This window comes from Hoplias malabaricus, chromosome Y (genome assembly GCF_029633855.1).
Source record: "Hoplias malabaricus isolate fHopMal1 chromosome Y, fHopMal1.hap1, whole genome shotgun sequence".
NCBI lineage: Eukaryota > Metazoa > Chordata > Actinopteri > Characiformes > Erythrinidae > Hoplias > Hoplias malabaricus.
The window spans coordinates 15717344-15778291 of NC_089820.1; the positions used below are offsets into that span (position 1 = coordinate 15717344).

The following is a 60948-nucleotide window of genomic DNA, read 5'->3' on the forward strand; positions in this document are numbered from 1 at the left end:
AGGTTCCCCAAAATCGAAGGCCTTGGAGAAGCTGAGAGTAAAGATCAAGCAGCAGAGGCTTGAGATATTGTCTGAAAGACCTGTTGCTGAGCTGAACAGTCACGGAAACGTCACCAGGAAAGTGTGCAAGGTGTCTAGCAAAGGTCTGTAATGTGTCTGTGCATTAATCCAAATGAGCAATGGCATTATTCAGACAGGTATATAATATATACAGGCATTGGGATGAAACAGAAGGGAGACTGAACTGTGTGAGACTGTTAAATTAAGTTATACTGTAATATACTGTAATAACATTTCTTTGGCCAGGGGCGAGAATAGTGCCAAGTACAGCTGGGGTAATGGGATTGTGTGAGAGGAAAGCCTATCTAAGCCCTTCCGCACCCAAAGCCAGCCACTCGAATCCACACTCCAAAGGTGATGCTCTCAAGAACGGTAAGAAATGACTTAATGGGATGTTTCCTGTCTCAGAATTTAATAAAAGCTATATTGTACTGTTTCACAACCCACCTGTCCTACTTGGCATCTTACGTAAGAAATGTATTACATGCCTTTCACTTACATTCTGAGCACTTCTTCCCAATAAAATAGGAGAACATTGTACTTATATTTCTGCTTGGAGAGAAGCCCAGAAGCTTGTGAAAAAAGTTTTGGACCCCAAGAACATCAGTGCCCCAGAGACTGGAGAGGATAAATCCAAGGGTACAGGGCTTTTAAAGATACACTATATGAGCATATCATGCACCAAACTAAGAGTGGACAATATAGTAAACCTACAGCATTACTTAATAATATGGATATAGTGGGCTAATTTGTTCATAAAAAAGTAAAAAAGTAAAGAAAATAGCTGATATAAATGGTATAGACACTGTTTAAAAAAATGTTAGCTTTAGAAAACTCTGGAGGTATACTGCAGGTGCATGTGTGTGTGTGTGTGTGTGTGTGTGTGTGAAAATCTGCACTATTGTGACAATACCTGCAAAAAAAAACTTTATAAATCTCTGTAAATTCAAGTATCATTTCAGAGTATTTGTGTGAAGTTTTTATTATGAAATGTGGGATTTTCACAGATCACCAAATGATTTCAGCTTTCAACACTGAAAACTGTTCCATAAAGAGTTCCATACCATCAGTCAAGCCAAGCAAGAATAAGATAGCAGACTATCATCCCACTGAAAAAAATAAAAAAAGACACAATATGAAACATTTAATACAAGTCAACAGAAACCTGAAGCCCTCCAGGCTCACTGCAGCTAGACAGGCCTTAACTGACTGCGCCAGTAGTTGTGATAAAAGCAGCAAAGATCATTCATGGTCTCTGAAAGAGAAGGAGAATGAAGGCCCTACAAAACACAGCACAACACAAAGGCGATATGCACAGGAGCTGCAGGAATACATGCGTTGCCAGGTCCTGAAAAGGAAGAGGAGGGAGCAACAGATGAAAAAATGTGCAGAACTGGAGGAAGAGAAGAAGAGAAGGAGTATGCAGAAAGTGTTGGAAAAGCAGAAAGAGGCACTCCAGAGGCTCAGAAAGCCACAGATCCAAGAGTCCAAGGTAAGTGGTCAGATGTGTCTGAAATTAACGCAGGGCTCATTAAAGGAACACTAAATAGTATTTGTAACTTACAATTACAGCTTCAAAATCTTTGTGATGTTTCACTGACCTTTAATAGGGAGAATAGATGCTCGGTCAGGCTCAGCACTGGAGAAACTGCACAGTGTAACTTTCAGAAGTGAGTAAAATAGTTTAAACTGTGTCAACTGATTAAAACTGCATGATTATCACACTGAGGATGTATTGCTATGTTAGGATTACTGTATATTAAATTATTTTTTATAGAGTGTATTGTTATGGTTTTCAGATTGGACATAATTTGATTGGACTGTTTTGATATGTTCTGTTTTTGCTATTTTGCTTTTTGACACGAAAGAGAATTGTGCAGAGTATTATTCATTTTATTTAAAGAGAAAAACGATATATAGTAAGGTTTTTTCAGTATTATCTTTTGTCCTGGAGACAAAATGTATTGCATTTAAACAGGGTTTACATTTTTAACATGACTTAATATTTTAGATATAAAAATAATTCAGAGATTTGATCTCAAACATAGTGTCTATATACAATATGTGATATAGATATTTACAACTGAATGGAGTTCATTGTAATTAGCTTTTTAGGTGATGTTAACAACTGTAATTAAAAAAACACTTTTTATTCAATTCAGAATATGGTTTCACACCATTTGCTAGATTTCCAGTCTGTTTTTGTGCTAGAAACTGGTCTAATATATTTACAAAGCCCCAGTGTTAGTAAACAAGTTAAAAAAAAACAAGGTGGCTTGGTCAGACATGCTAGGCTTCCTCTCTCTCTCTCTGCTCACAGAAGAAAAAAGATCCCTCAAAATGTTGAAAATCATGAAAAAAATAATGAGAATATTGCTTTTTTCTTGCTTCATATGTGGGTAACCCACCTTAACATACCATTCCACCTTAAAAAATGGGGAGCTTCTTAATGTAAAGAAATCTGAGAGAAATGCAGTTCCCTACAATTGTAGACATTCCCTTTAATAAATGATTCAAGCAATTGACATCATTTTATTAGATCCATTTATCATGAAATTTTGACCAAATGAAAAGAGAAGCTGATAGCCGAGCAGAAGGTTTAATTCCAACAGTTACATTTTCATATATTGCACAGCCCTCCTGCCTGTCATTTCCAGAGACGTTCATGGACTTCAGTTCACACAACTCAATCAAATGTCAGAGAGATCAGAGATAAAACCACCACCCTTCTTTTCTGCCAAGAAGTCTGAGCATCAATTCACAGCATGACCCAAACATGACAAACTCTCAGCATGACCCAAAGATGAGGCTGTGTTCCAATCTCAAGAGAGAACACAATGCAGAGCTCTGGAATACAGACAATTTCAACACGTCATAATCATCTAATCATGCCCAAATCACGAAGTGTTAATTAAGTAGCCAAAGCATTTAATACTGTCAAAGAGATATGGAAAAATCAGTCTCTTAATATACAAGGTTTGTTAGCGTTACTGTGGGTCATCTTTCATAAGGCTACATTACACCTATATAACCCTTAAACATACATAAGCATCTACTAAAACTTATTCCAACAACGGTCAGTTGTTATAGTGTGAAACAGTTAAAATGATAAATTCCACTTGTTGGAATAAGCATTTATATTTAAAGGATTATGTCAGGCTAAGGTAGTACAGTGTTACAGAAACATACATATTGTCCAACTTCTCATTTTTCTCTATGTATTACTGGAGCCAGTATCTTTATGAGATCTATTAAAACCCTCTGATTTTATATTACAACTTATGAGTATGTAAATACTGTAGATACCTACCATTAAACCAATATAAATTTTTTGGTTTTGTGAGGAATAAATGTATAGGCACTTATACAGACCTTTGCTATTGACTATATTCAGAGTTACGATGTGACAACAAAATTACATTTATCTCTAGGCAGTGTTGTATAGAAGTGAATAAGTCATGAATATATTTTAAATATATATTCTATATCAGACTCTAAACCTTTCCCAAAACTGTGATGGGTTAAGCATGATATTTCAAAAATTTGAATACTGACTCTTTGTAATATCATCACTGTCCAATGAAAAACAGTTTATAAAAAAATTATACTGGAAAGGGACATTTCACATCAAACCATCACAGATGGTGTTTTAAAAATCATTATTTAACAAAATAAAAAAATAAAAATAAATAAATCAGTAGAATATTTATTTTATATGTGAAAAAATGTGTATTTTCTATATATTTTAATATTGTCTGACTGCAGTGCTGAAAAATTCCATTTCATTTTTTAGAAAAAGATAAATTCAGGCAAGAAGACTGTACATGATTTACTGGAAAATAAACCCACTTCCGACAGAAGCAAGACTCTTGGACAGTCCCAGTTTGATGAAGGGTGAGCTGAATAAACATTATGCTGTTAGCATAAGACCAGAGGAGGGCAGCATTCACCAGTTTTAGTGTTAATCTCAGCTCCTGTTTTCCATCGAATGACATAGTCACAGACTGTAAGTGTGAAAATGATAATGTGTCACTATTAATCATGCTGTGTTGCACATACACTGAGCTGCCATTTCATTAGATACACATCCCTTTTACTGTAATCCTTTACCATCGTATTACCAATTCTTACCATAAAGGTCAACAATTATTGACTGTGGCCTGTCTGTTAATGACAATTCAGTGGGAAAGGACAACAGTGATCCCACTGCTGTCACAATAGTATTTTGTGATGAACGAGTCACAGTATGGTGCTGAAAATAAACCACTTGCAAAAATATGATTGACATGTGAAGCCATTTCTGTTTTAAACCATTTCATAGACTAAATGAACAGAACTAGAACCAACCTGCAGTGGCAATGCAGTAAGTTAGTCAGAATGGTAAGTCAGTATAGTCATTACTGTTAAAGCACCAGTGATGATGATGATGGTGATGTAATCTATATTTGATATTGTTAACCATTACAATAAACCAATCACAACTGCATTAAAATAAACTATCATATTGTCCACCTCTGATTGCAAGCACACGGTACCTAATAGATTGGATACCTGGTGTATTGCAGAGACAGTAAACTTAACTGCATGTGTTTGTGTGCAGCAGCAGAACTAGGCAGATGCAGTGTTTCTCTGAACCAAAGACCAAAAACCCAGTACCTGAGGCTGGTGTGAGCAGATCTCAGATCAGTCAAGTTGAGGCTCAGAGACATCGGGTGGAAGTTATAAAAAAGATGATGACCTCTCTGGATGTGCGTATGGAGAGTGTCCAGCAGGGCATCAGGATACAGAAAAGAGTACTGACAGTAAACACTGATAAACCACAGACAGCAACAAAACCTCCTGAAACCACATACAACAACAAAAAGAAACAGCTTGTGTCCACTGATGGAAATGCAAGAATCAGCGTGGGTATGAGAAAAACTAGTCATCAGTCACACTGACAAAAATAATCAATTGAAATCATCTAATTTATATGTGCATATCATTTCAGCATGAACTATATACCTGACTTCAGAACATGATTAAATAGGCTGGTAGAGCATGCACTGTAGTACGCATCTGTATCTCTATCTATCTATCTATCTATCTATCTATCTATCTATCTATCTATCTATCTATCTATCATTCTGTCTGTTTATACGGACAAATATACTTGTAAATTCAACATGTCGGTGGGTCTAGAAAAAACCTATTGCTCATCTGTACAACAGGTCACAGGATGTCACTTTACAGAATGAATCTTTACTACTTAGGATCGCTTTTAGATTCCTGCATTTTCATTTGTCTGATTTAAATATTCAGAAAATGTTGAAATAATACAAAAAGAAATTGTGACTGTGCTCTAGATCAAAAGGGTTGTCCGGCTGTTGACATGTGTGAGTTACAAAGTGAAAAGGCCACAGTTCAGTTCACAGAGGAGCAGAATGACTACAGTGAAAGCACAGACTCAACCAGCAAGGTAACTCTACCTTTCCTTAGAAACGGATAGAAAGACCTAAATATAATTATATTATATTATATTATATTATATTATATTATATTATATTACCAGCATTACTTTGCTGTTTTCATTCATATAAAACCAGTGTTTTTGAAGGCACTTTGATAAAACTATTCTAATTAGCTCAAATTGTAATTATTTGTAGAAATTTCTCAAATGCTAATATAGCTGTATTCTTAAAAGCGTCAAGAATTAATTTCTAATATATTAATATCTAAAATGCCTAATATTTGAAAAAGTTGAAAAATGTTTCTGTATAATCAGCTCTATATTGTATTAAATGTAAAGTTACAGTTATTAATAAATTACTTGTGTATAAACATTAATTATTGTACCTTTTAATAAGATTAAAAAAGTATATTTTAACCTTGAATACATGTAGAATACATGTTCTACATTGAGCATAATGGATGGAGTTCTATGAACATGACGATAAGGGACTGCTTCTATGCGAACAGTTCCGGGACATTACATTACACACGTAAATCAAGCAATAAGGCAAGTAAAGTACTGGGAAATATCAGAGGACAGTTTAAATTCAAGGTAATAACCCCAGACAAAAAGTCAAAATAACTCAAGATTTTTTTTTAAATGAATGTGAATGTGTCCACTGAAATTGAATTAAATATTTTGAAATTGAAAGTTCATCAGTGTCAGGTGGACCTCTTTAACTTGTTAATTTCATATTTTTTTGTTTATTCTTAGTATAAATTATCATATTTTAAGCACAAATTCAAAAGATCATGTGCCAAATTGATGTAGGTATATGAACCAGTCATAAATAACATATAAAATAAATAATAATGCCTGAATACTTCCTCTTATAGTATATAAGAGAGTTCACACTCTGTTTATAGCGTGAGTGGATACAAATTGCAGATGAGCAACAGCACTATTGAGAGTCAAGTGTGTTTAAGTGTGTGACGCACCTCACTGTCTCTGTATGCAGTGGAGTGAAGTGAGCGAAGTGTACAGTCGGAGTCAGCTCCAGCGGCATATCTCCCTCGCACAGAGCCAACAGTTCCTCAGAGAGGAGGAGCTCAGGGCCCGTCAGTACAGCGCTCTCTTCAGGCTCAGAGAGGAGGCTCTGGGGGAGAAGACTCAGGCCCAGCTGAAATGGCTGGAGCACTGTAAAACGTGAGTGTTACTATGCATTATAAATATGGACTGAATCCGTCAATTTAATAGCTCAAATTCTGAGGAGGTTAAATGGGGTAAATGCATAGTTCAAGGGCATGTCAGCCATGGATATTGAGGGAGGAGGAAACCTTGTTCCATCACTCCTCCAACCCCATTTTTCCTCCTGCCATTGACACTGTGAATGGAAACTTTGGCCTTCTCCTTTGTAAGTATGTCACGTCACTCCCCATTACACTGCAGTATTCTGCAGAGGGACACTCCTCCGCATTCTCCGATGTAAAAAGGGGCTGCTTTAATTACAGCTGACCAACTACTTAAGACCAACAATAAGATTATTACATAGTGTGGTCTATTGCTTTTCTTTCAGTCTGGTTACATCAGAGGACACTGCTCTTGCAGAAATCAAACAGAAGCAGGAGGAGTTGTTGAACAGGCTGAAAGAGGAACAGGTGATATCAATGTTATTGCATTAAAACAATAATCTATTATTTTTGTTTTGTATAATACATAATACTTCATTCAATATAACAAACAGAAACATACATTTGTACCTTAAAATATTTCTTACTATAACACCTGCAAATGTCATGTACAATGCAATAGTCAGAGACTCTTTGAATTGATTTTCAAGCCAAAACAGACATTAAGGACAACTAATTTGTTTTTCAGAATGCATGTGTTAGAGGATTTAATATAAGAAAATCCACTTGCATAAGGTAGTGGAAGGTCAAGGGATAAGTGGAAATCCATTATTCCCAAAATTGTAATTAAAAATGATGAAAAGTAGTAAAGAGAAAGACACTTCTAATAGCAGGGTAAGGTTCTATGGTTTAACAAAACTAACACCATCAGACAAACAGTAGGTACTAAGGGATGAAATCAAGCTTATTAGTTTCAGACATAAATAAACCCACAGCTGTTTTTGTGTATCCATCAACAAGACATTTTAAAACTAAGGGCTGGTTTCCCAGGGATTCAGCATAGTGTGGACATTCATTGGAAGATCATTTCTCCAAATGCTGTGTAGTCCAGGACTAGGCCTAAGCCATGTCTGGGGAAACCAGCCCTAAGTGTCTGAAAGGATGTGTAACTGTCAGGAAACTAGTTACTGAGAAAACGTGAAAGAAAATAAATATGTAAATACGGAGTCCAACAAAGATCCTTCCCAGAGCCTGATCTCAGCATCACTGAATTTGTATGAGATTTGTTGGATCATGAGCAGAAAATGCAACCAACTTCTGAGGGTAGCACTTTAGAATAAGACTACACTTATAAAGGTTTATAAGTGGTTAAAATATATTAAGAGTTATTCGTTATGTTGTTAATTCATAAATAATCATTAATAATCAGATAAAACACAGGGGCGGGGGGGGGGGGGGTGTCACGGTGGCGCAGCAGGTAGTGTCGCAGTCACACAGCTCCAGGGACCTGAAGGTTGTGGGTTTGAGTCCTGCTCCGGGTGACTGTCTGTGAGGAGTTTGGTGTGTTCTCCCTGTGTGGGTTTCCTCCAGGTGCTCCGGTTTCATCCCACAGTCCAAAAACACACGTTGGTAGGTGGATTGGCGACTCAAAAGTGTTCGTAGGTTTGAGTGAATGTGTGTGTGTTGCCCTGTGAAGGACTGGCACCCCCTCCAGGGTGTGTTCCGGCCTTGCTCCCAATGATTCCAGGTAGGCTCTGGACCCACCGTGACCCTAAACTGGATAAGCGGTTACAAATAATGAATGAATGAATGAATGAATGAATGAATAAAACACATAGACAGAAAGGGCAATGGTGATTTTTGTTTGCCAAATAGTGAACCCACATCCATCTACACTGTTAAACCTCAGATCTTTCCAGATACTGACCTTACATCTCTGATACTGTTGTGTTCCGTAACATGAAATGACTAAATTCATAAAATTGTCAGTTTGGATCTAATTTTTTTGATGCTTTAGACAAAAAAGAGGTCAATTCCACTCTTCCTATCGCTGTGTTACAAAGGATTTTTAATGACCTTCAAGGTGTTTACAACATAAATAATTACCATATAACAAATAGGTATTTAAAACAATTTATAAACATTTATAATTGTAGTCTTATTTTAAAGTGGCACCCTTCTGAGACTAAACTTCCAAGATTCTGAAAACTGTCCCTGCACATTGTTACAGTGTAAGCAACATTTTAAAATGGTTGAGTTAGGTTTTCTAATGGCCAGTATATTCGGCTGTATCATTCATAATTAGGCAGAAATCCACCACTGGAGAAGCATGTATAAATGTGGACGGCAGCAGCGTCGCCTCTTGCTCTGGCATCAGAGAGACATCATGGACATCAAGAGGTCAGCAGCTCACTTTAGAGAAGTGCTGCAGAAGCAGGCCTTGGTAGAGAAGGATGCTAGGACTGAGGATGAGACTCCAGTTCTGGTAACTACTCTCCAATAACTAGCATCACTCTTCCACTCATATCCCTGAGCTAGTGCCTGTTTGAATGAAGGTCACCACCACCCAGCAGGCCTTAAGCCCTGTCACTGTACTGCACCAGAGAACTGGATTGTACTGCAATTATCCACAGTGCTCAGGTGCTCACGGCTTACGGGAACAATACCATGTTATTGCTTCTTCTTTTCCACAGCACAGAAAGAGTTTTATCACCAAGCCTGGGATTATACCAGCTGCTGGAAGCCACGATAAGTCACACGGAGAGCAGGAGAGGCAAGTGTTCATCGGCAGTTCACTTCTGTTGTCACGCTTGAAACATACAATGGTTATTTAATGTTTTATCAGCAATATACAGAAGCCATTCATGTCAGCCCGGGTGTATATTTATGTGCACCAACCAGCTTTAGGGATTTAGGAAATACTGCAGTGCAGCATTTAGCAGATGCCAGGGCTGCGGAGTATGACACACAGCATTTCATGTTTTCTTTTTCTTTTTTTTTCTGAGCCATGTGGTTGCAGTACAGTACAGGATGTGAACATCATGGGCTTGTTTTCTGTCTTTTGGTGTGCACTGTACTCTATCATTGTTACAATGCAGCACTCAGAGTAATTACCCTGAGAGATGGAGAGGGAGAGAGGGATAGAGAGAGTGAGTGTGAGAGAGAGGGAGAGAGAGAAAGAGCATGGAGGGGGGCTGGATGAGAAAGGGCGGCAGAGCGATTGGACACAGAGAGAGAGAAACCAAGTGTGAGCAGGAGACACAGACACAGTGAGAGAGATAGAGAGAGGGGGGGGGGGCGAGCCAGAGGAGAGGATATTGAAAGGGAAAAGAGGGCACAGCTGTAGAAAGGGATGCTGGCTGTTTCGCGTGCTCCCTCTCAGCTCGCACATCACTCAGATGGGACTGCGAGAGGAAATTTGGTGGGGAGTGGCTGCAGTCTCTCAAGGACCTGAAGGAGGACAGGCTACTGTCCCTCTGCCTGTTTGTTTCTTCAGTTGGTCAAGGCTGGCACTGGGATGCCACTATGCCAGCCATGAATAGGCCAGGGTAGGTGGAAGACATTTCTCTCTCTCTCTCTCTCTCTCTCTCTCTCTCTCTCTCTCTCTCTCTCTCTCTCTCCCTCTCTCACTCACCCTCACACACACACATACATTTTCTGTCTAACTCAGTCTCTATACTCTGCATGCACAACCTTCTTTTTTGAAAGTGTGTCTATGCTACATAATGAGGTCTTAACAGAAAAAAAGAGACCTCAGGGAATCCACCAGAGCACAGTGCATTTCTCGAGATCAATGGCGTCTTTCATGTGGGATGATGAAGCTGTTCTAAGTGGCACTCGTCTCGATAATCCGATCCCATCCTGAAGCCGCAACCAAAAGCCGCTGGGATGAGGCCTGGGCTGACCCAGGGAACACTAACTTTTATATTGTTTTCCGCAGATTCTTGACTAAAGCAGGTCTGAGGAGGCTCCTGACGTCAGACGAGGTGTGGAGCTTTGGGAGGAAGAGGACTCCAGGAGAACAAATCCAAACAGAGCAAGAGAACCTCCAGCAGACAACAGGCTCTAAAGAGTCATGTGACTCCAAGCGCAGCTTAACCTACAGCCATCGAAATCAGCCATGCCTTCAGGTCAACAATGAGAGGAAAGTGACCACTGAGGATGGAAAGCAAGTCTCACATCAACGAGAACCTTCGAAGGCAGATTCTAATCCACATGGTTATGGTGGGTGAAGTATTTTAAGTGGAATTCTTCCAAATTTCTGCATAATTATCCCTATAATGTACCTCACAAAAACATACAGTGTTTTCATTATGAGCATTAAAGTCAAAACTCAGAAGACATTCATTTGTCATTTGTAAATAAAGAATATACTAGTCATAGTAAATAAAGAAACCTATTTCAGTAAGTTTATCTTCAATGGACCATTTGACCCCAACCACTTTGAAAGACTTTGTGAACATCTCAGTTATGGATCAGTTATGCAGAAATTTTGGAAAATGGATGAAATTCTAGGCTTACAATTCAACAGCTATTACATCTATAGTTAACATTTTTCACAGGGATGAAGAAGACTTTTCCCCACTCATTGTTAAAGGGGATGTAATACATTGTCAGTACTGATTTATAGCTTACATCCAGCATTTTTTGCTGACTCATGGTATTGGCTGAATGATTCAGTCCTCTCACAGTATTACAGTGACTGCAATAGTGGATAGTAAAAATATACCTGCACAAGGCACAGCAACATAGTCTGTTTTGTAGCTAGAGACACCCAACATCTTTGACAAATCTTCACTTTATTATAATTCTATGTAAAAGTCAGAGACCGGATTCAATTTATTTAATTTCTAATTAAACCATAGTTATTCAGATATTACTTAACAGATTAGATATTAGGTATTGGACTGATATTAGGAAGGGGATTGTTTTCAAGTACTGAAATTCATCAAACAGGCAAACTGGGATTAGAGGTAAAGGCCAAATTTTTGGGATTAGACACAACGTCCAGATCTCCACATCACGGAATGTCTTTGGGAATGCATGGATTGTGATTAAATGTAACTAGCCTCTACAGCTGTATTTTGAAATTGTGGAATAATGTCCCTGAGTACTTCTTTAAAAAAAGAAGAGTAAGAGCTGTAATAAATGGAAAAGAGTAGACACACTATTTGCTTAAAAATCATATTATATTTAGTTGTTTCTGAGTACTTTTCTGACTACTTTTCTGAGTACACCCTTGTTACAAAAAAAGGCACATCTTCTTCTAAAAACAATATATTTGATGGTGAATATTTTCTATATGCTTCTGTATAGCACCTTTTGGAATATGACTCTATATTTTACTAATATAGCTCTTGTACAGTTAGCATGCCCAGCTAATTATCACAGAATGTCCTTTTTTGGTTTTACAAAAAGCATTTTCAGAAAGGTTCTATATAATTATATATAACACATTCTCCTTCAATCTGAAGAACTATTTCACCATAGTGTCTCAATGGAGAACTCATATTTCAAATTTTCAGAAAAGCTGAGATGCTGTGCAAAATGTAAATGAAAACAGAATGCATTCATTCATTCATTCATTCATTCATTCAGTGTCTGAATGTCTATTATCAAATTCAGGGTCAAGTTGGGTCCCGGGCCTACTCAGAATCACGCAACACAAGGCAGAAATACACACTAGAGGGGGCAAAACAGAATGCAATGTTGTGCAAACCATTCAATCCCTATAGATAATTATAATCCCTATAGAGAATAACTTAACAAAGAATGTTATTTGAAAAATACTGTCTATGAACACAGTTTTTCACTGCATGCACAAATGAATCATACAAAGAAGAAATCATATATAAACAAGATCCAGAAATACTGCCCACGTCTCTAGCCCCAAACATATTTAAGATGGAGTGAGGGGAAGTAAAAATGTGTCCTGTGGTTTGACAAATCAAAAATTAATGGTTAACATGCACTGTGAAGGCACTGTTTATGTTGAACAGTATATACAGATTTTGGAGCAACTGCTGCTATCCAGACTCTGTCATTTTCAGGGCAAGCCTTGCTTATTTTACCATGACAATACCAGTTTACATTCTGCATGTATTTTAACAGCATGTCTCCTTAGTAAAGGAGTCCTGGTGATAACTAGTACAGACCTGCCACCCACTGAAACACATTTGCCACAAAATGTTCAGCAGCTGAAATCCTATAAAAAACAAAACTGAGAAAACATGTTACTTTCAAACCTACAGCATCTAGTATCCTCAGTTCCTAAACCTTTAAAAATTTTTGTTAAAAAAAAAAAAGGTGATGCAACACTGGTAAACATGCCCCTGTCACAGCATTTTTGGGACATGTTGCTGGCATGAAATTCTGAATGTGGAAATATATTAAAACAAACAAAAAAATCCCGAAACTTTCTCAGCCCTGCGATGGACTGAACTCCTGTCCGGGGTGTATTACTGCCTGGCACCCAGTGATTGCGAGTCCAGATCATCACAAACCAGAACTGTATAAGTGATTACAAACAATGAGTGAATGAATATAAATTTGATCAGTTTTAACATTAGAAATTGACTTATTTTCATGTAAATATATGGTTTTATTTAAATTACATGAAATGATTTGCACATTATTGCATTTTGCAGTTATTTGCATTTTGCACAATGTCCCAACTTCTTTGGAAATGGGATATGTAGAACAGTTGCCTTGAAGAACCCTTTTTAAGGAGTGTATTTAAAGGCTCTTGTGACAGAAATATATACAAATGGAGGGTGACATTTTCATTTTAATTAAACCTTTCCAGTGTTTACTAATTAAAGTTTGTCCTTCCAGAGCATGAGACTGAGAAGAGCTTCCAAAGCACTTTACATAAAGGTCATCAACATGAGAAGGTGACACCACCCAAAAGCAGTGAAGTATACTCAGGGGAAATAATACAATACCCAGCTGAAGTGGCTTGGAAATCTATAAAGAACGTGCAGCATTATACATCAGGGCAACACAACCAAACGAGTGGTGAAATCACTGAAAGGGCTCCTATTTTGTCCAGTTTGTCATCTGACATAGAGGAAGATCTGCCCTATGATTATGAAGATAGCTATCAGAAACCCAGAGAACAGAAAGAGACAATGCTTCAAGAGGCTTTGAAGAGTGTTCCGGCTTCAGATGATATAGAGTGTGGCCGAGCAATAACAGACAACACAACTCTCAATGTGGAGAACAACCAGCTGTCACAAACTGTATTGTTGCTGAACAACAACCATGAGATTTGTGGCGAATCTAAGAAGAGTGAATTGAACACAGCTTACACGCAAATATGGCAGAATACAAAAGAGTCCAGCACGGATAAACCACTCATTACTAATTTGATTCAGGCTCTGAGCAACGATCAGAAAAGTTGCGAGGAGAGCCCATCTTGTGACGATAGCTTCTCTGAAACAGAAGATAAATCTGAACCATTTTCAATTCAGAGCGAAGCATTGGTCTGGTCTGAAGAAGAGAGGGATGTTTTCAATGAAGAGAAAACTGAACCAAGTAGCTGGTCTTTGGTCTTTGCTGAGAAGTTCATTGTGGTCCAAGAACCTTCTCCATATGACCAGCAGACTATTTGTAAAGATGTTGAGGTGGGTTCCCATGATATTCCATTTCATGGAAAAGATATAAACACAGAGTGCAGCCTCTCAGAAATTCTCTCTCCTGTTGATGAAGTATTATCATATGGAAGTGCTGAGCTCCCTCCTTCTGTTAAAGGAGTTGGTTCAGGACCAAACAGCAACAGTTTAGCACTTCCAGCACCTGCCTTTGAGATCATCACATGGACAAGTGAAGAAGATCTTCCAGCTCCCCAGGACTTTGTAGAAGATGTTTCCATAAATAGTGAGAACTTTCCTAACCTTCCAGCAGACTTATCTCAGAGTAGAAAAGAGACTAGAAGTCTAGGATCAGGGAGTCTACTAGGAAATGAGGTAAATGACATTGCTGTTATTGGAGATGGCAATAAAACTCTTCCTCCTGGACAAGAAGAGGAAGACGAGGGCTCCGAGTACACTAGCTCTCTTCCAGTGGATGAGAATAACGAGATTGAAGACCCTTTATCTTCCTTTCAGATTGGAGACAGGCTTATTGTCTGCAACTCAAGAACAGGAGTCCTGAAATATAAAGGGCCCACTGCATTTGCCAAGGGGTTCTGGGCTGGTGTGGCACTTGATACTCCCAATGGGAACCATAATGGCACTTTCAGAGGTGTGAGATATTTTACATGTGAAAAAAAACATGGCGTTCTGGTCAGAGCAGAAGATGTTACTCATCTGCATAGAGATCATTGCAGTGCCCTGAATGAACATATGGATGAGGACACCTTTTCAGACAAGGACCCTCCAAATGGCCAGAATGGGAGAAATGATAATCAGCCACCTGGGAATGGACGAATGACAAGCAAAGACAGTCACAGCTCTAGTGGACTTGATCTGTCAGCTCCAAAACAGACAGGCCAGCAGGACCCTTGTGGAAATGATGCCACTAAAGACACATCCAATGAGTTATCAAGTGGTTCCCAATCCAGTGAAAAATCTCCACTACAAGTGAGCTTTTCCTACTGTAAAACCAATATACATAGCCCATCAAAATTGTGTTTACTTAAATACTGATTTTGCCATTTAACTTGTATTAGGTTTTTAAAATTTTCTTAAAGTTTTGTATATTAAATTGTAATGTTAAAACGATTTATTGGGAAAGAGATACATGCAGGGCATTGTAATTTCCCTAAAGAAAATTACATATGAAAAATGTGTACAATTCCTCATAGTTCTTGCAACCTGATAAAAACAACATGTTTATTTGTATTTAACCCTTGTGGAAAAGATTGTGTGTCCCCAAATTTTGCACTTGTATGTGTAAAACCATAAAGGCTTTTGCTTTGTTTACATGAAAGTGCAAAATTTCATTTACGTCCACTTTAGGTTGATCATGAGCTTCTCTGTTACAATGAGGAGAACAAGCACCATGTGGAGGACTCGGATGTTCTGATAGAAAGATTAACGGAAGAGATTTTTGCAGATGCTCTAAAGAGTGTCCAGGAAACCAGGAAGAGACACAAATTGATAATTGGATCTAAGCATGACAGTAAACCTATTGATCCTGTAAGTAACTTGATTCATGCTACTATATAGCAAGCCATTTGTCAGATTTACTGTGCATTTCTCCTCACAAACCTTTTCTTCTCAGGGCTATAGAAAAAGGGAAAACAGCTGCTTCACAACTAATAAGCCATGTCTTATGGATCAGTGGCATCAGGGGCATCCTGAAACCCCTTCACTGGTCTGGGTCCAGCCTCATGAACACAGTATTGTGTACAGAGTTGTGGAGGCTACAGTGGAGGTTCTCTGTGGTGGAGCAGATGAACGTGTGCTTGAGGCTTGTGAAACACCAAGTTATTTAGTAGATGATAAAAGCCAAAAAGCCTACAGGCAGGTGAGTGCATGCTTCTAAATGAACTGTCTGGGATTCATGCAAATAAATATGGCCAGTACATACACAGTACACAGTATCAGTCAAATGTCATTACAACTATGAAGGAACACATATGGAATTATGTAGTAAACAAAAAAGTGTTAAACAACGCAGAATATGTTTTATAATTTAGATTCTCCAAAGTAGCCTTCTTTTGCTTTGATGAGATGAAAGTTTTGCACACTCTCGTCATTCTCTCAATCAGCTTAATGAGGTCATCACCTGAAATGATTTTCAGTGAACAACTGTGGTCTTGTCAAGGATTAATTTGTAGAACTGCTCACCTTCTTAATGTGTTTTATACCATAACTTGGGTTGTGCAGAGGCAGGGCTGGTACACAGTGAATAGCATACAGTCAATAACCCTATTCCACCAATGACTAATGAGAAGAAGTGTCCAAACTAATATATATATATATATATATATATATATATAATGTCATTTCAATAAAATTTCATCCTACCTTCATTTCAGGTCCTGTACCACTTAGCATCTGATATTCTGTATGAGGACTGTGCCAATAAAATGCAAAGAAAGGAAACCTCAGTGATATCAACTCTACAGAGTTCAGGGCAAATCTCAGTCTCCTGTTTAAAGGTAAGCTCAGGAATTGGAATCACTGAACAGCTGAAACCAATTATATTATGTGGTTATTAAACCCTGGCAGTCTAGAAGATAGGTTCAAAGCATGTTCGTTTATTAAAATTGTATAATCCTTCTCTAACCTTCATGACCACTATATATGAATAGTGTGCTTCAGCGTTTCTAAATCTGTGTCTAATATATGTGTCTTTGTAATAGTCCGTGTTAAAATTTTGCAGCCACCACAACAAACTTCAAGAATCTATATGAACTGCACTCTAATTTAAAGTGTAGAGCTTGAATTTTTTATTTCTTTCAGATAGGAAAGCTTTAAGTAAATAGTAATTTGTTGACCAGGTCTTGCATTGTTGTTCCATTTCCTATTTATCTTTTATAATTTCATACCTCCACATTTATGATTTTTTTTTTTTTCAGTTTTTGCTGATTTTATGTTTTTGTTCCTTTAGCAAGAGTATCATATTATATTGAATCTAAATTTCCCCTGAGAATGCACCTGCCCTTAATGGCCAATGGTTGGACTGGAAATTAAATAAATGAAGGTTAAAGTATGAATATATCTTTATCTAGGCTGCAGTGAAACGGAAAGCCCAGAAAGTGCTTAATCTGGAGCGCACTGATCAACAAATGACAGAGATGCTGCAAACACTTTGCAAGTACTGGTACGCTAAGAGGGACCGAGTGGACTACATCTTGGTTTGTAAAGAATATTTTTAGGCATCTTTTAGGGAAAAATAGTAAGCATGGGTATATGACAGCCTCAGTTTTCTTTAGTCTTATCAATCTCATCGGTCTTATTCTAGATTCAGGAGCTTAACAATGAAGAAGGTCAATGGGTGGATTACAGTTCTGACCAGATCACTGTGAAAACACGACTTGCTGAGGAGATCTTCAGGCTTCTTCTGGATGACACTATATCAGTTCTTAACCATATTTATATGAAGCAAAAATGATACCAATGTAGCACTTTTAACCTGTCATCTTGATTAATAACAAATCTCTTTTTAAGACAATCTGTTTGGTCAAATCTTTGGTATTCATGTTTGTGTGCATAGAATTTAAACTAGGATCTACATACAAATAAATTAGTGTTTGTAAACACTGTGATGTAATTCAGTTTTTAAAACAGAAACTGAAAGATATTTAAAGCTGGTATAATTAACGTTTATAGATTTTGGTGCTAGACCCCTGCAAATGACACTGCACAATGACACAGTTTTAAACCTCTCCCAGACCTAGACTTATAAAGTTACTGAAACACAGTCCTTTTCCTCATAGAGTAACAAAACACTTGTTGTTTTTAAATTACTTTCAGCCCCACATTCCTTTGTGAAATATGTAGCATGAGGCAGCTTAATTTACATTAAAACACATACTTGGTTAAGTTAAACATACGTAGAAAATAGTGTTCCTTTATTTAAATGTACTATTATCAATATTATTTTTTATACTACTAATACTACTATATTTACATCTGAGTTCCCTACAGCTAGTATCTACAAACAGAGAACTTTAGTGTGGATCCTTGTTGTATGAAGTGCTAAAACTTGAAAATCAGGTGTGCCCAATCATTAAACTCTAAGGAGCATAGTTGTCTGACATGGTTGGGCACTAATCTAAGAAAGCAACAAGAAATAACAAGCAGACAGGTTCATAAATTTTGCATTAAAGAATATGTAAAACAGAAATGTGACCAAAATGTCTCCCTATTTAAGTTTTAGCGCACTTTTGAGTGCATGTCATCTTTGTCTGAGTGTCCAAATCATTAACATCGTAACTTACTACATGAGCTGGATGTGGACCAATATGAATTGAAAATATTTTTGTAACTCAGCAACAGACAATGGAACAAAATGGAGGCAATGTCAATCTGTTACTGCACCTCATGCACAAATATAAGTAAACAATTCTAATAATCAAATAAATATACAAGGCAAGTGGCTTGAAAGCTTACAAGTGGCTTAGCCACACGTGTTTGTTTATGTGACTGGTGCTCTCCCATTTTCATGACGAAGATGTCCAAATTATTTTGTCCAAACAAACGAGGCATTAGGGAGTCATTTTGATTACAGTACAAGTCTCCAAATTCGAGTCATAAGTTCCATTTGCTTTATTGGTTACACTGGCACTATTGTCTTTACACATCCTTCGCCTCAGGGTCACTGTCTTCTGGTTCCTGTTTTGTGCCCAATTTGGGCAGGCTCCACATCCAGGGCAACCCAGATGAGTATGAAGATGAATGAATCAATGAATTTCCTTCATGTTTTCATGAAATTTGACACATGTTAAATTATAGGTGTAATTGATATAATTAAATCATAGGTTTTTTTAAATAGCTTTTTAACATGCCAAAACTCAGATCCTAACAGTGAGATGGAATCCCTGATTTATTTCCAGAAAGAGACTAATAAATGGCAAGACCAATGTATGATTAACCATGCTTTAATATTAACTTTCTCCAAAAGCAGCCACATTTTAATTGCATTAATGTGAATGTACTCATTTCAAAACTGTCACCAAACAACACAACATAACTCACCAACATAAAATCTGCAAGTTCATTAAAGGTTTACATGTGTACGTTTACCAAACTCTTCACTCAATGGCAGCGCAGTTGGAATTAGATGCGCCAATTTACGCAGGCGAGATCTGTGTTTTATGCGCGGGATCAGCGCCGCTAGGATGTTCTCGAAGGCGCCCGGGTTGACTCCAGCAGCATAGCTCACAAACGCAGGAGGGCGGTTAATGGGTCCGGGACTGAGAAGCGTTGGCTGTTCTACCTTAAATTCAGTCCGAATGGCCTTTAATACCTATTTAAAAGTGGTTATTTTTGCGGCCGTGTTTAGGTCCGGCCAGACCGCACGGTTATACAGTGAGGAGGACCCAGTGGTGATATTAAATAGTGAGAGTCTAAAGCAGACCTTGTTCAATTCGTCCACTGCCTGGCTGGTCCAGTTCTACTCCTCCTGGTGTGGACACTGTATCCAGTACTCTCCCACATGGAAAGCTCTGGCTGGAGACGTGAAAGGTAAGTGGACAGGTTTATATGGTCGAAACCAGATTGTTTCCCTTCTTTTTTCGTCCCTAGCTTCTCTAGCCATCACTGAATTTTCTCCTGCACGTAGTGATAGCAGCAGTAGTTCGGAAGCCAAAGTTAGCTTCTTATTTTCGAAAATTCAGTTCCACCTTAAATAGTGCAGCTGTTACGTTAGAGCGCCTCTGCCCGCTGAATGTAAATCCCGCACAGTTTAAGGTGGAATATCAAATTCGAAAGAGACGCTGGAAAATAAATAATGAGCGGTTCCCATATGTCCTGGAAGACCTGGGACAGAGACTATATTTCACTCTTGAAACCACCTGGACATTTACTAAATTGCTTCTGGAAATATCAGTCTTTTACATCAGATTCATTTAAAATTATGTTATACATGGACTAATGTTAACTGTTTATCTAAATAGTTTCGTGACAGAGAAAATACTTTTAAGTTCTATAATGTTAAACTATACTATAATGCAATATCTTGGAACATTGGCTGTGTTCATAATCTTACGTCTAGGCAAAATAGTGTACCAGAGAGTGTGTAAACAAACAGTAGTGTGTATTTTAGTACAGTATATTATGAAGTAATATAATGTTGTCTTGTTTTATTGCGCCTGTCCAGAAGCATTTTGTTTATTGTATTTTATAATGAAACATCGTGGGTTTTTTTTCTTTGTTCAGCACAAGTACTATATCTACACCTTTCTGAAGATAAGGCCTGCCTTATTTACACAGCTGCTGAGGTTTCCATGATAGAGTAGATTGTGCTGCAAGAGTTTTCACATTTCTTTTCAGTGTTTTCTTTCTCATAAAAATGCGCAGAATCTTAATCTGATCTCTAATTTAGCAGCTTTGAAAATAACCGATTGGCAACTCAAAAGTGTCCAAAGATTTGAATGTGTGTGTGGTGCACTAAGATGGAACCCCTTCCATGTGTGTTACCACCTTGTATGTTTACAGACAATAAATTCATGAATAAACCCTTTGAAACGTCCCCTTTGAAAGATAGAGCAGAAATATTGGTCAGTTGGAGTTACAGTTACTCTTGAGAAACTCATCAATGTGTTTCCACCCAAATGTGTGAAAGCCTCAGTGCTCCTATTGTTTGTTAGATTACCCAGTGATTAGTCAGATGATCACCTGGAGAGCAGCAGTTTCAGTAAGCAGCTTGGAGAAAGCAGAGGAGAAAGCCCACCTTACTGAGGTTTGCAAAATGCCCTCTGTTGGATGAGTAATTGGATTACCAACCTGACCCCCTCTATGCTCATTAGACTGCCTTACAGGCCCAGGACAGTACTGATTAATGCAGAGCTAGACTGTGCCATGTGCCTGTGTAAAACTGTGTGAACAGGTCAAGCTGATTTGCCTTTGGAAGGCACCATGTGCTGGGTGCAGCCGAGGGTAATGATGCTGGAAAGGTCTGAGGTTTAACACATTTGGCCAAAAAGTGAATGAAACTATTGGCAAGATGTCTCTGAGTTGCTAAAAGTAAGCTACTTGCTGAATGTGAAATTTATCTGCATGTGTGTGACATTCAAATGCTTGAAGTGACAGGACGTCAGGACGAATGCTCTTTAAGGGGCTGTTTCTGCTTTAGCTGACAGAGATTCAGGGGAATTTTATACATAAATTGAAGCATTTAGGGACAGTTGTCTAAACCTAGATTTAAAAGAATTTCCAATGTTAATTCTCCATTTCGGGAAGGCTCCAGACCAACTGTGACCCTGAACTGGATAAACAGTTACAAACAATGAATGAATGAATTAATGAAGTCTCCATTGCCTTTAGGGATGGGTGGAATGATGGTAATAAATTATCACAATTTTAAGGGAATTTTATTTTTATTTTTTATTTGGTAAATATTACAGTATGTGAATTATACAACTGACATTATACAAATGACAAATTCAAGTTTTTAACTTGATGATACATGATTAACCACATTCCAAGAGGAACTGTTGTTTCATAGTCAGACAGATTTTTATTTGTTAGTTAACTGTTTAATCATTTACACATCTACTAATATATTCATCAGAATGTGCTCACCATCTATGTGCTATTTTATTTTTGATGTATTTTTATTGTTTATTTCAAGGCCTTTTTCCTGTGTAAATTTGCATACAGGGGAAGTTTTGTGCTTTGTTCCTGGAATATCATATTTAAGGAACAGAGAGTGTTGGAATGTATGTTTTGCACATTTGTTTAAGAACAGGAAAGTGGAAAGGGCTGGGTTTGGTCTGTCCTGTGACACAATCATGAGAGCTATTGAATGCATTAAGTCTGGCTTTGTTGGCACAAGCTGTCAGCTGGGTGGCTCGTGAGTGGCCGCCGACCAGCTGTTACCCTCACAATAGAGGTCTCATGGCCCCATTGTCCCACTCAACCCTGCCGTGCATTCCCCCGCAAACCCAGCAAATACTGAGACTCCTCCAGCATGTGAAAAATATACCCAAGGGAATTGGATGGATCGTTTCTTAGAGACAGATGATACCCTTGGGTAACCCCCTTTTTTTCCCCCTTCATCCTAAACCCTTGATTTTGCACAAAGCACCCACTGCCATGTTTTTTCCTCAAGGGTTCATCTTTTCACAGCCCATCTGCTCCTTTAAACTTTTTTTATTACATATTTTTCTATGGGTTAATTGGTTAAACCACATGTTGGTTTACTGCTATTTTGTGTGTTTATAGATGATATGAAGAAGTTGAACATATAGGCAGAACCCATTATTATGACTGAGATTGTGCACACCAGATGCACTATGATGAATCACTATTATTAACTTCAGTTTTTGCTGAGGCCTGTTCTTAAGAGACAGGATGGTGGCTGGAGACAAAATACTTTGTTATTCAAAAATACATTTATATAAACTTGGGAAATATCTGAAGTTAGTGGTACACTTGGGATGGCAAGAAAAACTGTATGTTTTAAGCTCTTAACAATTAATTCTGAATTTTCTTGCACCACAGACTGGTCCCAGGCCATCCGGATTGGAGTCCTGGACTGTGCACATGAGAAGAATTTTGACATATGTAAAGAGTTTAGCATCCACTTCTACCCTACTTTCCGGGTAGGTTAATGTGCAAGTTAAAAATTAAATTAATTTATAAATCTCTGTGTCATAGTAAATTTGCTGTTTATAATTATGTGTAGTACTAGAAAATATGAGGCCACAAATCATGAACATGTTTCCCAAAAGCCATGCTACAAAAAGCTGGCTGCTAAATGGAACTGTCCTTCCAGTTTGTAATAAGATATGATAAGATAATCATCCAAATGCTTTGTGAAAACTGAGCTTTAAATGAATATTATTGTTTTAGGGCTAAATGTCCTGTTTTCTTTTTATTGAGTTGTACTAACTTTTACTACTTCTCTACATAAAATTATTCAGATGAATTTGTTATGACAGTAGTAAAGTATGTATTAAGTGCTTAATAACTACATAATACAATTCCTTCTTCCCCAGTACTTTAAAGCACACGTCACTACACCGGACATTGGAAAAACATACAGAGGTGCACCTAAATTCCACTTCATATTGAGTTTGAATTTAAATTTGAAATAAAGTTTTCTTCACGTCATAAACATTTATTCTGTTTTGGTTCATGTTGGTGATTGCTAGGTGCTGATCGGGAGCTTCAGACTATGAGACAGCTTATGGTAAACTTCCTTCAAAACCACACGAGACAAGACTGGCCTGCTAGCTGCCCTCCACTGGAACCTGCCAGGTTTGTTCAAAAGCATGTTGAGCAAAATACCAAAATACTAAAATATTTAAGAACAGTTCAACCCCCTACTTACATACGCTTGGACAGTTAGCGTCCCTTCCTCAGCCTCTTCTCTTTTTACTGTTGTTTTAACATTCAGCGAGTCAACCTTCAGCAAGAAAAGGAACTGTCATCCATTATTTTTTTTGTCTGGGCTTTTCACAGGACTGAGGACATTCTGTCCTTGATGGGCCAGAAATCAGAGCACTATACTGCAGTTATCATAGAGGATGGAGACTCATACGTGGGAAGAGAGGTATGGATAGTGACAGCAGGCTGGTTTTTTTATTCCAGCAGAAGTTGAAACAAAACAACAGATCATTTAACGTGTGCAGAAAAGAGAGGTTCATCATTTCTGGAGATGATGATGAATGCAGTGCTTTCAGAAGTAATCAGTGCGGAACATTTTGTTGTATTTTTGGCCTTTCCTTTTGCTTAGGTAATATTGGACGTCATTCCATATCAGGGTGTGGTAGTGAAGAGGGCTTTAAGTTCAGAAAAGTTTCTTATGGAGAAGCTAGGCATCACCACAGTCCCTACAGCCTACCTCTTCCACCCCAATGGAACACACGCAGTCATGGAAGTGTAAGTATTCAAGCCCCTTATGGTTATACACATTTATCTAGAGGGTCTGTGTATTGACACTATAAATGCTGTTTGAATGCTTTCTACATAGCTTAACTGTAATTTGCATTGCGCTGCAGTATTTGTGTTATGCACTTAACTACCACAAATATATCTGTATAAAACTACAGTGTGCTTAAATGGGGTTGTTTGATTGCTTATTTTGGGAAATTAGAAATGACTGGGATCAAGGCAGTTTCACACCCTGGACAGGCCAACTTTTCATCACAGGACACATTCACTCACAGGATCACACCTGCTGACTATTTATTTATTTAATGACCAATCCATCTATCAAGTATTTTTGGACTGTGAGAGGAAACTGGAGCACCCACAGGAGACCTATGCGGACACAGGGAGAACACACCAAACTCCTCACAGTCACCTGAGTAGGGTCCCGAACTAACATCCAGAGGACCCTGGAGCTGTGAGACAGGGACACTACCTGTTGCATATGCCTCCCTCAGTACAGAAGCTGAAATTGTTAATGATACCATGGTGTTAAAAGCACTTTATTAACATTCCCACAAGAATACCAGTTTATCCCCATTCACTGAAAATGATTTGTCACATAGCCCAAAACCCAGGCATTTACCGTGTTACCACTCCTATTATCATGCATCTTTCTAGTATGTTCAAAACTATTATCAATACATTGATGAAAGAAAATGATAAAATAAATAACTTTACAGTTCATAACAGGAATTAAAGTGGCCATAAACATGAGTATTAGCTAGCTAACTAACTATCTGACCAGTACTACATGCCTCCTCTCCAGACTCTTCCAAATAACAAATTTGATCCGAAGCTAAGCGTGGTCAGTTTTGTATTTGTTGCTGTTTTGTCACTTTATTGCTTGAGTTAACAAAGAAATGCTCCCACACATTTGAGGGTTTTGGTCACTGTTGTCTATTTCACTCCAGTAAGCAGTAATATCTACAAGTTTGATCATTTCAAGTTAGCATGAAAAACACTTGTGATTAGTTGGCTCCTTTTTTCACAATTCATTTTTGCCATCTACATTGATTGCACATAATGTTTCATGCAGAACTCAAAATCAACATATAGCCGACAGTAGTACACGCAGGCTGCAGGTTCTCCAACCCTGGGTCGTGCTGTCCTGTCTAATGTAGTATAATTTCTCCTGGTGTATTCACAGGCAGAAGAGACTTCGCTTTTTCTACTCCTCTTTTCTCAAAATGCTGCCAGGAGTGCATAGGAAGCAGTCCACTTCAGTCCAACAGCCAACACACAATGGTAGTAAAGGCCATGCCTCAAATGAGGTGTGGAAAGAGTTTGACAAGTAAGTGTGATCTTATATTGAATCTTTTTTTGTATTGTTTTTGAGTAGGAGAAGGGTTGAATAATTTTCTTCATTTGAGAAAATAATCTAAACTTAAAATTTAAATTCTAATGTCGGTAAGAGCCACAAATTTACTGAAAAAATGTAAAAGATAAAAATAAAACAAAACAAATCTTCACAAGTAAAACCTGTTTTGAGACATGACCTGACACAAGGTTTTAAAAGATATAATACGGTGTAGGTTACTTAAGTTGACACTAAGTAGATTTGTTTTATATATATATATATATATATTAAGGCAGGGAGCCATGACCATAGAGTGAAAAAGATTTATTTTTAAAAAATGGTCACATACTTGATAATCAAGGCACAGTAAACTGGAATGAAACCTCACGTGAAATATTGTCAGTCAGTGAATGGTTTGTCTCTCCTTTAGGTCTAAAGTGTATATGATGGACCTGGAGTCTGGCTTGAATTACCTACTGAGAGTAGAACTGGCAACTCACAAGACCTTGGAAGGAGAAGAGTTGAAAACTTTTAAAGATTTTGTCACTGTAGTGGCTAAGGTAGGACCCATAAACACTCACATCTGAAGTCATTGTCCTTTGTGGAATTTATTGTTCTTCTCATTGCTTCATGTTCTTCTAATCACAGCTGTTTCCTGGGCGACAGTCTGTGGTCAAGCTTTTGGAGACTTTACTGGATTGGCTTGTTAGTTTACCTCTGGAAAAGATCCCTTATAATGCCATCCTGGACCTGGCCAACAACAATATGCGGGTGAGACATGATCACATGTGATACTTCCCTAAAAGTCTCATTGCCTCTAAAAGTATGTCATGGAAGTAAACAAATTCTACTAAATAAAAAAATAAAAAGTGAACAGTTTTGTGTAACAGCTTTTTATCAATAATTTGTGTGTAGTCTGCAATATACAAAAATATTTTCAGACAAATAGACAAAATTTGTCATAAATATTAAATTGTGATGTATAACATTGTTATGAAGAGTATGTTTTGTAATACATTTTTCCAGCTGCCAAAAGATCCTCTGAACTGTGAGGTTGTTAAGGAGTCAAAATTCAAATGTTGTTATATGTACGCTAACATTAGCGTGTTTTCCACGCAACATGTTTTTGCGAATTATGAAAATGACATCGATTTAAAAAAAAAAAAAAATGGATAATGAATGAAAAAGGTCTAAAAAAAAAACACCCAAATATCACAAAATAGTTTTACACACAAATGACTTGGAAAAGTTTGGCTCTCTATGAAGTGCTAATGCACAAAAGAGCAATGGTAAGGGTTTTTCGAATAAAATATTATGCTTCAGTCAGTTTGTTCTTACAGCACCCTGAAGGCCCAGACTGCACGACCACCCAAGCTTTTTATTATAGTGCATCTATTTTGATTGCTGTACACATACAGCACTGTGCAAAAGTCAGAGACCACAGCATTTATTTACTTTCCTATAAAAACATTAAGAACAAGCTTATAATATGATACAGATGCCCCGACCAATAAATATTTAATCAAGCGTTATTACAAGTATGTTTTTCATACAAATGACTGTAAAATGCAAATGCCCACTCAAATCTCTCCATCTCCCTGGTTTTCATGCCGCCCCTGATCACAGGAGGGCACGTCATCAGAAGTTTATTTGCAACACAACCCATGTCACATTTTTTCTGCTTATATTTCTTTATTGCATATAACATTTGCTGGCGATTAGGACTGAAACTCAGCTGCAAGTTCCTGAATTATATATGTTTAAATTTTTTTTTCTCTTTGATCTCTTGTAAAATCAGTAAATAAATGTTTGAAAGAAGGAAACCCAGCTACGTGCTTTGCAATGTGCTTTCAGTCTAATGCCAAAACGCTTCACAACAAGCCCCATCAAATGTGGTAGTTTTGGTATTAGTAGCTTTATAGCTAGTACTAGTAGTAGATTACAGTGTATGCATCTGGTGTTAAATTATAGAGTTAAAGTTACAGTCTTAAATTTTGTTCTGTGTAATTTGAGTACACGAGCATTGCCTTGCTTGTAGAATGGGCATAGAAACATTGTTATTTCAATTTCTTAACAACCTTATAATTCAGAAGTTACAGTGAATTTTAGAGGGAAAAACGTATGTAAAAATCTGAGCATTGGTGTGTTATTTACTACACGGTAGTTAAGTTCCTAAAGTACAAGTAAAGGCAGGAGTTCCTATGATTCCAACTGTCCATTTGAACTTTTATAGATGTTCCCCAATGAATGATTCTTGTTTAAGCTTAATATTTTTCTTGAACCTTTATGTACAGTCAGTTGTATTGTTTTGCTGGAAGAAGTGGTCTTGTGTGACAGTTGTACTGTTCTGTTTTGTGTCAGATCTCAGGGCTGTACCTGAGTGAGCGTGTGCAGTGGGTGGGCTGCCAGGGCAGCAGCATGGCTCTGAGAGGATATCCCTGCTCCCTCTGGACTCTGTTCCACGTGCTCACTGTACAGGCTGCCAGCCGGCCAGACGCTCTCGCCAACACCGGTACCAGCAGCCAAATGCTTTCAGCTTTTACTCCAACAAGTGGTTTGAGCTTGTGTTTTTACATGAAGCAGTACGTTTTCCCTAAATTGCACAGGGAGAGGGAGTTGGTTTGTAAATCCTTTGAAAAGGATTTTCTCATTTCTTGTGTTAGGACTCAAATCATATGGTTGCAAACCAACCCTCTTTATGTTTTCAGAAAGCTGTAGTCTGCTCCTTTCTTTTCATCATAATTTACCAACTCTACTGTTCTTATGAATTGCTCAAACTGGGAAGGAAACTTTAGGGGTTGTGTTCTGATTATATTACGCCAAAGCTGTAATTTCCTGCTTGATGGTTTTCCTTCCTTCTTTCTATCAGCACTGGAGGATGATCCATTGGCAGTGCTTCAAACAATGCGGCACTACATTGTAACTTTCTTTGGCTGTCGCGAGTGTGGCAAGCACTTTGAGGCAATGGCACAGGAGTCTATGAACCAAGTAAAGTCTCTGGATGAGGCAGTGCTCTGGCTGTGGAGGAGACACAACCAAGTTAATGCAAGATTAGCAGGTAGGGCTGTACAAATAGAATACACTTTGTGCACACCTTTAAAATACTATGCACTTTGGTATTGTATTAAGGTGTATAAATATATAATTAGAGCTGTCAATATCAACTATTGGAGAAATCAAGTAATGTAGCAATGATTGATTAATCTGTTATTTATTTATTTTTAGGCTAAGCAGTTAATAATGAGCTTAACTGAAAAATAACTAGCAGTGTTTTATATTCAACTCCAACAGTAGTGCAGCTCTACTTGAACATATTTTAGGCATTTAAAACGTACAAACATTTAATGCTAATTCTCATACATATGAATGCTAAAAAGAAACATTCTGTATTTGCATTCTTAAGATCTCGCTGATGTTTATTTTTTGTGTGTGTGTGTTTCGGTAAAAAAAAAATTCATGAGGTTTCCTTGCTAATATCTGAGACTGCAAATAATTCACCAAGCCATTTTATTAAGAACATGTATTTTAACCATTTCTTTAATCGAATGCTCTCTTACTTGTAATCAATATTAATACTGTATTTGAATTAACTTGTGGTAAACTAACTATGGTTTATTCCATATAGGATCAATGAGTGATGATCCCATGTTTCCTAAAACGCAGTGGCCTACTCCTGACCTATGTCCTACGTGCCATGAAGAGCAGGATGGGCTTCACGTGTGGAATGAAGTAATGGTGCTCGCTTTTCTCAAAAGACACTATGGTGCTAGTAACATATCCCCCAAATACACCAGCGATAACCATCCAGAACCAGGGCCTCCTGCTCCTAACAAAGCCATAGCTGCTATGCCATCCAATATTTACATTAAAGAACTGAAGCCATCTGCCGAAAGTTCTCCTAAACATCTCAAGCGAACTGACCTCAATGGAGCCGGTGATGGGGGCTCTGGTATCCTGAAGGATCCCAGGACTGGTGTCTCGTTCTTGGGACTGGGCTTCTCCAGCGTAGACATGAGTCTGTGTGTGCTGCTTTATGCGTTCTCCTGCGTGTTCCTCATGCTCATGTTTTTCTTCTTTCGTGTACGCTCCAAGAGGTGGAAAATCAGAAGCCACCGGCCATTCGTATAGCAAACAAACACCGGTTTCCATAATCTTTCCCAGAGATTGTAAGTGATTGTAAAATAGCAACCTGCCAGAGTTTGAAGGAAATTTTTAACTTATTTGTTTATTATTGTTTGTGCTGTTTTGTGATATTTACTGTGAAGAGATGATCTCCAAATGTTGAACTTGATTTTAAATAAGACCAACTAGAAGGAAAACAGCATAATGTTTTAGGCCTTGTTGTGAGGCCAGCGTCTTGAAAGTGGAGGTTTTTCACTCCCAGATGCGGTCTGAAAGGTGATAAATATTTTAGTAATGGAAAAATAACTGGACTACTAAGGTAACAGAGGTCTATTTTTATGAAAATACTATGTATTACAAAGTTATTTATAGAGATTTTTAATAAAGCAAATCAAAAAAGCTTAGCCGTTAACCCTTTAAACACTGCCTTTCAATGCCCTGCATTTACAGTAGGAAAAAAAGAGAAATGGGTGTTTCGTTTATGACTTGCATATTGACTCATCTTCTTGGACCTTTTGGCTTCTTTCTTAATGCTGTTTACTGGACCTCATCGTTAAGTTAATCCTGTTTACTTGGTGATCTATAACGTAATGTTACTCTCAAATCTGTGTCAGAGCATTATCCAGTAGATTGAAGACTGAATGTGTTATATTTTGGTTTTAATTTGCACCGCATCTTGTGTAGTTTAGACAGTGTCTCCTTGCATTCATCATCATTTCCTCAAGTGCTGTCTTCTGGTAATTTGTTCTTCTTAATATTGACAGTTCCCTATGACTGATTTTGGTTTCTGCTCTGTAATGTTTCCCACCAGGGCATTTAACGATATCATTGCTTATGGTGTTTAACACGTTTATTTATTTTATTTTTTTCTTCTGTCACAGCTAAAGTGACACTTTATTAAGAGCACATTTTTAATTATGAAAATGGAATGATCTCTTAAGTCTCATGAGAATCAAAACCAATGAGAATTGTTTCTTTTTCGGTTGAAATGAACTTGTTTTATTTTTTATTTTTTTTATTTTAAGTTCTTTAATTTAGTAATTGGTACATTGATGTGCACATACAGATTTCAGACCAGATTTTAACCTTTCATTATAACATTTCATTTTCCAAGCATTTTTTACTTTAAACCTGTCATTCATGCCCTCTTTCTGCACAGAATTTATTGTAATTCTTAAAGGGATATGCCACTGATATTTCAAAATTTCTGCATAACCTAAATTTTTTTTAGCTCATTTAGAGATGTTTGACATGGAAATTCTAGAAATTCATTTTAGAGACTGAAAGTGTCTTATGTGTTTAATGGCTGTTACAGCTACATGAAGAAAGTGTTTGTCCTTTTATTGTTTATATGATAGACCTTTCAGTTTTAAGGAAGCTTTAATTTTATTGTATTTTGATACATTCAAATGAAACAACCTTTGCCCATCATCAAAATAACATTTAAAATAAACAGAAAATGTGTAATTTCATTGGGTGATCAGCTTGTAAATGCAGACAATTTGAACAAAAATGTTGTAAATCCCTTTTCGTGCTGCTGTAATATTATTTATCAGCATTAATTGCAAACAGGTTTGATTTACTTTGTTTTCTTTTATATATTTTCCATGTTTCTGTTGAAGTAACTCTGATAAACCGTATTTGTTTTTTAAGAAAAGCCTTATTAATTCCTGCTTCTGTGTCAGGACAGAAGATAAGAAAATGGTTTATAATGGCACAGAGATGTGGCCTTTTCAGCTGCTCCAAATTAACATTGTGTCTTTTTTCTTATTTTAAATGTTTTAAGGACAGAGTATTTTTTATGTGTGGAGTGTTGCCTGGGTTTGTTGTGTGTATATGTAGTTGGTCTTGTCCTCAGAGAGGAACTGTGTCAATTTTTGTATGATAATGTAAGTTGTCTTTGAAAATAAAAATATTATTGACTACATTGCAAACAGTAGACTGAGTTCTTCCTTGAGCTTTGGGAACAGGCCGTCCGTGCAGTGCACTGTAAGGAAGCAGCCCAATAGCCCCCCTCCCTCCAACAATGTTCTCAGGACGTTTTTCACTGCGGCAAGGCTGCGTCTGTCCTCCAGTGGGCAGTGTGGAGCCTCCTCCTCTCTTTCTCAGCCCAGACTGCAGTCTCTACTCTCTGGGGACGTCATACATGTGACCATGCAATCTCTCCATCTCCTGCTCACATCCCAGCCGTCAGCCGAACAGATGCTGATTTTTCAGCATCCTACTGTCTGCTGCATCCTATTGCACTTGTGTTCTGCACTTTGAGCAAAGAGATTTGCCTCAAAGCAAGAATTATTGATTCTGGATCTAGGAGAAAAGTTTGTTTCTGAGCACTGAGATGTGAAAAAAAAAGTTTCAAGCTTTTGTAAAAGAACATCTTGTCTCTTTTCTTTTTTTCTTTTCTTTTTTTTTTTTTAGCTGACACAGTTTTACTGGGTTTTATTATTATAATTTTTTTTTCAAAAGACCAGACAGTCGAGTGAGCTCGGCTCCTGCAGTATTTACAAGGGCGTATGTCTGACATACATTATTTATATATTATAATTTTTCTTCCCCTCCCTCTAATATTGAAGAAGAATATTACAGACGGTTTTGAACATGTCTTCTTAAATAGTGCTGACTCATGCTCTATCGGCGTCTTAGCCTTAAAAGGCAATGAGTCAAAGGCAGAGCCCCAGTGCACCCCCCACCCCACCCCACCCCCAAAACTACTGTGCTGAGTGATGCTGCTTTACCACCCTAGTGCTCCATATAGCCTCCCTCTCACTGCAGTGCTACGCCTGTGCACCTCACGAATCATGACAAAACTCACATAAACGCCCTGCTGGACGCCTAAAAAGCCTGCCGTCTGCCATTTCAGATAGAGACGTGACGGCACAAGCAGGTCGGAGGCTGAGTCTGCTTGTGTTTTTCTTTCTTTACCCCCCCCCCCCCCCACCCCACACACACACACACACACCACCCCTCCTGTCTGGCTGTTATCTGTCTGATGCCGTGTTGGCACATCTGATTGGGTATGCAGACTCTGTACTGAGCATGCCAGCCTGTGACAGGGACTGCATTGCAGCGTTGCTCTCTCCTGGCACACTCCATTTGTCTGCCCTTAATGTAAATAATCCTGCCTAGCATGGCAGAGAGAGAGAGAGAGAGAGAGAGAGAGAGAGAGAGAGAGAGAGAGAAAGGGAAAGAGAAGGAGGGAGAGAATGAGAAGAGGGGGGGAGAGAAAGTGAGCTCAAGAGAGTGAGAGCCCCTGATGGATTATGTGACTGCGCCTGTTTCGGTCTCGCCGAGGAGGTTGACATGAGGTGAATTCGCTCATTTCTCCCCCTCTTTCGTCCCACCCCCTACATCTTTCTCTTTCGTTGGATGCTCTAATAAAAGTGAGCCATTGCTGTGCCTCTGCCTGTCTTTTGTTTCTATCGCACATGCATGCGTTTAACTCTGCAGGGCAATTATCCGCATCAGCCTCTCTCTCTCTCTCTCTCTCTCTCTCTCTCTCTCTTTCTCTGCTCTCTCACACACGCACACACACAATGTTCTTTCTCTCTCTCTTTCTCTCTCTCTCTCTCTCTCTCTCTCTCTCTCTCTCTCTCACACACACACACACTCACTCTCCCCCTCGCTCTCCATGTGTCCTTAAATGACTTTCTCTCAGTCTCCCTCCCTCCCTTCACCCCCCTCTCCCCCGTCTCTGTGTCTGTGCCTATAGCCTCTCTCTCTCCCTCTCTGTGACATACAGTAGATGGTGCATCGATTGCACACAGACGCTCGCCTTCCCCTCTCCTCGCTAGGAAGTCCTGTGCAGGGGAGGAGAGTACGGATTGAGACACATCTCTCTCTCTCCCTCTCCCACACTCCCTCTCTCTCTCTTTCTCGCTCTCCTTCGTCCTGCCAAGCTAATGTGAGGAAGCTGTCTGCCTTCTCTCTCCCGTCTCGGAGGATTCTTCTGTAGAGGTCAGGTAGTGGGGTGGTGGGACAGAGGGGAGGGGAGGGCATGGTTGGTGGGTCAGTTTGCAGCTTCTCCTTCTTCTACTGCTGCTGCCAAGCTTAGCAAGTCAGAGTTACCAAACATGTAGACTGTGCTAATGCTAGAGGGGGTGGAGAGGGAGGCATGTGGTAGGGGAGCTACTGCTATTCAGCATTTCTTCTGAAGGTTTCTGCCTTGCTTTCCTTTTTCCTTGTATGATTCCAAGAGCAAGTTCTCGGTCTTAGGAGATGGGGGTCAATCCCTGTCTTTCTCCTTCTGGGATCTCTAACTTTCTCTCCTTGCTCTTTGCATGCTTGCATTTATGCTCTCTCTCTGTGGACTCCCCTCTTGCAGATGCCCACTGGGAAAGTCCTCTCTCTACATCCCGTGGAGATCTGAAGCCGACGTGATGTCTCAGCTCCTGCACATGGAGATCCCCAACTTTGGCAGTGCAGTGCTGGACAGCCTGAATGAGCAGCGGCTGCTGGGCCAGCACTGCGATGTGGCCATCATGGTCAACGGTCAGGCCTTCAAGGCCCACCGGGCTGTGCTGGCTGCTAGCAGTCTCTACTTCCGTGATCTCTTCAGCGACAGCAGCCAGGCCCTGTTTGAGCTGCCCTCATCCGTGGCACCGTCCTGCTTCCAGCAGATCCTGTCCTTCTGCTACACAGGCAGGATGACAGTTACAGCCAGCGACCAGCTGATGGTCATGTACACGGCAGGCTACCTGCAGATCCAGAACATCGTGGAACGCGGCATGGACTTGATGTTCAAGGCCAATGCCCCATTCTGCGACTCACAGACATCTGCGGCGGACGATCCCCCCAGCCCCAACAACAACAACGCCGCTCTGTTGCTAGGCGACCAGCCCACGGCCGTCTGCAAAATCAAGGAGGAGAAGCTGGAGACCCCGGTGTGTGCTCAGAGCGGGGAGCTCAAACAAGCTGATGATGATGCAAAGGGACTTAGGAGCAGGTCTTCCAGGGGCAGTGCGCTTTTCTACACCAGCGGGGTGGGGAATGGGACCCTGAGCATTGTCCACCCATATGAGCACTCATCCAGAGACCACTCCAGCCCTGGGGCATCCAGCTTGCCCACCACTGATAGCCCAACGTCCCATCAGAATGAGGAGGAGGACTTTGAAGATGACTCATATGACAATCTCACCAGCGGGAAGATCTATGGTGTCTCGCCCAGTCTTTACGGCAGTAAATATCTTGCAGGGTCAAGTTCTAAAAATTGATTTTTGAGTTTCAGCATTTGGGATTAAACATGCCCCTGACTTCTGTGTGTGTGTGTGTGTGTATTTGCCTGTCTTCTCCTAGTGCATGAGAAGATGGAGGTGTCCTCCCTGCCTCCATCCCTGGAGAGCCGTTTCTGCGTGCTGCTTGGAGGGGACAGAGAAGCTTTGCCTGCCGGACTTATCAGTCAGATTGGCTACCGCTGCCACCCAGCACTCTACACAGAGGGGGATCCAGGAGAGAGATTGGAGCTGATTGCAGGTAAGGCCTTTTTTTCCCATTGTGTAAAAAAGAGCAAAACAAGTGACTGAGTAGGCTAGCATACCTATGATGACATGTTTGGAAAGCTGGAGCCTTATTGTTTCTCTGTTGGTGCTGTTGAAAGGATCTGGTGTGTTTATGACACGTGGGCAGCTGATGAATTGCCACTTGTGCGCCGGGGTCAAGCACAAAGTCCTGCTCCGGCGCCTGCTTGCTGCATTTTTTGACAGGTTTGTAGAACAGCAGTCCTCATGTGTAAACAACGTAGACCTCCGGGCCTGTGATTTGGTTAGATTAAAAAAAAATCTCTGAAAACACTTTGTGTCAGTCGTTTTAGAATGTGGACCAAGTATCTGCAAATTTTGACTTTCAAAGAAACAGTGTGGTGTACGGGATGAATGCTGCTGTTGTGGAAATGTTTAGTGCTTGTGCCCCCCCGTGGCTGACTGTGGTATCACGACTGCAGGAACACTCTGGCAGACAGCTGTGGGACAGGCATTCGCTCCTCAAACTGTGATCCGAATCGTAAACCACTTGACAGCCGCATACTCAACACAGTCAAACGTGAGTCAGCATCTGTTAAAGTAGACACTATGCCTTTGAAACTGTGGAGCGCATAAATGTACCAGGCACCAGCCCTTAGATTTTCATTAACAGGAACTACATTGTTATGTTAATTTATGTCGATGAACAGTAGTCAAAACGTGAGATACTGTTAAATGTACTGTGGTAGCTTACCTTGGCTGCTTTTCACGTTCCCCACTTTGTGTCATGTTGCATACTTGTACAACTCTATAAATGTACATAGTACAACTTGTATCACTGTGCAACTGTAAAACACTGTCCACAATTCATTCCCATAATGCATCTCACTCAGTTTATTTTGTAATATGCTATTGATTTTAAGCCTCCTTAGATGCTTTATATATTCGCAGTTTACCCTCTGTTGGCTCTTTCACACTGGATTGCTCATATCTCCTCTTCTCATTTATTACATTCCATTTATTACAGTCTCCAGTTTTTTCATTTAATGTTCCTCTGAGTATATCTTAATTTTGACCTTCAATGCTGTAAATTGTTGGTATTTGTCTGGTCTGAATTGTAAGCTACATTTTATAAAACACGAGAACATTTTCCAGGAATGTTTTTTTATTATTATTTCAACCGTATACTAACAGTGTGTACATACCCTCAAAATACACATCAATTATCTTATGGCTCAGTGCAACTTAAAAACCTGAACTGCAGTGGAACATGGTACAGTGTGTTCCATAATTAAAGGTATCCTCAGAGTCCACTTCAGCAATGTGAGGGGTACCACCATAGTGACAGTATTGTTTTTTTTTTTTTGAGAATCTACATCTGCATTCACCAGGACAAATTCGTGATATATTAAAAATACTTGTCATATGTTACAATAATTTACAAAATAAGTTTTTCTGATTGATTCCAGTGTCAGTAGGCTTATTCCTTTCTTTTCTTTTTCCCTCCACATCTCAAGTCTACTGTCAGAACTTTGCCCCCAACTTCAAGGAGAGTGAGATGAACGTAATTGCCGCAGATATGTGCACCAACGCCCGCAGGGTCCGTAAGCGCTGGCTGCCCAAGATTAAGTCTATGCTTCCTGAGGCTATTGAGGCCTACCGGGGCTCTGTAGTGCTGGGCCAGGTGGAAGGAGTGACCCAGGCAAGCCCTTCCTTCCCCTTCGAGTCTGATTTCAAACACCTGGCCCAGTCCAACCTCACTCTGGAGCAGCACCTCTATGGAGACTGCAGAGAGACGCTAAGAAACGGTCACTTCCCCAGTGCCACCATAGAGGAAAGAGCCAGCGGTGAGACGACCAAAGCTGACCCTCTCAGAGCACGACCTGGGGACAACCCGGAGGATGTGGCAGCAAGGCATCTGGATGGTTCTGAGAGAGCAGGAACTGTCCTCACCATTAACCCAGCCAGTAAGATAGTGGAGGGGGACGCAGTGGTCAGCAGCCCCAAAAGCCAGCCCGAGGAACACAACAGTGAGAGACCCTTGGTAGAAGAGCACTGAGTCAAGCCCTTCTAATCTAGTCTTCTGTTCGACTAAACAGGACCACTACCACTAATTACATGGATTTATGCCACTTAAATGCCAATACCATGTCAAGCGCTGCACGATGAGGGGAAAATGGACATAGTTTTCCAGGATATATCAAAAGACCTTCAAAGCCAAATAAACCAATCAGCATACAGCTGTAAGTGATAAAATGGCCATTTATCATAAGTAATACTCTCTTTCTCTTACACACAGATACAAACACACACACATATAATACACACATACTAACATCCTACAGGCTGGGTTGTTAAGGATGTGATGCTCAGCATTTTACTGACTAATCTTCCACAGAGTTAAACAGACAATACAATTGGTTCATGGACCATTGCATGGAAAGGAAACAAAAAAACAAAAGAAAATTAAAGGACAATGCACCTGTTCATTAAAAACATACATGCTTCAGATATCAAAGCTTTAACTCCTGGGTTTGGACTATAACAGGAGGAGAGCGGAGAGCTGCTTTAGTGAAAAAGAGCTGACTATGGGACTGCTGACGTGAACACAGAGTAGGAAGCAGAACAGAGAACAACAGTCCTCTGGAGAGAGAAATGCTGGACTCTCACTTTCTCCTCCCATACTCTTTTTTCCCCCTCTTTCTTCTCTATTTGCTCGGGCTCAAGCTGCTGTATAGTACATGCTTGCCTGATTTTTGCATATCAGCTGGTCTGGAAAATTGAAATACTGATGGTTTTAGAAGTGAAATAAAGGAAAGTATTATTTTGAGGGACATGTTTGTCTTGCTCTTTATATGTTTGAATCTTGATCTTTAAAAATAAAATATGACAATCCAGCATGATCAAAATGTATTCATTGATGGCAATAGATAACACTGACTTTTAGTTAGGTCTTCAATTTGGACCATAAATAAGAAAACTCAAATTGTAGGGACAAAACACCTCTACTAAATGGCCAATTTCACCTGGCACCCCTGTTGCTAACAGCAATTTATGTGAACATATTTTGGCTGGTCTTGAAGCTTGTATCATATGCTGTAAGGCTTGGAACTACTATAGTTTACTCCTGAATGTAGCCGATTTTTTTGTGTCTCTTTCAGGAAAAGTGCCCCGTTAGAGAGGATTTGTCACTTTTATCCAATTATAACACTTGTCTGAAGCTGTATATTAGGTTTCCTTCTAGCTCCTTTAGATTGAGACTGCATGTTTCCTGCTGCTACTTGGGCAATTTTTTTATTGTGCAAAGCTTAAAAATGACACACATCTAGTAGTTTAATACTTAAAGTTTTTAAATATAGCACCCATGATTATTTAAGAAAGAAAAAACCTTAGACATGTATTTTTTTACAGAAATAATTAGGCATTCTCTGAATGCTGACAAAGGGCGGAACGGTGGTGCAACAGGTAGTGTCGCAGTCACACAGCTCCAGGGACAAGGGGGTTGTGGTTTCAAGCCCCCAGTCCAAAAACACATGTGGATGGTAGGTGGATTGGTGACTCAAAAGTGGCCATAGGTGTGAGTGAGTGTGTGTTGCCCTGTGAAGGACTGGTGCCCCCTCCAAGGTGTGTTCCTGCCTTGTGCCCAATGATTCCAGGAAGCTCCGGACCCACTGCGACCCTGAACTCGATAAGCGGTTACAGACAATGAGTGAATGAATGCTGACAATGTCTGAGGGTTCCCCACTGAATGTTGGAAGGGTAAACTCTCATTAATGTCTCTCTTAGGTATTGTTAGGTACCATAGGAAAGTTTATTTATATTTATATGCATGCACAGCTTTTTCATCTTTATGGACACTCTTCTTGCTCTGGGTTCTCTGTGGGTAAGTATGTCTCTTCAGCTCTTGATCTACAAAAAGGAGAAATATCTAGTTATCACATATATTCCAGCACATTACCAAAAATCCGTCATGGAATTTGTTAAACCGAAATGTGTAGATCACCTTAAATATCTGAATGGTAAACAAGTTGGCTTGTGGAGTGAAGCACTGGTATTGTGTTTACTGTTATCAAGCTCATCTTGGTCCAGCCGTTTGTTCTGAAAGATCTGCTTTGGCAGGTTTGCTGGAGCTAGAGGGAAGTCAAAATCACGAACAGCTCTGCACTGCTCACAATTTTTCAGGTGCTCATTCTCCAACCGAAATAGATTCCACATAGATCGCCTGCTGAAAGAACAAAGACTGAAATAAACTGATCCTACTCTTTAAATGTAATTAAAATAAACCTCAGGACATGCGTTAAATGGAAACCAAGAGAAAAATAAAGGAAACAGAAATCTTCCACTTTCAAAAATGGCATATTTGCTCTGAGCATCTTTATTAAGATCCAACTTAGACTTATAATGTATTGGCAGGTTTTGTTTTACTTCAGAAAGCATATCTAACCTGAGGACCTCCAGTGGTGCCAGTATAGCACTAGCAGTAGCAGCAGCAGCTGAATCCTTCATCTGAGCCAGGAGGATATTTATAGCCCAGGAGATCCGCAGTAGCACATCTGCTAACATGGCTGTATAGTAGTACACCTGAAAGAGAACTCAATGTTAAAGTTAAAAATAACCGATAAAGGAAAATAAAAATGAAGTATAAAACACACAGAGGAATAAGTGAAACTGGGGAGAAGTGGAGAACTATACAAATATTCTGATGGATTTTGTATTTAATTTATATTTTAGTATGATTATTATATACATACTCATACTGTACTGTGCAAAATTCAGAGACCAGTTCATTTATTTATTTTGAAACCAAACATTAATTAGGACCTTTAGGCAAAAAGCAGACAGTAAACAGAAATTATCAAGTCTAATTAGTTTAATAATTTGTGAATTATTACCACTCTTCCATTCTTCCCATCATAAGAATTAGTATAAAAGTAAAAGCTGCTCCCAAAGATGACACTGATGTTATGTTCCCTTAAAGAGGCAGCAGAATTTACACATGCAACTATATACAACATATCTGCAGCCTTAAATCTCTGTCTAAAATGCCTCTACATCTGACCCCTTAGATACCGCTCGTTTGGGCAGTAAATCATACATGGTGCCCTCCCCCCACCCACCCACCCACACTCACACCCACCCACCCACCCACCCACACTCACACCCACCCACCCACACTCACACCCACCTACCCACACTCACACCCACCTACACTCACACCACATTTAGCTAAAAAATCTGCCTGGATTTTGAAAGAAATTCAACATAAGAAAAATCCACATATAGCCAGTGTCCAGTGAAAAACATGTATCTCCAAAAATATTAAGTTAACCTTTTTATCTTTCAGCGCAACAGGTAGTGTCACTGTCACACAACTCCAGGGTCCTGGGGTTGTGGGTTCGTGCCCCGCTCCAGGTGACTGTCTGTGAGGAGTTTTGGTGCGCTCTCTTCGTGTCTGTGTGGTTTTCTCCGGGTGCTCCGGTTTCCCCCATGGTCCAAAAACACATGGTGGTAGGTGGATTGGTGACTCAAAAGTGTCCATAGGTGTGAGTGTGTGAGTGAATGAATGAGTGAGTGTGTATCGCCCTGTGAAGAACTGGCGCCCCCTCCAGGGTGTGTTCCCACCTCACAACCAGTGATTCTGGGTAGGCTCTGGACCCCCTGCGACCCTGAACTGGATAAGCGGTTTCAGTCCATGAATCAATGAACTTTCAGTGGAAGTCAATGTAAAAAGATTTTATTCCAAGTAATCTGCATTGGTCCATTCATTGTGATTTGTTTCACACAATGTGAAGGACAGCTGCAGTGATCAACTGATGTAGTAAAGTAAAAATGAACAAACACGGATATACATGTTTCTCATTGGACAACGATGATATGTTTCTGAAGCTGGAAAATCAACAAACTGTAATAAAGGAAAAAACTAAACACACTAAATTCTGAAAAGCATGTTTAGTATTTGAGATGTAATTTTCTTTTAAATATGTGCTTTGCTTTGTAGAAATACAGATAAGTCTGATTATGTTTTACCTCTCTGGTGTATACAAGTTCCTCCCTTAGGAGTCCATTTCCTTGTAGCATTCCCCAGTCCATCCTTAGATCCCAGCCAACAGTCACTAACACACTCATACAGGTTGCCACAGCCCAGAGATACAGATACACACCCACCTCCACAGCTAATGCAGCCCTTTCTAAATACACACAGATCACACTCATCAATTGGCACAGATCAGCTTCACTGTATTTCAAAGAGTTTATAAAATCAATTTTGATGAAACATAAATATATTTAATGTATTTTTACCCTGCTACATCTAATTCAAAAGTGTGCCTATTTTTAGTGCATTTTGATGAACATATTTTCTGAAATAATAAAATACATGTCATTTAATATAAACTAAATGGCCAAATGTGTGCGGAAATCTGCCCTTTCTACATTTTTGTTCTGAAATTAACTCATGGTTTGAAGCCTTTTACTGCAGCAACAGCCACTACCCTTCTAGTATGGCTTTATAATAACTGTTGAAATATTGCAATAAGGGCAACGTATTCAGGTAGGAATACATTAGCGAAATCAATTACTACTATTCAATGACTAGTTCTAAACAGCAAAAACCACTCTAGCCCATTGCTGGTTGTCATTATATGATTACATGGGATCATAGGCTCATGTATCACTGCTCATTTTTATTTCAGCTGTCAGATTAGGAAGCACTGGACTTCTGTAGTAGTGCAAGTTGACAAGTGGTACACACTGTGACACATGCCTCTCTAGGAAGGTTGTGAAGCTGTGTTTACACAACTAAATATCTATGTCCACAACAGTATGGAGATGAATTAGTGCCAAATTGAAAAGCAGTCACTGCAGTAGGACAATGTGAAATGCAATCCATACACGTCATTGCTTTTCCAAACTAACATGAATACATGTCAAAACTAAAAGCGATATTACATTTTCAAGTTGCTTGACACGAGGATTGGCATTTTAAAAATGACATGCTGAATTAGTGTCAGAATTTAATACAGTCACCTCAAAATTTAGGTTGGTGTGTTCCTGCCTTGCGCCCAGTGATTATGGGTAGGCTCCGGACCCACCGCGACCCTGAATTGGATAAGCGGTTACATTCAATGAATGAATGATTGCATTTTTAGGTGGGTTGTGTTCAATTCTGACAGGAATTCAGAGTTTTATTCTATAAATGGAAATCAACATGTAATGATTTTTCTGGTAAGAGACAGCGCGACATTAAATAAATGTAATGAATATTTGTTTTTCATTAAGACACGTTTTCTGCATGCAATGCAATGAGTGGTTTATTTTTAAAGTGTCAATACTATTGTGAACATATTACATTTTGAGGTGACTATTCAATTGTGGCACTAATTCAGCATGTAATTTTTAAAACGCAAATCGTCGTGTATTGTTTGTGAGTAAAGAGGTCAAGCAACGTGAAAATGAAATAGCGGTTTTGCTTTAAATTTTGGCACGTATTCATGTTCGTTTGGAAAAATAAGGACATGTATGGGTTGCATTTCACATTGTCCTACTGCAGTGACTTCTTTTGATTGATTTGGCACTAATTCCTCTCCATACAATAGAAGCATCCGAAAGTAGTTGAATTCACTAATTATAAGGGGTGTGTACAAACATTTGGACAAAAAGTACACATGCCACATGTCTACAAGATAAATCCTTCCTTAGTTATGGAAGCAAACCACATACAGTGGCTGTTAAATTAGTATTAATTCAATATAACATTATAGTTAACAAACACAGTACCTCTTGCCAGGTTGTAGAGGCCTGCAAAGGTGACCATGAGGAAAACAGTGGAGTATTTCCCAGCATTGAGAAGGTGTATTGTGTGCCCACTGTCCCAGAAGCATCTCAGACATTGAGTAAATCTCAACCATGGAGGAAAACACTGAATCAGACAAGTGACTACATTGCTCTGCCTCTCCCAGTTCGGGGTTTCTGTGAGCACACACACACACACACACACAGATTTCAGTATTAGATCTAGAACCTCAATAAGCAGTTACTGAAACTGAAATTGAATGTACATACACACAGACACACACACATATTTTATGAAATTCCATTGGTAATCTTGTTTGTCATCATTCACATTTTGATTAAACATTTCTAAGGATGTTATTTTACCCCCTGAAGTTCACTTACAATCCACTTACTTTGTGTGGGTTTTATTTGCCATCAATTTATTTTTAAATGAGCATTTTCTAACTAACTCTTGGTAACAGAGCATCAGTCTCTGCCTTTAAAACTGATTCATGTTGATCCCTGTTCTGATTGGATACACTACTTTCGGCTTCATTTAAAATCCAGTGTAAAAAAACTGTTAAAGTAGACTAAAACCATCTTCAGCCACTCATTAAAATCCTTTAGAAGATGGCAGTGATAAATTAGTTTTCAAATAGCCAGGAACAGCATAACATTTCATAAATTTCCTCATATCTTCTGCTGCCGAACTAAAATGTTAGCCTGGATGGACAATCATATGTAAATTTATTCATAGTCACAAACACGATTCCTTCACAAATGGCCATTTGGTGGCACGTTGGCTTAGTGGTTAGCACGTTCGCCTCCCAGCGCTGGGATCTTGGGTTCAAGTCCCATCTGGGTGGAGTTTCCATGTTCTCCCCCTGTCTGCGTGGGTTTCCTCCGGGGGCTCCGGTTTCCTCCCACAGTCCAAAAACATGGAGGGTAGGGGAATTGGCTTCTGTCTAATAACTGTCCTGGTGTGTGAGTGAATGGGTGTGTATGTGAATGAATGTCTGTATGTGCGTGTGCCCAGATATGGATTGGCGCTCTGTCCTGGGTGAAACCCTAGTGCCCGATGCAGTCCTCCAGGTGGACGGTCGTTCCTGGTCGAGAGTACGCTGTGCGTGTTTGGCTGCCTTCTCACCAGTGTGTGTTTGTGTGTGGATTGAGTGTTCTGAGCATTCTGAGCAGTGTGGATTGTAAAGCATCCTTGGGTGTCTAGAAAGGCGCTATATAAGTGTAAAGATACATACATATGGTTTCATACAGTAGTATGAAAAAGTTTGGGCACCCCTGATAATTATCGTGATTTTCATTTATAAATCATTTGTTGTTCGGATCAGCAATTTCAGTTAAATACATCATATAGTAGATGAACACTTCTTATTGATTTTAATAACTTTAACACTAATTATTGGAACACAAATTTTGTTTTGTAAGTTCATTGACCCTTGACCTACATACACAGGTGAATCCAATTATGAGAAAGGATTAAGGTGGCCAAATGCAAGTTTTTCTCCTCTTTGCATCTTCTCTGAATATTGGCAACTTGGGAGCCTCAAAACCACCCTCAAATGATCTGAAAACAAAGATTGTTCAACATCATGGTTTTGGAGAAGGATACAAAAAGCTATCTCAGAGATTTCAGCTGTCAGTTTCCACTGTGAGGAACATAGTAAGGCAATGGAAGACCACAGGCACAGTTCTAGTTAAGGCCCGAAGTGGCAGGCCAAGAAAAATCTCAGATAAGCAGAGGCGAAGGATAGTGAGAACAGTCATAGTCAACCCACAGACCAGCGCCAAAGACCTACAACATCATCTTGCTGCAGATGGTGTCACTGTGCATCGTTCAACTATTCAGCGCACTTTGCACAAGGAGAGGCTGTATGGGAGAGTAATGCAGAAGAAACCTTTTCTGCACACACGCCACAAACAGAGTCACTTAAGGCATGCTAAAGCACATTTGGACAAGCCAGCTTCATTTTGGAATAAGGTGCTGTGGACTGATGAAACTAAAATTGAGTTATAACAATCGGAGGTATGCATGGCGGAGAAAGAACACAGCATTCCAAGACAAACACTGTGTTCGAACACAAATATCACTGTGTTCATCTGCTATATGATATATTTAACTGAAATTGCTGATCCAAACATCCAATGATTTATAAAGGAAAGTCCTGAAAATGATCAGGGGTGCCCTAACGTTTTCATGCCACTGTATATGTACGACATGGAGGGGTGAGTATATTTTGTAATCCAGCACATCGAACTGTTTCATTAAAAAAAACAGATGGAAATTATTTTATCTTAATGATAAATTTGGAAATTTTCATTATTTAGAGATTTGAGAGAGTATACAGGCAGTTGGGGTGTTTTTTCCACACACCTTTATGCAGAAAGCTGGGAGCCTCTAGATCTTTCAAGCTTATCAGGGTGGTGTAGAAGCACACTGTGTCCCACAGGCTCAAGATAAAGGGGCTCAGGCTGTTGAGCTGGTCAGCTAACCAGCACTCTGCAAAGCTTACAGGCTGGAAAGGTGCTGTCAGGACTTTCCACTGTGGATACACAATAGAAGTAGTGATGTTATAGGAAGATGCTGTTTATATAAAACCTTTAAAAGCTGTTTTTTCCATCTAAGGTTAATGACTGAAATGAAAGAAATCCAAAGATTTGTCAGATAATGTATAAGTTCAAACAGTTTTAGAAATTGCTTACATTAAAATGTACATGCACAAGCTCCATAAACAACATAAAACAAAATGGGAATGGGATACTCTGAAGTTGCTCTTCATAAGCCTAATTTACCCAGTGCCAATCATGGCAACAGAGGTAGAAAGTCTTCCAGAACTGGGCTGTGAAGCAGTGGAAAGATACACTGGATACTGAATAAAGGAGAAATAACTGTGACAACCAAACCCATTCTCTCCCATTCTATGTAATGCTTAAATGCAGAACGTGCAATTAGTAAAAACAGTTGCTTTCTATTAACAGCAAATTTTTGTGGCACTTTTTATTTGTTTGTTTTTTTATATATAATCTCAAAGCCCCAAGGTGAGGTGTCAATGTGAGATGTCATATTTCACCATTAGTGTCAGGATCCAATGACGAGAGCGAGCATGACAGGTGGAGGTGGGATTAAGCAGCAGAACCAGCAGAAGACCATGGAAGAAAAGAGGGTGGAGCTGCTGTGGGACTGGCAGGAGAGTGGGATATAGACATGCCAGAACACTAGCACACCAACACACTGCCAAAAATCCAGCCACCTACAGTGAACATACAGAGAATAAAAGATATAAACATTAGCATTAAGCCTGTGGTTATGACAAAATTTAAACTGACAATTTTCTGTCATACAAATATTTATCATTAATTGCTTAACAAGCCTAAAGTGGCCTAATTAGTTGCCTGGTTAGCAGACATACTCGGGTCAAATCTCAATTCTGGCCATTACGGCTCATTTATTGCATTAAAAAGTTGTGTGTGTGTCGGAGGTGGAGCAAATATCATGAGCTGGGCTTGACTTGGATTACGGTACATTTGTATGTCAGACGTGGGCCAAATGTCAATCTGACACAGATTTGTTCCACAACACACCTGATATAAGGCCAAACTATAATTGTGGTTGATGGAACTGTGGCTGAGTTGAGGCAGACAGACTCTGGGTCAACACTGTCTTTCAAGTACAAATGTGGGCCATAGGAGAAATGCAGATGTGACACATTTGGACCAAACCCTTATTACTATTATCTGGGTGGTCATTACCTAGTTATTTCTACTCAAAAAATGCTTCCAAAGATGTTTTTTGCAACATTCTCAGTAACTCCAAATAATGTTCTGCTAATTTATAGTTAATTTATAATTAATAATTAGATGTTTTTTTTTTTGTTTGTTTTTTTTAATAAAGTATTACAACGGATACATGTTTATATATCCCCTGTGGGTAAATGTCTTCAAACATTAAAAGAAAAGCAAAACATTAATTGTTAACGATAAAAATGTTGTTAACAATTGCATGCTATCTCTTTTTTTCCCCTCAGAACAACATATTACAGTGAAACCTTGACTTACGAGTGAATCAGCTTACGAATTTTCCGAGATACGAGCCATCGCTCGGTCGAAATTTTGCTTTATGTTGCGAGCCGAGATCAGAGTCGCGAGCGAACTTACGTCAGCAAGCGTTCAGTTCACGTGGTTATCTTGAACCCGGAGGAAACCCACGCAGACACGGGGAGAACAGACCAAACTCCTCACAGACAGTCATAGGAGCTGGAGCTGTGTGACTGCGACACTACCTGCTGCACCACCATGCCGCCATAGCATTAAGTGTCTAGTAACTTAAGTTAGGCGAAAAACACTCCAACCTTTTGCGCCAAGCTCCTCCACCTCTGCCAGCGTCTTCGTCTGATCTTCAAGGTAAATACACTTAATAGAACCAGTTTATTTCTTTACATTCTCTTTTATCATGTATTATTTTATAAATTATTTGTCATTTATAAAGTATATTTTTCTTATTTAAAACACGTAACAAAGAAAATGGTGTGGTTTTTGGGGGGTTGGAATGGATTAATATTTCAGTTCATTTTAATGGGGCAATTTAATTTAATATACGAGCAAATTGAGTTACGAGCTCATCTCAGAACGAATTTAACTCGTAAGTCAAGGTATTATTGTACTTTAACATTGTGCTTGTTGCTGCATACAAGTCTAAAATATACTAATTATGTAAAATGATTGCAATCAGCTTTTAATTGTTAGAATCATCAAGAAAAGGTGTGATGATTTTAAATAGTTGCAGTTAGGGCAATTATTTTATACATGGGACATGCCTGAGATATGCCTGTTATTTTTATGCCATTGATGACAGTTGTAATGGGGAGTGATGGTGATAAATGGAAGGTGATGTTGGTAATGTGAGTAATTGGGAGCTCATCACCTCGAAAAGATGTTGATGTGATAAGTGATGTCTGGGATCCAACTCAAAGATGAGGATGTGATTGATTCCAGATCTCTTCCAGCAGCACATACTCAGTCCCAGGAGGACCAGGAACTCAATCAGCAGAAAGCTGCCTCTGTAGAGCTGGAGAAGGGACTTCACACGCTCTAGGTGAGATTCATCCCATACTTGTACACATGGATGAACATTAGCCAGTCATTGAAGGGTGGAAGTCATTGAGTGGTGGAAAGGAGATATAAGATCTTAAGGTGTGTTTTCAGTTCTGTATAGAAGCATGGGGTTATTATGGGTCAAAGTGGAATTATCAAAGTGCTACTAACCTTTAAAAGCAATTAAAGATAGCAGAGCTATCACAAGGCCACAGGTGACACCGATCCGAAAGGTTATCCACTGTCCGGCTGTCTTTGCACAAATAAAAGTACACACTCTCAGAGCCATTTCATCTGAAGGGCAGTTCCACCCATCTTTGCAAATTTCTCCATAATTCAGTGAATGAGGTGAAGAAGTTAAAATTAAAATGTAAAAATAAGAGTATTCTCAAGGATTTTGTTCCAGCTCCCTGGCTTCTCTATATATAGGAAACCAGCCTCTGAGGTTTCATGGCACTTAAAAATTTTAAGACAATTTTTAGTGTCTAGACCTGAATTCGACACCTCGGTTGAATTGTTAACAAAATCTTTCAGAGTGGTTTAATCTGAAATAATGTACTGTCAAGGATCTTGCTTCTTTACAATAGTGCTGATATGGTATGTGCCACATTAATGTTGTGTTTACTGAGTTGAGAACCCCAGGAATAATGAATTCATAACCTCAGATCAAAAGATATGTTGGTTCTTACCTGCTCCATTCTCCTCAGAGGCAATTCAAGTCTTCTCATAGCTTTCTGTTTATTTCCCCCCTCAAGCTGAAGCATGAAGGTCTATGAAGTTAATATGGGTGTAGACAATAGACAAATTTTAAATATATTTTTTTAATAAAGCATTAATTTGAGTAAGTATAAGTCAATAATATACTCACCTCCAATCTAAGCATCATTTGCTCACAGCTAGTCCTCTCTGTGTTTAGGAAAGATGTGTCTAGTCTTTCAGTCCTCCACTGTAGGCCATGTTCACATGCAAAATTTGCATCATACTTTTTGGTAATTTTATAGAAACCTTTGTAGTTCAGTTCCTGTAAAGATGAAGATGATATTGCTATTTAATGCAATAAAACATCTATAATTAAATTCTGACTTCAGTGAGATGTCAACCTGAAAGCTGTGGAGAAAGACCAGGCTTAGATAAAGTTCCCCTACAGCCATTTTGAGTTTATTCAGTTCAGTCTTTGTCCTGTGTGGAAATCTGTAGGACATTGAGTGGACAGTGATATTTCCATCTCCTCCCAACCCTTGTTCAGAACCATCCAGAGCAATGATCCCAAATGATGCCAGCCTTCTGTTTGCCTCTTTAAACTTTTCTGAGAAAAACAAATAAATGGCATTAGAGTTTATTAATATCATATTTCCCAACATCAAAAGGCCATTCTTAACCATTATATCTTTAGGAGCTGAGCAGCCAACCTGAATAGAACTGGTTCACTTTCATCAGCTCAGTATCACATCTCTTAAAGAACTCCTCTCGCAGTGTCCTCACTTGCTTTCGATGACTATGGTCTGCATGAAAATTAAGAGTGTTAATGTAAGATCATCATTTCAGAGTTGAAACAAGATATTACCATTGAATTTAATGCAATATCAGTAATAATTCTGTAAATAATTAGCAATAGCCACATCCTGCACCCATTCCATTGTTTTCATGAATAGGGATTACTTCTGTAAGATCATTAATCATTCTTTTGTCTCTTTAGTTTGGTGAGAATACCTCATGCAATGATAAGTACTGCAAGGTATTTTGTTACAATGAGAATAATTTATGAGGTTATTGCTTTGTCTTATTAAATAATCATAAAATGTGGTTTGACAGCTTTGTTAACCTAGGACCTAGTATAACCTTGAACTGAACGGACAATCCCATCCAAATAAAACTAACTAACTAAACTAACTAAATAGTGGTGATGTTTACAAAGTCATTTGTGTTGTTTTATGTCAAATGCTCCATTCATGGGAAAATGACAATTATTGTTTACAGTGAGACAGACTTTTAAAAAGTTAATGCTTCTGAAACTGTATTACCAAATTTAATTGCATCAAATTATTATCTGTGCACTGCATGAGACGTTGTTTTACAACAATTTTAAGCAAAGCTTTTGGACTAAAAAACTTCTTGGCAGAGAGATATACAGCGAGAATTCAAAACATAACATAGATTTTACATTCGTCACCACTTCAGTGTTATGAACTGGTCATTTTAAGTAGTTAAATACATTTTTGTAATAGTTTGGTAAGTCAGTAAATAGCTCTACAATGGCCACACGAAACCACTTTTATTTACTTTGTTTACTTCTCAGGAGTTAAATAATGCAGAACTTTTGAATAACCGATGTAATTCTACTTTGTCAGCAGTTTGCAATACAAATGATTACACTGCACATTATCATTTACAGATAAATGTTTCTTATGCGTTTCAGGCATTTGCTACACAGTGAGTGCATAATACATGCAGTGCAATAGTGAAATAAAGCATCTATTAATATCACTTACGATTGTATAAGCGGTCCTGTGTGTTTTCCCTAAGTATGGAGTTCAGGGCCTGAAAGAAATGGATTGTTTATCTTATTTTAGAAGATATTCATGATTAAATGAGCAAAAAAAGACAAAAGCCCATATTCAGATCTGCTTAAAATATATGCAACATCGCATACAATCTTACCTCATAGGAAATATATTTCTTCTTCCATTCTGGGATCATCTGTGCAGTCAGATGTTCTGAAAAGTGTAAATGAGCTACTGACATTGTAGGAACAGTCAATTTAGCAAAGTTAATTTGTTTCATAACAGCAGAGAATGAGCAGGAGAGAGAGAGAGAGAGAGAGAGAGAGAGAGAGAGAGAGAGAGAGAGAGAGAGAGAACAAAGTGAACACAAAAGCTGTTACAGTGCAAGAGCACAAAGAATTACTACTCTCATCCATAATTCAACTGGTCATCTCTGCGTTTAAACAAGTTGCACAACTAATTAGAGTATACTCAGTTAACACATTCCTATAAACATCGAGTGTCCTAAAACGTTCTTGGCTTGGGCTTTTCAAGGAGAATCCTTTAATGGAATAGAGTTCAGACTGTTTGTGAAAATAGTAATGTTTGTGAAAATAAAGTGTAAAGGCTTTATATGTAGGGTATGTTATTAAAAATAAGCAATTTACTTACTATTTATTACTATATTACTATTCAATTTGTTAATAAAACCTTCAAAATCCACAGACTTTATTAAGATAACTTTTCAGAGGCTGAATTAAATAACTTTACTGCCAATTTTTTGCTGCTTTATATATATATAAATCCTAGCATCAGTGTGAATAATATTTTTTATTATTATTAATTAATTTATTCAATTTTGATTACAAGCAGAACCTGCAAGAAAAAAGGAGAGGAGTAAATACCCTCTGCTTTTTAATGCCACAGATACTAATCTGATTAAAAAGAGAAAAAAATGGGGCAGCTGTGAGTATTTTGGAATCAGGTCACTCAGTCCCCATCATATCCTATGACCATCACCATTAGAGGATTCACATACAAACCACTCATCATCTTCAGTTAGCTTAAAAACTTTATATTTCAATGGTGTCAAAATTTAATAATACTTCCAAAGTTTTGGGTTTGTCCAGAATAAAGATGCCCAGTAGTGTTCTTTTTCATTATGTCATAGGAGAACTTTTGGATCCCTAAAGAACTTTCTAAAGCATTTTTCTTAAAAGCATATAATCTTAAATGTTGAAGAACCTCCACTCATAAATGGTCAATACTTACAATAAATTCCTCACAGTTTCCTAGAACAGTATGTCCAAATTAGACCATTAAAGATGTTTATTTTTCAAAATGAAGAATATCTGTTCAACTGTGCTGTAAAAGTTTAGTTAATATTTCTTATTTCTTGAACTGAATATGCATCAACTTATATTTTATATAAATATATTGATTGAAACCATATTTAGAAATGATACAAATACAGATTAGATTTTGAATAGTTTTATTCAATAAATAACTACATTTAAATATTATAAAACAGGCACCAAAAACAAACAAAACATAAAACAACATGACAAAATAATAAATGTTATTAGAAGACAAACAGTAATTACTGTTTATAGTAATTGTTTTTATTAATTTATTCCTTTCCATAACTGCTTTATATTCATCATGCTGTGGTGGTTTGAATCCTATCCAGAATCATTGGCTGCAGTCAGAAACACACACTAGACTTGGCAACAATTAGTAATATCTAATTTCTGATTAAAAATAATTTCACAGAATTATTATTATACCATTTTAATTATTATTAAGATATCATTGAGCGTTTCTGTCCATCATCTACAATGTAATGACAAAAAAAATGTTTGATTGCTGTAGATTATGGGTAACATACTACAGTAATTTTATACATTAATATATAAATATGGTGACTTCAAACAGACCGGAGAATAAAAACATGTCAATGTTAGTGTATTATATTGATTCAAATTTATAAACAGGGTAATGAACAAAGAAAAGAATTCTGGGTGAATTTTATGGAAAAATAAAACTCTTGGTTATTGGCAGCACACTACCATTTCACTCATTGCTTAGTACCTGAAATGTGTGTGTGTGTGTGTGTGTTCTTGCAAATCTGCAGTGATTCCAAAAATAATCTTCAGTAGAAACCTGAGCACATTTTGTGAGATGCTCACCAAAATAGACATACTACAAATCACCACACACATATAAATAAAATAAAAAAACAGCAGCTTTAAAAATGAGGCCAATCGTCACTAAAAAAACATTCCTATATTGTAACCCTACTGAGTAAAGTGAAAAAACATTTATAAAAAATATTACTCCTTCTATCCTCTGGTGTTCAGTGTCACATGCTAAGAACATCTCAGAAAAATTCTATCATTAAAAAGCTAAATATCAGCACATAATGAGGTATATCTAAGGCCACAATATTTGTTTTTGCTGCACATATTCTTTTCAGATAATCAACAGGAATATTGTTTAATGGCTAACCATTTACAGGTTAATCCAGATGTTTAAGGTTTAAATGCTTCTGTCAGACTTTATACCAGCTCAGTTAAACACTGTGACACTGAAAGGCTGTTCCAGAAAAGTATGTAAAACATAACCTTTGCACTTACAGTGTATTTTAAGGGCTTTGTTCAGGCCTAAATGACTGCTACCTAAAAAATTCAAGTCTCACATTCTTCTCTCTACAGTTTTCTTGGCTAGCTAGGTGAGTGCTTAGGTGGGATGACCACAATAGGCTCCCCTTTTCTAGGCCTCCAGATTAGCACCTGAGCATCATTGGCATTGGGTTTGACCAAGGCATTTTCTGGGATGGGTTCATTTTTGGAGAGGATTTCCGGCTGTTCCTGAGTAAGGGGCTCCAGGAGATGGGCTCTCTGACCAAGAGGCTTCTCTGGGTCCACTTTGATGGCAAGCCTCATCCTCCAGCGGAGAGTCCGGAGCAGCACCATCTCGGCTGTGGCCTCATTCATGGCCACCAGCCAAGTGGTGAAGCGCTGATCCCTCTGGATGGAGCTGAGCAATGGGGGGCTACTGGTTGTCCCTGTGGGGACACTCCAAGTCACACTGGGGCTGAAGTTGTCATTCATGCTGACTGTGAGGGTAGTGTTCTTCTTTGTAGGCCCCACAATGGTGTACATCTCAGTGGTGCAGCCATACCATGGGTAGTTCACACCATCTGAGTCACTGATGGCCTGGATGCGCCCATCTCTCAGCTCAGGAAGTTCCCAGCTCGATCTACAGAGACAAAGCAGTGACTCAGTGACTCAGGTCACTAAGTGGGCCCTCCAAAAAAAACCCTTGAGAACTACTGTTCTGACATTTTGATTTCTGCTTCCATTGCATTATGAAGTAGTTAATGTCTGTAATAACCACACTTCGTAAAAGCAATCAATTGAACGGCTTGTGTTTTTTTTTATGTACATATACTCTACAGAGAACATATAGATGACATTTTCCTGCATGCATTTTTGATTTATTTGTTTAGTTAAACATATAAGATAATGTAACATTTCATTTGACCAGGGATGGCTAAATATTTCTATAATCATAGATGATAACTGTAAACATATAATAAATGCTTACTCTTAAATCACAAACGCTCTTTGCATAAATGTAAGAGCTGGACTACTTGGACAAAGGTCATCTATTGTGAAAGCCAATCTGATAATCAAGGAAAAGATGAATGAGCATGTTTGGCTCCAACACAAACAGGGATATTTCCTTCAGCACCGATGCTAGCACTGATGTAGTTTTTTTTGTTCTACTTGGGGTGTGCTCAACTTCTGCGCCATTAAGGAAACAATCCAAGGAAATTGGAGCATAAACATCACTAACATCCTGAGGAGTCTTGTGAAAGTCCCTTGAAGCTATACACTGAATGAGATCCCACTAGAGAGCACTGTCAAAAAGAAAGACTTGCAGCATTTCATTAATTAACCAGCACATATGGAGAAAATGGAAAACTAACTACGCTTTTCACAATAGCCATTTTTGTGGATGATATATTGTCCCATAAATAATAAAAATATTATTGTCATTTAATGCCATGGCCATTTAATGCTGGTAAAATGATAGTATAATTATATAATTATGCAGTTACAGCCCTTTAAACAGCAATGACCATATATTGTACTATACATTTTCATGTAATTATTGTGACAGGCCTAAACCTAACATGCAACCCCTGCCCTGGAAGACCACCCAAAAAAGATGTGGGGGACAATTCCCTGCACATTTGTTCCAAAAATAAATAAATAAAGGATGGTCTCTGACTTTTGCCCAATGCTGCATATAAGGAATAAGTTATTTCATGATTCCAACATTGTACCGTCCAAAATAAATCTAGTTTGATCAGGGACATCTCATACTTACATTCCGTCCTCGCCATAGTAATTAAAGAAATCCATTTGGTTGCAAGCCTGGATCCAACCTATTGTCCAGATCTCTTTGCGGACCACTGGGGGAACCTGCACCTGAGCGGTGGCTCTGAAGTAGGGGGTGCGGTACCGCAGTACCACACTGGAGGACTCATCGATCACAGTGGGGTTAGAGTCTATTGAGGTGTTTAGTTCCAGAACTGTGAAATTTTCATAGAAGTTTGCTTTTGGTCGCACACTCTGTATGCAGCCCATGGTGGTGGTGATCAACACTATTAGCACCCATCAGTCTTCAAAATGAGGCAAGATTCATACCATAACAAATGATAGGTTTCAGAAACTGTGTGCCATATGAATGACTAAATGTGACAGGTGTATATACCAGGACCAAGAGAACTAATTTAGAGCAATATAGGTTTAAAGGTGTTTATGAGGTAGGCTACACTTCAGTGAGTACTGACTATGAAAGAAAGTCAACTGCAACTTTTCACACTTCAGTACTAACGTGTAGCAGTTTAATGAATTCTATCATTATTTATAATACATACTGGCAATAGTAAGCTTCTAGTAACTATTGAAATAAAGCAAAACTACAACACCAAATATGCATTTCTAATATAAATATATTGCCATGAATGTACATGCTTTACCAATAAGCTACCACAAGACAACTAAAGCAAAAAGGCAGTGTCAGCTCATATGTGCATGTTGTAAACAGTAAAAGTAATGCTTACAAATATCCAAATGGCACCTGTTGCACATGGTCCAGTGGTAAAACATAACGACCAATCACACAAATACCAGCAGCACAAAAATCAGACCCGCGAACGCACACAAGACACTGGGTTCCTGTTCTCCAAAAATAAATAAATAAATAAATAAACCCGCGAGGATAAAATCTCACATTCATTCACTTTACTCCAAGCTCCAAATCTCCGCGGTACCCTCTGAGACAAGAGAAGGGGACAGTTTCTGTCGTGAGGCTGACTGGAATTTCTCCTCCTCTCTCGACATGTCTGAGGGATTTTAGTCGCAGGTCGTGGTGCTTTGGCTCGCGCTGCTCCTATTAAAGGCGCGTAATGCAATACTTCAGCTGCTCGGTTTTATTTTTTCCTCTCCAAGCGGCTTAGAATTAGACTTCCCCTCCTGAGACACTGTTGCATCCTGGGATTGTAGTTCTGAGACGACGCGAGCTTCTGGATTTGCCCAACTGGCCACCAACGTCAACAGACGGGTGAGAATTACTTAATAAAGCGGGAGTACGATTTAATATGGCACCCACAGCATATTGATTCATTTCTAGTCTACTGTTCTGAAAACGTATTATTTCGATTCTACTAATTGGTTAGTTTTGGCAGCGTGTCACCGTTAGGGATCTGTACATCTCTATATATTTATATATATGATATTGTTTTTCAGAATGGGGATTCAGTTTACTTGTTGTTGATTCTTACTGGATTACAAAATATAGAGTGCTATTTTTAACAGTGCACAGTGATTATCAAAAATCTGATGCGAATCCATTTCAGCAAGTTTCAGAAGGGTAAAATAAAACGCTTTCACAAATTGGCTTATAAATTGAAACAAAGCAGAATGAGTTATTCATTTTTTTAATCGAGCTGATATATTTCATAAGTTCTTATTTATTTATTTATTTATTTATTTATTTATTCCAGTGCATATGTTTACTGACTTTATATTCCAGCAGTAGGCAGTAGGATAAGTGTACCTCGGGATTAATAATACCTAATTTAAAAGTTGTGTTGGAGCAATAGCGTAGGCTGAAACAGTCTTTTCTTGAAGCCAGTTGTCTGCCTGTGTCTATTTATAGCCTGGAACTGGAATAGAACTTGCACGAGTTACAACAGTGAACTGGGAATTGGAATAGTGGAGCGCTTATCGCAGGCGCGCGCACAGACAAAAGCACAAGGGACTGTGGATTTCAGTTCGGTTCCGGACGCGCTTTCAGAGATCAAACATGCCCACGAGCCAAAGTCGATCCAGGGCGAGAAACGTCCTGAACAGGCCCGAGTTCATGTCCCTTCACCACCAGCCAGTGCGAGCTACGGAGACTCGATCGAGCACGCGCAGGCCGTCGTACAAAGGCCAGGGGCAGGTGCAGGGCGGCGAGGCGCAGCAGGACGCGGCGGAGAACTGCAGAGAGCGCAAAGAGTTCCCGGAGGAGGACTGCATGCAGCTCAACCCGTCCTTCAAAGGCATCGCCATCAACTCGCTGCTCGCCATCGACATCAGTCTGTCCAAAAGGCTCGGCGTTTGCGCGCGCACCACCTCGTCCTGGGGCAGCATGCGCGCGGTGGTCAATTTACTGGCGCTGACCGGTCACGGCATCCCGTGGATCTTCGGTACCATCGTGTGCCTCACGAGGAGCAACACGCTCGCGGGGCAGGAGGTGCTCGTCAACTTGCTGTTAGGTGGGTTATATATTTTTTAACAATGTTTTATTATTATTATTATTATTATTATTATTATTATTTTTATTATTATTGGATTGTGGGCCATCCCAGATGCATGTAACATATGTCTTTTTCACCCAAGATTGTGTATTTTGATCAAGTTTAAGTTGAGGGTTAAAGCTGAAGTATGTGATTTATTGTCTGTGCGTTTTAAAAAATATTTTTTCCATCCTGATAGCAATCTGTAAATCAAAATGTGTTATAATAATTATAATCATAACGATAATAATAATAAAATTACCTGTGGCAGCTGCAGGCCTGTACCTCTACCTGCTTGTCTGTACTTCACAACCTGTCCACATGCTCAATACAGTCTTGATTTGCACATGAGGCATCTTTAATTTTACACAAACAGCTAGCTAACTGCACAAAATAAAGCAGAGAAACTTACATAAACACCCACAAGAGCTTGCACCGCTAAACAAAGACATAAAAGACAGAAATCCATGTCCTCTCCAGAGGGATTTCTCTCAGGGTCTCCTCCAGCTGTATTCAGGCAGTGGGCCTTCATGTGTGCCTGGCTTTGGAAGGAGACGCAGGGGGTTGGATTGTTTTTTTTGTTTGTTTATTTTTATTTTCTGGTTATTTATATACAAAACTGCTTTCGACAAAATGACCTAATCCAGTTTTAATTCTACATTGAAAGAGCAAGTTCAGCATGTGATTAAAGATACATGTACCTGTAAAAGTGTACAATATATCGTCTCTCAGAACAAAAATGTATTCAATCAGTATGTCTTATGTCTGCAAAAATGTCTGGAGAGCTGAAAGTACAATCCTTTTCAGAAGTTTAGGTTTAACTTCTTTTGGTGATTTAGCACACCACCTACAGGGACAAAATTAAAGCAGATATTTGTGCAAAAAAATCAATGTATTTGCTGAATATAATACTGGAAAACAACACATTTTACAGTCATTTTTCATTTAAGACCAAGTGTTAAGTCAAAATACACCAAGTTTAGGTTTAGTAGAAAATTCAGTTGTCCAGTTTTGAATCACTTCACAAGATTCTGTTGAATTTCTACGTGAGATGAAAAATCTTCAGGTCTTTAATGCACAAATGATATAAAATAGGATTTGTGTGGGTGTTATTTCACAAAAATTATTATGATTCAGTTTTTTTACAGTTTTATTATGATAGCATTCAGTTTTCAAATTGTGCCATATATAATTGTATATTTCATTTTGTTATTACATATAACACAAGTCCCAGAATCCCCATTCCAAAAGAAACAAATAACAACAATAAATGTTAACAAACTATGATTAATACAGAATGATTTTTGTTTAGCATTAATAACAGCAATTGGCTAAATCCAGATAGACAAGATAAAATATGCTCTGACCCAATATGCAGTTGGTACTGACAGGTTGTAGTGATATGCAGAGACATAATCACAACTTGCTTAGAAAATATGTCCACTACTCATTAGGATCTTTTAAAAAATACATATTAAGGATGGTCAGTGAATCATTTTATTAGAACAGCTGGTAAATAAGCAAAGCTGGAAATCATCATCACTCCCCTGGAGTAAGCACGTCTTTGTGTAGGATTAGACTGTGATAAAATGGCAATCATTTTGGATAAATGTTCTTATTGGGTGAGGAGGATGCTGTCAGTTTTGTAGGTCAGTGGCTAAGTGAATGCAGGAGGAATTCAATGGGTTTTATCTAAAAGTTATTGTTGTTGTTGTTGTTGTTATTATTATTATTATATATTTATGTTGTTATTTTTACTTACATTTGGCTCTTTTAACAAATACACCCATAATTCATTCTTCAGCCTCTTTTTACCATAAGAATTAAACAGGATGGGTCTTTAACTGTGCCTTTAAGACTGGAAATACCTCTGTTCTGATTGGCTGACCCATATTCTGGGCAGTGAAAGCAGAAACACTTCGGTGAACCCAAGGAGCTACTGTGGGCTGAAAAGGTGGTTATATGTATATTATATGTTTTTGTTTATGTTTTCTTTTTACATTTTTTATGACATTCCAAAAATGAAGATTTTTGTGTTTTTGCATGCTATATTAAACGCTTTTTTCATTATATAAGCCTTTTAAGTTAATAAAATGTTGATAAACATAGGCTGTCATATCCCACATCTGATTATATCCACAAACTAACAAAGCCTCTTCTACTTGCAGCTCTCTTATTGGATATTATGACAGTGGCAGGGATACAGAAGTTGGTCAAGCGCAAAGGCCCCTATGAGATGTCACCTAGTTTCCTGGACTACATCGCCATGGATGTGTACTCGTTCCCTGCAGCTCATGCCAGCCGGGCAGTAATGGTGGCCAAGTTCCTACTGGCCCACTTGGTGCTGGCGGTCCCTCTGCGAATCCTGCTGGTTCTGTGGGCTGTGCTGGTGGGCATGTCTCGTGTCCTGCTGGGACGACACCACCTTTCAGACGTGGGATGTGGCTTCGCTCTGGGATTTCTCCATTACACCCTGGTGGAGATGGTATGGTTGCCATCCAGCACTTGTCAGACTCTCATCTCCATCAGCACGCTCAACTGGAGCCCCTTTTATTGATCACTGCAGCCTCTAGAACTTCTAAACAAGAATCGAAACCTCTCTGCTCACTGTGGAGTGGAAAGCATGAGCACATATTCTGAGAGAAACTAAAGTCTTAGGGAAAGGTGGTTGGTAACTAGTTACATTAACTTAAGTATACATGCTTTCACATAGTATTATTCTGACGGATTTGTACTTTCCCAAGTTTTTTTGTGCTAATATTTTTACTTAAGTATATAAGTAGGTAAAGGAATCTACTTTTTGCTCTATTACATTTTAGTCATTAAAATTTATTCTATTGCTCAAAAGCATCTACACATGCACATAAACTCCTCAGGGCCTGTGCCAAACATCAACAATGGGGTGTAAAGTCCCCAACATTGAAGTACATAGCAGTGATGGAGCTTTAAGGGAACTGTGTTTGTGGATCTGGAGCTTTAAAGGAGTGGCACTTGTGATCCAGAACAAATAACCGAAATCAGTTCCTGACCTTATTTGTGTGTATGTGGCTACAAAAACAATAAATCCTCCAAAGGAGAAAAACAGAATTAATACTCTTAGATTTCAAAGCCACCCTTAGAAGCAAAGCCTATGCAGTGTATTTTACTACTGCACAGTGTTTAAAGCCAAAAAAAGTCCATGTAACATGTACAGAGTACAGTAGGTAGACTGATTTGATTTGCATTAAACCGCTATGAGTGAGTGAACATTGCTCAGGGATATTTGTAACAGTAACATATTAAAATATTTTGAAATTGAATACCCTTTGTCTAAGAAAAATAAATACCCCACAGATATCAATACTAATCCAGGAACTGAAGTTTCCTTATATATATCCTGTGAACTCACATCATTTCCATGTCAGACAAACTTGCTCCACCTCCATCCCATCTCCACCATTTTTCTTGTTTTCACCTATCCAACGTTGGGTTTGGCTTTCTACACATTCTGAAGCCACCCACAAATATATCTGAGTTCACCTCTCCCTGTCAGCCATTACGAGCCTAGTCCTTACTAGCAAAATGCATATATGCTGTACAAATGACCTTGCTTCAGGAGGCCCACGCAAATGTCTGAAATACTACAGAAAGAAGCATCATCTTATTTTTATTTAATGGATATTCATTCATTCATTCATTATCTGTAAGC

The 60948-nt window shown here is 38.7% G+C and overlaps 6 protein-coding genes across 8 annotated transcripts; 4 read left to right on the forward strand and 2 right to left on the reverse strand.

Moving 5' to 3' along the window:
- Positions 1-9978: 9978 nt before the first annotated feature.
- LOC136679601 (centrosome-associated protein 350-like) lies at positions 9979-17797 on the forward strand. The gene is made up of 8 exons (XM_066658227.1): positions 9979-10169; positions 10562-10845; positions 13456-15203; positions 15582-15761; positions 15847-16092; positions 16607-16729; positions 17303-17428; positions 17536-17797. The coding sequence occupies exons 1-8, from the start codon at positions 10147-10149 to the stop codon at positions 17683-17685; spliced, it is 2880 nt and encodes a 959-aa protein (XP_066514324.1). The 5' UTR covers positions 9979-10146; the 3' UTR covers positions 17686-17797.
- A 1676-nt stretch (positions 17798-19473) lies between these two features.
- LOC136678669 (sulfhydryl oxidase 2-like) lies at positions 19474-31511 on the forward strand. The gene is made up of 12 exons (XM_066656756.1): positions 19474-19760; positions 22740-22840; positions 23237-23285; positions 23393-23498; positions 23703-23793; positions 23977-24122; positions 25321-25464; positions 25901-26030; positions 26119-26241; positions 27832-27982; positions 28340-28528; positions 29096-31511. The coding sequence occupies exons 1-12, from the start codon at positions 19478-19480 to the stop codon at positions 29596-29598; spliced, it is 2016 nt and encodes a 671-aa protein (XP_066512853.1). The 5' UTR covers positions 19474-19477; the 3' UTR covers positions 29599-31511.
- Positions 31512-33392: 1881 nt separating this feature from the next.
- On the forward strand, positions 33393-37884 carry LOC136679149 (nucleus accumbens-associated protein 2-like). Of its 2 annotated transcripts, XM_066657486.1 has the most exons (6): positions 33393-33546; positions 33914-34767; positions 34885-35061; positions 35186-35291; positions 35528-35625; positions 36563-37884. In XM_066657486.1, exons 2-6 carry the CDS (start codon positions 33969-33971, stop codon positions 37102-37104), a joined length of 1722 nt encoding a protein of 573 aa, XP_066513583.1. In that variant the 5' UTR covers positions 33393-33546; positions 33914-33968; the 3' UTR covers positions 37105-37884. The 2 variants fall into 2 exon arrangements, with proteins under 2 accessions (XP_066513583.1, XP_066513582.1); XM_066657485.1 differs by lacking the exon at positions 33393-33546 and having other exon boundaries at positions 33727-34767.
- Positions 37885-38620: 736 nt separating this feature from the next.
- On the reverse strand, positions 38621-50666 carry LOC136679648 (solute carrier family 53 member 1-like). Its single transcript, XM_066658292.1, has 15 exons — positions 50583-50666; positions 50414-50462; positions 49334-49426; positions 49025-49230; positions 48793-48945; positions 48614-48694; positions 48096-48177; positions 47755-47942; positions 45905-46084; positions 45208-45376; positions 42822-43013; positions 41073-41233; positions 39490-39626; positions 39049-39267; positions 38621-38954 (listed from the first exon to the last, which is right to left on the reverse strand). The coding sequence occupies exons 1-15, from the start codon at positions 50664-50666 to the stop codon at positions 38894-38896; spliced, it is 2055 nt and encodes a 684-aa protein (XP_066514389.1). The 3' UTR covers positions 38621-38893.
- Positions 50667-52331: 1665 nt separating this feature from the next.
- LOC136679562 (protein FAM78A-like) lies at positions 52332-55071 on the reverse strand. The gene is made up of 2 exons (XM_066658169.1): positions 54803-55071; positions 52332-53665 (listed from the first exon to the last, which is right to left on the reverse strand). The coding sequence occupies exons 1-2, from the start codon at positions 55060-55062 to the stop codon at positions 53128-53130; spliced, it is 798 nt and encodes a 265-aa protein (XP_066514266.1). The 5' UTR covers positions 55063-55071; the 3' UTR covers positions 52332-53127.
- Positions 55072-56785: 1714 nt separating this feature from the next.
- Positions 56786-59818, forward strand: LOC136679649 (inactive phospholipid phosphatase 7-like). 2 transcript variants are annotated; one of them, XM_066658294.1, is made up of 2 exons: positions 56786-57239; positions 59429-59818. In XM_066658294.1, exons 1-2 carry the CDS (start codon positions 56786-56788, stop codon positions 59815-59817), a joined length of 843 nt encoding a protein of 280 aa, XP_066514391.1. In that variant the 3' UTR covers position 59818. The 2 variants fall into 2 exon arrangements, with proteins under 2 accessions (XP_066514391.1, XP_066514390.1); XM_066658293.1 differs by having other exon boundaries at positions 56786-57234; positions 59370-59818.
- The last annotated feature ends 1130 nt before the right edge of the window (positions 59819-60948 follow it).

Bases quoted from the DNA above. Each gene is read 5' to 3' on its own strand.
- LOC136679601 (XM_066658227.1), top strand. From the start codon at position 10,147: ATGCCAGCCATGAATAGGCCAGG. The intron at 16,093-16,606 runs GTGAGTGCATGC...CCTTCATTTCAG, and splicing joins GCCAAAAAGCCTACAGGCAG to GTCCTGTACCACTTAGCATC. The intron at 17,429-17,535 runs GTTTGTAAAGAA...GTCTTATTCTAG, and splicing joins ACCGAGTGGACTACATCTTG to ATTCAGGAGCTTAACAATGA.
- LOC136679649 (XM_066658293.1), top strand. From the start codon at position 56,786: ATGCCCACGAGCCAAAGTCGATCCAGGGCGAGAAACGTCCTGAACAGG. The intron at 57,235-59,369 runs GTTAGGTGGGTT...TGATAAACATAG, and splicing joins GAGGTGCTCGTCAACTTGCT to GCTGTCATATCCCACATCTG.
- LOC136679562 (XM_066658169.1), bottom strand. From the start codon at position 55,062: ATGGGCTGCATACAGAGTGTGCGACCAAAAGCAAACTTCTATGAAAAT. The intron at 53,666-54,802 runs GTAAGTATGAGA...TTGTCTCTGTAG, and splicing joins TACTATGGCGAGGACGGAAT to ATCGAGCTGGGAACTTCCTG.
- LOC136678669 (XM_066656756.1), top strand. From the start codon at position 19,478: ATGGGTCCGGGACTGAGAAGCGTTGGCTGTTCTACCTTAAATTCAGTC. The intron at 23,286-23,392 runs GTGCACCTAAAT...GGTGATTGCTAG, and splicing joins CATTGGAAAAACATACAGAG to GTGCTGATCGGGAGCTTCAG. The intron at 24,123-25,320 runs GTAAGTATTCAA...GTGTATTCACAG, and splicing joins ACACACGCAGTCATGGAAGT to GCAGAAGAGACTTCGCTTTT.
- LOC136679149 (XM_066657485.1), top strand. From the start codon at position 33,870: ATGCTTGCATTTATGCTCTCTCTCTGTGGACTCCCCTCTTGCAGATGC. The intron at 35,292-35,527 runs GTTTGTAGAACA...TCACGACTGCAG, and splicing joins CTTGCTGCATTTTTTGACAG to GAACACTCTGGCAGACAGCT. The intron at 35,626-36,562 runs GTGAGTCAGCAT...CCACATCTCAAG, and splicing joins CATACTCAACACAGTCAAAC to TCTACTGTCAGAACTTTGCC.
- LOC136679648 (XM_066658292.1), bottom strand. From the start codon at position 50,666: ATGTCAGTAGCTCATTTACACTTTTCAGAACATCTGACTGCACAGATG. The intron at 49,427-50,413 runs GTAAGTGATATT...ATTTTCATGCAG, and splicing joins ACAGGACCGCTTATACAATC to ACCATAGTCATCGAAAGCAA. The intron at 48,695-48,792 runs GTGAGTATATTA...TTAACTTCATAG, and splicing joins AAATGATGCTTAGATTGGAG to ACCTTCATGCTTCAGCTTGA.